We start from the raw sequence: 72,089 nt of genomic DNA, 5'->3' as shown, positions 1-72,089 counted from the left end.
ACTCGACTCGACTATAACTCTAGGGATCCCGGTGTGAATAAGACGTCACAGTCTGCCACCTACCCTCCCAATCGGGGTGACGGTACGTCTTATTCCTAGACTTCGGTCCTGTCTATATCGAATGTCTACAATCGGAGTCAATCTGCTCCTATGCGTCGATACCACCGAACATCTAGAAATTTGGCAATTCTGCCAATGACTCTCCTATCTTAATGATTGAATATAAATCTATAAACAAGGCATAAACATAACAAGATATAAACAACAATCTAGTATGTGATTTTGGGAAACTCAAATCAAATCTAATTCGAGTTGTATCTTCCCGAATTCACATGAATTATACCTTTCGTTGCACAGTCTTTGTCGTAGTCGAAGTCTCGATGTCGAATCTGTCAATATCAACTCTGAAATGATACATTCAAGATGCATTCTATCAATCTCCAGCTCAAATCAACACATATACGAATCAATAATCAATCTCGATACGATTCGACGGCATAACGGCGTAATCTTGCGATACCGATCAACTCAAACAACATTAATCAATGACAATAACTCACATATCCATTTGAATATAATCTCAACAAGTCATACTCCTCAAGAACATAATTTACCATGCTGATATTTGCATAATCTTTACTCAATACCTGTTGGAATTTCACAATAATCTCATATCCTATCCGTTTTTCAATCCGGTAGCACATAAATGTGTTCCATCATCTCAACAACATATACTATCAAGCATATATGAATTTTTTCAACACATGAATATAAAAACATGTGGAAAACATTAAAACATATACCCTTTCGAAGTCCTTGTCAAGAGGAGCAAGAATCTAAGCTCGGATTCAGTTTCGGTTAGTTGGATCTTGCAAAACCAACAATTTAAGCTAGGAAGAAACCTTGCACCTTTTCTGGAATTGCTCTCGGTTCTTATGCTGGAATAGTGAGGAAATGAAGACACATACATGTTAAATGCATGGCAAGGACACATGTTTTATTTTTCACTCAACACGTCGCACCGCAGGCGCGGTAGCTTTTCACCGCGGGTGCGCTCAGCTCACGGCATCCCATCCAGATTTCAAAAAGAGACGACCGCGGGTGCGGTCCCTTTTTCACCGCGGGTGCGTTCACCCTACTGTAAATCTTCCATATTTCATAAGCCACAACCGCGGGTGCGGTAGAATACTAGGCGCGGGTGCGATCTCTCTTTATCAATATATTCAAGTTTTGCAACGTCGTTTCTCCCCGTCTGTTCTTGCATTCCTTATTCATACTATATATCAATTCAAACGTATCAACAAGAATCTCAGGCATTACATTTCTCCCCCTCTTAGATATAAGTTCGTCCTCGAACTTGAAATCAATCAATCAAAGCATGTAAAAGCAGCATTATAATCAAAAGCTGAATAAATACTCACATCATGAAAATAGCTCGGGATATCTCTGTCTCATCTCTGATTCTGTCTCCCAAGTTGCTTCTTCAGTGCCGTGACGACTCCACTGGACTTTCACTAGCGGAATAGTCTTCGTTCTGAGCTGCTTTTCTTTGCGATCCAAAATCTACAATGGTTGCTCAAAATAACTCAGTGTATCGTCAAGCTCAGCCTCATCAAGCTGAATGACATGAGAAGCTTCAGGCATGTATCTACGCACCATCGATATATGAAAAACGTCATGTATCCCATATAAAGAAGGAGGAAGAGCAAGTCGATATGCTCGATCGCCAATCTTCTCAAGAATCTCGTACGGACCGATGTATCTAGGAGATAACTTCCCGCGTTTGCCAAATCTGAAAACGCCTCGAAAAGGAGAAATCTTCAAAAATACTCTGTCTCCCTGTTCGAATACTAACGGTCTACGTCTGATGTTCGCATACTTGGCTTGTCTATCCTGCGCCGTCTTCATTCTCTTCTGAATGATCTTCAGCTTCTCAGTCATTTCACGAATCATATCAGGTCCAAGTTCTGGTACCTCAGATACATCATCCCAATACAGAGGAGATCTGCACTTCTTGCCATACAAAGCTTTAAACGGTGCCATCTCGATGCTCGTCTGATAGCTGTTGTTGTACGAGAATTCACAAAGTGGTAGTGAATCTTGCCAACTAGTGCCAAAATCTAGCACTACAGCTCTCAACATATCCTCTAATGTTTGGATAGTCCGCTCTGACTGTCCGTCTGTATGGGAATGATAAGAAGTGCTTAGATGCAATGTCATACCTAAAGCCTGCTGCAGTCTGTGCCAGAAATGAGAAGTGAATTGTGGATCACGATCTGATACGATCGACTTCGGCACACCATGCAGTCTGACTACCTCTCTGGTATATATCTCGGCCATCTGATCATGTCGGTACGTCATTCTGTACGGAATAAAACAAGCTGATTTGGTCAATCTGTCAATAATGACCCAAATCGCATCATAGCCCCGGGATGATCGTGGTAACTTCGTAACGAAATCCATGGAAATGTGATCCCATTTCCATTCAGGAATAGGTAAACTCTTAAGTAGACCTCCAGGCTTCTTTCTCTCGGCCTTCACCTGTTGGCAATTCAAGCACTTAGACACAAACTCTGCAATGTCTGACTTCATCTGTTTCCACCAGAACTGTGTCTTCAAATCGTTGTACATCTTACTGCCACCAGGATTAATACTGAACCGACTACAGTGCGCTTCTGACAATATCTGTTGTTTCAAATCTGAAACATCTGGCACTACAAGACGGTTATTCACATACAGAATATGATCATGTACCTGATATTCTGATTGATGTCCTGATCTGACCATCTGAATCGACTCCTGAGTATTCTGATCAATTCTTTGTGCTTCTTTAATTCTCAAAATCAAATCTGGCTCAACTTGAATCATAGCAAGTCGTAGTGGTCTACTATATGTATCAAACGCTAATCCAGACAAACAGCAATCTTCAATCATATTCGAAACACCTATCGTCGATAAGGATAGGGAACATACCTTTCGACTCAAGGCATCTGCTGCTGCATTCGACTTTCCTGGATAGTATTTGATCTCGCAATCAAAGTCCTTTAACAAATCGAGCCATCTACGCTGTCTCATGTTTAACTCTGACTGGGAAAACAGATACTTCAGGCTTTTGTGATCAGAGTAGATTTCAAACTTCTCGCCATAGAGATAGTGTCGCCATATCTTCAGAGCAAATATGATGGCCGCCAATTCAAGATCATGAATTGGATAACGAATCTCGTGTGGCTTCAGCTGTCTCGTGGCATATGCAATCACATGTCCTCGTTGCATAAGAACACATCCTAGCCCCCTGTGAGATGCATCACAATATACTACGAAATCACCAGTACCTGAAGGTATCGTCGACACTGGAGCACTAGTCAGTCGTTTCTTCAACTCCAAGAAGCTAGACTCACAAGCTTCAGACCACAAATGGCGCATTCTTCTGTGTCAACTGGGTAATCGGTTTCGCGATACTGGAGAAATCTCTGATAAATTGTCGATAGTATCCTGCTAGACCCATGAAACTGCGTATCTCTGGTACAGAAGTCGGTCTAGGCCAACTGATCACAGCTTCAACTTTACTCGGATCCACAGAAATACCGTCTCCAGATATGATATGACCCAAAAAGACAATCTGTCTCAACCAAAACTCACACTTTGACAGTTTAACATACAATTTCTCTGTTCTCAATGTCTGCAACACAATTCTTAAATGCTCGGCATGATCAATCTCACTCTTGGAATATACCAAAATATCATCAATAAAAACAATAACAAACTCATCTAGATACTTCTGAAAGATACGGTTCATCAAACTCATAAACACCGCTGGAGCATTCGTTAAACCAAAGGGCATGACAATAAATTCGTAATGTCCATACCTGGTTCGGAACGGTGTCTTTGGTATATCAACATCTCGACTCTCAGCTGGTGATATCCAGATCTCAGATCGATCTTGGAATAGACAGAGGATCCCTGCAACTGATCAAATAATTCGTCGATACGAGGCAATGGATATTTGTTCTTCACTGTTGCCTTGTTCAGTTGTCGGTAATCAATACACAATCTCATCGAACCGTCTTTATTTCGAACAAATAATACCCGAGCACCCCAAGGAGATACACTCGGTCTGATGTAACCCTTGGCCAATAAATCTTCGAGCTGTTCTTTCAATTCAATAGGCGCCATTCTATAGGGAGATCGAGATATAGGGACTGTACCTGGTATAAGATCAATGCTGAAATCAACCTCTCGGGCTGGAGGTAACCCTGGAATCTAGTCTGGGAATACATCCGCAAACTCACGTACCACTGGCAGATATGCCAATGACGGACTCGGTTTCAGTAAATCTACTGAATGTATAAGAAACTCCTCTGCTCTTTTCTGCAACAATCTACTCATAGTCAAAGCAGATACTAAGGGAATCTGAGATCTGGAACCCTTACCGTAGAATTTCCACTCGTCAGTCAACTCTGGTCTGAACCTGACATTTTTCTGGAAACAGTCTACAGTTGCTCGGTACTTGGTTAACATATCAATCCCAACAATACAATAAAAATCAGCTAACCCAAGCACAATACAATCTAAATCAATCTCGTGACCCTCAAACTGTAGTATACAATGTCTAACTGAAGTCACAGATATAAGACCACTTCCCAACGGAGAAGAAATAGACACTACAGCAGATAATGACTCAACAGGCAATGAATGCAACAATACAAAATGCTCAGATATGAAAGTATGGGATGCACCCGTGTCTATCAATACATAGGCAGGATAACCGCAAAGAAAACAGTTACCTGCAATCACATCATCTGGTGCATCTTGGACCTGTTCTTCAGTCAGTGCAAATACTCGAGCCTGCTGTCTGGGAGGTTGGCTCACAATCCGGTTACCTCTGGCTCTGGGATGTGTCTGTGTAGGAGTGGGCTGAAAGGAATGAACAGATGAAGCTTGCCTCTCAGGCTGAGCTACTGAACCAGATGCTCCTACACTCTGAGCCTGCTGTACACCTCTCTGGGGACAAACTCTGGCAAAGTGTCCCTGCTGTTTGCAGATGTTGCAGCGACCCATAACACCCTGACACTGCTCGGTGGCATGTCGGCCTCCACATGAACTGCAATATACCAGTGTATACTCTGTACTCTGGCCAGGACCTCTCTGTCGAGACCCACTGGAGCTCAACGAACTGCTCCCTGATCTCTTGAACTGTTTTCCTTTCGCTTTCAACTGATCTTTCATCCCGCTGCTACTACCACCACTCTCGAATCTGGGAGAGGGTTGAAATGAGGGTTGTGGCGATCTCGGAGTCGAAGTGACATAGGAAGTGCTTCGTTGCCTAAGCAATCCAGCTTCTGCCCCCTTGGCACGGTTCAACGCATCCGTAAAGTTGTTGGGTCTACCGGTATTTACCAAGGTAAAGATTTCCGGAGTCAGGCCATTGATAAACTGATCCGCAACGGCCTCTTCATTCTCGGCAACATGAGGAGCAAATCTGAGTAATGACGAGAATTTGGCAACATACTCCTCGATGTTCAGCTGTGCCTATCTCAAATTGGTAAATTCTGCACCTTTGTCTTTTCGGTAGGACACGGGGAAAAATCGCTGATAAAACTCAGTCTTGAACACCTTCCAAGTAATCTGCGTGCCAGGATGCTCCAATGCTCTTTTCGTAGTCAACCACCAATTCTTTGCTGCTTCTTGCAGTTGATGTCCAACCAATTTCACTCGTCGCTCGTCGGGGTAGTCGAGAGATTCAAATAACATCTCTATATCATCGAGCCAACTTTCACACTCAACTGAATTTTCTTTGCCCTTCAGTGTCGGTGGTCGAAACGACTGAAACCTTTTCAGCAAGGTCTCCATCGGTGTAGCGGTCACATCCATCGGATCATTGGATGTACTGCCCTGTTCTGGTGCTCGACCTGCTGCTGGTTGCGGTACTCGTCGAGGCGGCATATCTGATTATCAAACAGATTAGTACACAATCTATATAATCTGTCTCAGCCCTCCTCTGATCATATACCTCTGATCCAGAATCGGTTCTGATTCAGTCTTTGCGAATACATGCTGTAAATCAACTCAGATAACGAAACAACATGTAATAGGGAAAGCAATAAATCATGCTAGCACCACAAAAGCAAGGAAGAAAATTCAATCTACCCCGCTCATTCTACTCTATCTCAGTCTAAAGGATCTATCGCTCTGATACCACCTGTTGTGGGGACCCGTGCTCTAACTCAATTCTCTTTGGGATTAATTGGATCTTTGTTCAAAAATATGGGTCATAAAAAATATTTTTTTTTAACAATATCATAAACAAATGTATATAAACATGCACAAGGTCTTTATCTATTTTATTTCAACAACATAAATCCATGTCTTGTTTCATTTCATATATACAAACTAGTGTTCAATACCAACTACAAACCACATGTAGTACATGTCTAGTAAGAAACCACTAGTAATCTTCTTCTATGCCCGTAATCTCCACGCTATCTCGATCTCTCATCTCTATCGCGACCCAGATCCTGTCCCACCTGTCGTTATGCACACATACAGACACAACAACAGCCAGAAACTCCGGTGAGAACAAATCCCAGTATAAGACATGTATACATGCATATACACAACATAATCATGAAGCATACTATCGTGAATAAAAGCAATAACCATATGTTCCACAATCTATGAAACAAAATCAAGATAACATTCAACTGAAATCAACTCATATCTTGACTCGACTCGACTATAACTCTAGGGATCCCGGTGTGAATAAGCCGTCACAGTCTGCCACCTACCCTCCCAATCGGGGTGATGGTACGTCTTATTCCTTGACTTCGGTCCTGTCTCTATCGAATGTCTACAATCGGAGTCAATCTGCTCCTATGCGTCGATACCACCGAACATCTAGAAATTTGGCAATTCTGCCAATGACTCTCCTATCTTAATGATTGAATATAAATCTATAAACAAGGATTAAACATAACAAGATATAAACAACAATCTAGTATGTGATTTTGGGAAACTCAAATCAAATCTAATTCGAGTTGTATCTTCCCGAATTCACATGAATTATACCTTTCGTTGCACAGTCTTTGTTGTAGTCGAAGTCTCGATGTCGAATCTGTCAATATCAACTCTGAAATGATACATTCAAGATGCATTCTATCAATCTCTAACTCAAATCAACACATATACGAATCAATAATCAATCTCGATATGACTCAACGGCATAACGGCGTAATCTTGCGATACCGATCAACTCAAACAACATTAATCAATGACAATAACTCACATATCCATTTGAATATAATCTCAACAAGTCATACTCCTCAAGAACATAATTTACCATGCTGATATTTGCATAATCTTTACTCAATACCTGCTGGAATTTCACAATAATCTCATATCCTGTCCGTTTTTCAATCCGGTAGCACATATATGTGTTCCATCATCTCAACAACATATACTATCAAGCATATATGAATTTCTTCAACACATGAATATCAAAACATGCTGGAAAACATTAAAACATATACCCTTTCGAAGCCCTTGTCAAGAGGAGCAAGAATCTAAGCTCGGATTCAATTTCGGTTGGTTGGATCTTGCAAAACCAACAATTTAAGATAGAAAGAAACCTTGCACCTTTTCTGGAATTGCTCTCGGTTCTTATGCTGGAATAGTGAGGAAATGAAGACACATACATGTTAAATGCATGGCAAGGACACATGTTTTATTTTTCACTCAACACGTCGCACCGCGGGTGCGGTAGCTTTTCACCGCGGGTGTGCTCAGCTCACGGCATCCCATCCAGATTTCAAAAAGAGACGACCGCGGGTGGGGTCCCTTTTTCACCGCAGGTGCGTTCACCCTACTGTAAATCTTCCATATTTCATGAGCCACAACCGCGGGTGCGGTAGAATACTAGGCGCGGGTGCGATCTCTCTTTATCAATATATTCAAGTTTTGCAACGTCGTTTCTCCCCGTCTGTTCTTGCATTCCTTATTCATACTATATATCAATTCAAATGTATCAACAAGAATCTCGGGCATTACAATATCTGTCTTGTCTATGACTCGATTATTACAGAAAGGAGCAGAGGGATTCCTTGTGTATTCAGTAGATGTACTGAAATCGAGCCCTTCATTGGCAGATCTGCCAGTGGTATGTGAGTTTGCTGATGTCTTTCCTGATGAGATTCTGGGTTTGCCTCCAATCCGAGTAATACACTTCAGTATTGAATTGATACCAGGTACTATTCCTATTTCTAAAACTCCCTACAGAATGGCATCGATTGAGTTGAAATAATTGAAAGATCAGTTAGAGGATTTACTGGCCAAGGGTTACATCAGACCGAGTGTTTCTGTCGAGGCCCGTATTTCTTACTTGAAAATTTGCGGAATTATTTAAAATTTTTCTTTAAGAGTAAATAACTTGCCTCATTCATAAAATAAACTGATAAAAAAAAAGTTTAATGTTAAAATAGCAGCGGAAGTAAATACTGTTTAAAAACCACAACTTAAAATATTTTCAACGTAAAAATTGAGTTTGAACAAAAATAGTAAATGATAATCATGAGGTCCTCGGGTTCCTACTTCTGCCAATCCAAGCTAGCTAACTGGTCCTCGCCCTCGGTCCCGATCTCATCAGTACCTACAACAATCAAGTCTAGTGAGTTTAAAGTTTTAGCATGCATATATCATGAATAACAAGTAAAATATATCATAAAATTTCATGCCATGTAAAGATATCATATCGTAAACCGTAACGTGAAAATTGTGCCATGAATAATTATAAATACGTGCATAACTGCTAATCGTACGTAAAATGTTTGCTTGATAGAGCCCTGTCATAAAATAGCATATCATAATTTTCTGTTAAGATAATGTTCTACGCAAGTGGCCCATAACGTAACGTAACATAACATGCGCGTCTGATCAGACTAAACCACAGTATACTGGGCAGTAGAGATCATCACAGCCCTTAGACTGGATATCCGTACCCATACATGAACATGAACCGGTCGTAAGTCAACGGGTGAAGTAATAATCCCATAAGCTGAAATCCCATAAGCGTGAGGTGGCCACAAGACATGTCACATATATCTCAAAAATAAACATTTTTATATTTTTATGCACGTAATATAATTATTATCCTGTTTTATTTTACCAATTGAGTTGGATCATTTCCAGGCTCGCTGCGATCTAATTCTAACATTAGGACATGCAAATAAACTTAACTTGTCCAACACTTCATAACCGGACCAAAAACGAGACTATTACGCCCAACAAACTTAATATTCAACCATGGCTTCGTACCAACCCGAACCAACATTAAGCGATCATTTAGCCATGATTAAAATACACCTAAAATATTGGAAAACAAATATCAAGGGCTTTAATACACAAAATTGTGCATGGAGGCCAAAATCATGAAACGCTCTTTCGAGAGTCACTTTGGCACATCGTACCGTAAATTCTCGTACGACCTCTAAACTTAATCAAATCACAAATGGCCAAAAACATGACCTTACTAACTCAATGAGTTACTGTCCAGTCCAAGGCCATAGGCTAAAAGCCAACCAAGAACTCAAACAAGCCTCTGAACCGAAGCCCAAAGCTGCTGTCAATAAAAATACGGCAGCTGCTACTGGGCTTCCGTGCTTTGTTTTCGAGACTATCGGCCATTGGGGCTTGAACTGCCAACTAGAGCCTCTTACCAACATCTTAAGGTATGGTTTGAACTATGGCTAAGGGCCCTAGGCCAACCACAATCCAAACCAACGCATACGACGATCCCAAGCTTAACCCGAGAACACACATGGCACGCGTGGGGGTGTTGCTTGTTTTGCTATCATGTATCATTCCAGTGGCCATGTGATCAACCATGGCATGATCTAGACATCATGAGGCATTGTGTGAACCATGGCTAAGCGTAAGAAAGCCAACAAAGATCCACACCAACCTCAAAACCGAAACTACACATGCAGGAAAAAGAAAAGGGTTCGAAGGGGGCACTTTTCTTGTTTATTTTAAAAACCAATGGGACCATGAACCAAGCCTTGAAATGTAAGGCCCGAGAATTAGATTATCGTAATCGGATATGAATTATGGATAAATTGATGTGATTATTGACAGAACAGATCAGACCGGGATAGGCGAAAAGAAGACCGAATTATGTGCGAGGACAGAACACCTCGCGCATATGCGCGACCGGACAGGGCGCATATGCGCGAGGCGTGTTGTGTTAAGGTGAAGCCATTTGCCCCTTACATGAAAGATATATATATATATATATATATATATATATATATATATATATATGAATTGTACTTCATTCTTCGGGAATCACAACAGGAAACACCGAGAGAAAGATTTAGAAACTCCATCAAGCTTCATGCTATAGTAGAAATAGAATTGTGATAAATCCGGTTATCCGATTTCCGATCCGAGTATAGATTCTTGCTCCTCTTGTCACTAGCTTCTAAAGGATGTAAGTTTTATTATGTTCGTGATTGATTTGGAAATAGAATGTTGGGGAAATCAGATTTTGAGCTATATGATGTGTTCTTGATATGTTGAGATAAGTAGAATCGAAACAGGATCGAAGAAATGTTATCGAATACAATTGTTATGAATTTTCCAGCTTATATGGTATGAGTTGTACATAATTTTGGGGTTATGATGTGCATATCATTGTTGTTATGAATTGGTGATATTGCTCTTATGATATGTAAGTGGCCGGTCTATCAAGACTACACCGTTATGTCGTAGAAATGCATCGAGATTCATTTCGGTATTCATACATTAGGTTGAAGATTGGGATTGATTTAATCCAACCAAACCCCAAACAAAGAAAGGTATAAATCAATGTCGAACCGGGAGATACGACTCGAGTCAGATTGAACTGGAGTTTCCCTAAAGCACATACTAGATTGTTTATGCTTTGAGATGTTTATATTTTGTCTATTGAATTATAGAAATGCACTTAAGATAGATGAGTCCTTGGCAGAGCAGCCAAGTTACTCGATGTTCGGTGGTATCGAATTGCTTAGGAGAAGATTGATTCCTATTGTAGATGTTCGATACAGAAAGGACCGAAGTCTAGGAATAAGATGTATCGCCACCCCGATTGGGAGAGTAGGTGGGAGATTTGTTACGTCTTATTCACACCGGGATTCCTAGATTTATATTTGAGTCGAGTCAAGAGTTTTATCTGTATTCACTAATGTGTCATAAAATCATGATTCATATTCTTGATACATGGTTTATGTTTTGTATATGATTTTATGCATTGCATGTATACATGTTTTATACTGGGAGTTATTCTCACCGGAGTTTCCAGCTGTTGTCGTGTTTGTATGTGTGCATGGCAACAGGTGGGACAGTATCAGTACCGAGAATAGCTTGAACGAGTGATGATTAGCGTGGTGATCCGGGCTTAGATATGAAACTGGTGGTGTATTCCTAGATGTGTATTGATGGAAATAAACAATAGTTAGATGGTTTGTAAATGGAATAAATTTACAAGTTGATCATGTGTTGTAGACCTGGCTTTTGATCTTGTATAATAAAGAACCTTAACTTGTTGTATGCTTGTATCTATTTAAGCTAGTGATGCTATGATGTATATATATAGGAAAATATTTTTTTTAGCATACATAACTGATCCAATTAGTCCCAGCGATTAACGAAAATGAATTAGCACCCGGGTCCCCACAACAGGTGGTATCAGAGCATTAGGTTCCTTAGCTTGAGATAGAAGAAGGTGAGTGGGGTAGATTGAGTCTTTTCCTTGCTTACTTATTGATACTAGCATGGGAATATTGTATTGTTCTTATACTTATTGTAGAACCCGTAAATCAGTAGACGTATAAGCCATGCATAATTCTAGATTTTTAAATTTAATTGACTTCATTGCATGATTATTTTAAATGCATTTATTTGAAGTTAATTATTCATTATTTCAGTTCAGTAGTTTGATTTTTAGCATTTCAGTTATTTCAGTGAGGCCGGACCGGAGTCGGAGTTTTGAGATAGAATTTAAGATTCGAGAAATATTTCCAGAAGTTAATTTAACTAGCAAGTAAGTTCATTTAAGTTAGAAAGGGAGGTTTGAGGATTTAATTTAATTATTTGAGGTGATTAAGAAATGAGCTCATTTAAGTTACTTAATTAAGGGGTTAGCTCACTAAATTAATTAAAGGATTAGTAAGACTTTTAAGGGTTATTAAATTACTAGATAATCAAATTTCCCCTACCATTTATCATGCATTTTTGGCCACACCCCTAGAAGAACAAACTAGGACTTGCCAACTCACCTTTGACCCATTGTTGGTTGATTAACATGCTAATTCTTTTAGCTATTTTTCCACCTTAATTAATTAATACTAGACCACTATCCTAACCCTTGTTTGGCATGATAAAATCGGCCACTATACTCTAGAATCACCCAAGAGATCATTTGATAGAAATTCAAAATTCAAAATTCAAAATTCAAAATTCAAATGCATGAAGACTTGGTCTTGATATGATCCTTATATCTTGCACCATCCTCCTCACCCCTCATAACCATTCCATCACACTCCCTCCCCACCAAAATAAGACCCATTTTCAGTAGAAAAAACGTGAATAACAGCTAGGGAGAAAGGGAGAAAAATCGAGAACTAGAAAGAACAAGAGAAGCGCTCCACCTCCTCCGTGCCGCGTCGTCGTCGTTTCGTTCGTTTTCTTTCGAAACGAAACCAGGCATGTCTAGATTCTTTCTAAACCTCAATCAAGTCATATTATCATTTATTTTTCAGTACATGATCATGTTTATTCAAGCAAAAATCGAGATCCATGTCCAAACATTTTGAAACAACACATGCAGAATTTCGGCTCTTCATGGCAGCTTCACGTTTTCTTTTAGTTTTGATGGTTTCAGGTTGTGGTTCGACCCCAGGCTCACAAGGCGGCTTATATACATGTAGTAGGATGCACTAGGACCATGTTGGTCCATTCAAACCAGCCCCATGCTTGCTGGAAATTCAGAATGACAGCAAGTTCCCATAGGCGCAGATTTGTGTTTCGAAATTTCAGTTTTGTGTCAAGGGTTGTGGATCTGATCTTGGCTGCCCCAAGGGCCTATAGCCATGGTTAGATCACTTCCCTAGCAAGTCTAAGACGTGACGAAGTCGCCCTTTTGGTGGCTTGGTCCACGGCGCATCGGTTTTTAAATAATCAACAAGAACAGCCCCTTCCCCATTTCGGCTTCTCCTTTTTACAGCTCGTATGGTTCGAATATTGTGGAATGGTGTGGATCTTGGTCGGCCTATGGCCCTTAGCCATGGTTCATACCATACCCCTAGATGTCTAGATCGTGCCATGGTCAATCAAATGGCCACTGGAATGACACTAGACAGCAAACGAAGCACAACACCACACACGCATGCAAGGTGTTCTCGGGTGAACTTTTCTGATGTTTGCTGGAATGTTGCGAATTGTGGCTGGCCTAGGGCCCTTAGCCATGGTTCAAATCATTCCTTGGGATGTTGGTGAGAGTCTCTGGTCGGTGGCTCACGCCCCTAATGGCCGATAGTCTCGAAACCAACGCAAGTCTTGTAGTTGCACAGCTGCTGGAAATTACAGCAAGTTGCTGTGTCGTTTAGAAGGCTCGTTTGAGTTCTTGGTTGGCTTTTAGCCCATGGCCTTGGACTGGACAGTGCCTCATTGAGTTGGGAAGGTCATGTTTTTGACCGTTTGTCATTCGGATCATTTTCGAGGTCGTACGAGAATTTACGGTGCAATGTGCCAAATTGACTCTCGAAAGAGCGTTTCGTGTTTTGGCCTCCGTTCCACCTAGATTTCGACCCTATCATTTTAGGAGCATTATTTTATAATTTTTCAGCGTATTTTAATCATGACTATACGTCGGTTCGGTGTCGGTTCAGGTTGGCTCGGAGTCATGATTAAATGCGAAGTCATTAGGCGTCATAGTCGCATCTTTTGAACGTAAATTGCATAGTTGGTCAAGTTTAAGCTATTGCATATTTTTCATGGCACAGTTAAGTTGCAGCGAGCCTGAGGACGATCCAATCCAATCCAGTTGGTAAAAATTACAAGAATTTTCATTACGCCAGTTAATTATTTTACGTGCATTAAATAGAAAATGATTATTTTTGAGATTTATGCAATATGGCTTGTGGTTCATTCACTATGTGGGAGTGTTATTTTATACGGTCGCCAGTGACCGATCAGTTCAGTATGGTACCACCCGGTCGCCAGTGACCGGCCAGCTCAGTTCAGTTTCAGCCTCCCCGGTAGCCAGTTACCGATCAGTTCAGCTTAGTGCAGTGGCCACAGGCGTAAAACATAATCTCAACAGAAAATTTTACCAGTTATTTCAGTACAGGCTCCAAGGAGCAAACATTTTTACTGTGATTATCAGTTCAGTTATGCACGTATTATATTTGCTCAGTACAGATTATTTTCAGCATGCCTCAGGACATGATATTTTATCCCATGCATATTTTAATTCCGATTTTTACTCGTTAGATGCGATTTATGCATGCTAAGTCTTTAGGCTCACTAGAATTGATTGTTGTAGGTACTGATGAGGCCAGGGCCGAGGGCGGGGACCAGTGAGCCAGCTTGGGTCGGCAGTAGTGGCACCCGAGGACCTCAGTGCAGCAGTTGTTATTTTATTCCGCAAACAATTTTTTATCAGTCGTTGGATAATTTTTAAATTGTTATTGTTGACAAAACTTTATTTTCTTCCGCTGCGATTATTTTAAACATTGAACTTGATTCATCAGTCGATTTTATGAATGAGGCCATTTAAGTTCCAAAAAAAAAAAAAAAATTTTTTTTTTAATTTTCCGCAAATTTTCAAGAAAGGAGTTTTAGGCCCTTTACAGTTGGTATCAGAGCCAGGTTGTTCTGCATAGGGTTTCACTACTACTGACCGCGAGAAGCTCACGAAGCCACATCTTCGGTCTGTAAGTTTTTCAGTTCAGCATTTTGTTCAGCATTTTAGTTAAAGCATGAATTAGTTTGTCAGCATGCTTCCAGATTTTCAGTATTTCAGGGTTCATTTAAAATAAATTATGGAATTATGCATGTTAGTTACGTATGGGTTATGTTGGAACAGTATGCCCCCTAGACGCATTTTAGAGCGCAACAGAGAGGTGGAGCCTCGCCGAGAGGACAGGGAGGAGCATAGACCGGAGGGAGACCTACCACCTCCTCCACCGCCACCACCGGACATGAGTGCCCAGATGTTAGCTGGGATGGCACAGTTCTTCGCACAGTTTGCGGGGGGCAATGCCGCAGCCGTAGCCGCAGCCGCAGCCAGGCCGACAGGGCCCGAGGCTGTTTATGAGCGATTAATGAAGATGCGCCCGAAGGAATTCTCTGGGACATCTGACCCCATGGTTGCCGAGGGATGGATCAAATCCCTCGAGGTCATCTTTGAGTTTATGGAGCTGGGGGACGCAGACCGAGTCCAATGTGCCACCTACCTGTTCACTGGAGACGCCCGCTTATGGTGGGAAGGAGCTTCGGTAGCCCTGACCTTGGCTACACTTTCATGGACCCGCTTTACGGAAGTTTTCTACTCCAAGTATTTTGCTGAGGAGGTTCGCATCAGGCTGACCACCGAGTTCATGAGCCTGAGACAGGGGGATATGACGGTTACGGAGTTTATCCGTAAGTTCGAGAGGGGCTGTCACTTTGTGCCCCTGATCGCGAATGATGCCAGAGCCAAGTTGATGCACTTCCTAGTGGGTTTACGGCCGATCTTGCGCCGAGATGTTAGGGTATCTGACCCTGCTACTTATGAGATTGCTGTCTCCAAAGCCCTAGCCGCAGAGCAGGATCTGCGGGATATCGAGAGGGATCGCCAGGGCAAGCGCCCAGTCCAGGCACCGCACCGCACCGCCCTCCTCCTCATCAGCATCAGCAGCAGAATAAGAGGCCTTTTCATGGACCGCCCAGGAACCGAGGCCAGCAGCAGCAGCAGCAGCAGCAGCGGGGACGCCCAGCCCCGAGGACTCAGGAGCACCCAGTTTGTCCCAGGTGCTCACGTCGCCATCCTGGAGCATGTATGGCTGGCTCAGGAAAGTGTTTTAAGTGTGGCAGTCCAGACCACATGTTGCTGCAGTGCCCTCAGAGGAATCTGCCTACCCAAGGCAGAGTTTTTGCTCTCCATGCCGCGGAAATCAACCCGGAGACTATGTTGTTGACAGGTACCTTTAAACTTTAAGTTATTATTTGAATTTCCGTGTTTTGAGAATCAGGATTTAGATGTGAACTTAGAACTGTTATAGGATTGCATGCTCTACTCAGATTTATTTTGGGGGGAATTAAGCTAGAGGAACCTTGACCTTTGCATGTCTATAAGTTTAGATCTTGTAGTGGGATTCAACTTAGAGCTCCGCTCTTTCAGGGAGAATTTTTATATCTGGTTCCGCTACCAAGGCCTTGATAGATTCAGGGGCCACTCACTCATTTATTTCGGAGGTCTTTGCAAACTTTCTCAAGATCCAGACCATTGGGCTAGATATTGCCTTTTCAGTAGTGTTGCCGTCAGGCGAGGAGATGGCAGCCACCAATGTTATCCGAGATATAGACCTTGAGCTGCACGGTAATCTTGTTTATGCGGATCTGATTGTGCTACCGATGCCGGAATTTGACATCATCCTAGGGATGGACTGGCTATTGAGGAATAGAGTGTTGATAGACTTCCAGCGGAGATCCGTTCTTGTCCGACCGCCTGGAATGGAGTAGTTCGTATTTGAGCCGGACAGGTACTTTCCTTTACCGCGCATTATTCCTTATGTTCAGGCTAGGAAACTCATGCATAGAGGGTGTCGGGCATTTCTAGCGACCTTTTTATCTGTCCCCGAGGAACCCAGCCAGTCAGCCTCAGATGTTCCGATTGTCAGAGATTTCTTAGACGTTTTTCCCGAAGACGTCTCTGGTATGCCACCCGAGAGAGAGGTGGAGTTTTCCATTGAGCTTATGCCAGTTACGGCTCCGATATCCAAAGCGCCATACCGACTAACACCGACAGAGATGGCAAAGCTTAAGAAGCAGATTTAGGAACTTCTCGACAAGGAGTTCATTCGCCCGAGCTTTTCTCCCTGGGGCGCGCCGGTCTTATTTGTGAAAAAGAAGGATGGCTCGATGAGGCTTTGCATTGACTACAGGGAGTTGAACAGGGTTACAGTGAAGAATAAATACCCACTTGCCGAGGATTGAGGATCTGTTTGACCAGTTGCAGGGAGCTTCGATTTTCTCCAAGATAGATCTGCGTTCCGGTTATCACCAGTTGAGGGTGAGAGATGCTGATGTCTCGAAGACAGCTTTCAGGACTCGTTATGGCCACTACGAGTTCCTAGTGATGCCGTTCGGTCTGACGAATGCGCCAGCGATCTTCATGGATCTAATGAATCGCGTATTTCAGTCGTACCTCGACCAGTTTGTGATAGTGTTCATAGATGACATTATCGTCTACTCCAAGAGTCGGGAGGAGCACAGCAGGCATCTGACCACAGTGTTGCAGAATTGCAGAAACACAAACTATTCGCAAAGTTCAGTAAGTGCGAATTCTGGTTAGAGAAGGTGGCGTTCTTGGGCCACATTGTTTCTAGCAGTGGCATTGAGGTAGACCCGGCGAAAGTTGCAGCAGTCAGAGATTGGGTTGTGCCTCAGAATGTATCGGAGATCCGCAGTTTTCTTGGGCTAGCAGGATATTACAGGAAGTTCATTCAGGGATTCTCATCCATTGCCGTTCCACTCACAGCACTGACAAAGAAAAATGTGAAGTTTGTGTGGAGTGAGGAGTGTCAGAAGAGCTTCGATACTTTGAAGCAAGCTCTTATCTCAGCACCCGTTTTGGCTGTACCGTCAGGATCCGGCGAGTTTGTCCTTTATACCGATGCTTCGAATCTTGGTTTAGGTGCAGTTTTGATGCAGCATGGGAGAGTGATAGCGTATGCTTCTCGACAGCTGAAAATTCATGAGAAGAATTACCCTACCCATGATCTGGAGTTAGCGGCCGTAGTTTTTGCTTTGAAGATTTGGAGGCACTATCTGTATGGAGAGAAGTGTCAGATCTTTACCGACCACAAGAGCCTCAAGTATTTCTTTACGCAGAAGGAGCTGAACATGCGTCAGAGGCGTTGGTTGGAGCTTGTGAAAGACTACGATTGTGACATTAGCTACCACCCGGGTAAAGCTAATGTAGTTGCGGATGCTTTGAGACGGAAAGTCGCAGTGATGGCTCACTTGACGATTCAGAAACCTCTTCAGATTGAGAGGCAGAAGTTCGATCTTGAGACTTATCCGCGAGGTAGAGTTCCTCGTTTATCTACCTTGACCATCCAATCCTCTCTTATTGACCGTATTCGCAGCGGTCAGGCAGCAGATGAACAGTTGGCACAGTGGAAGAAGAGAGATGAAGCCAAGGGCAGTGTTTTGTATACAGTCAGCGACGGTATTGTGAGATACCGAGATAGGATATGGGTTCCTAGCAGTGATTCTATCCGAGCAGACATCTTATCAGAGGCCCATACGTCCCCGTAGTCCATTCACCCTGGGAGTACGAAGATGTACAAAGATCTACAGCTATTGTATTGGTGGCCAGGGATGAAGAAGGACATCAGGCGTTTTGTATCCGAGTGCCTGACTTGCCAGTTAGTGAAGGCCGAGCATCAGAGACCAGCAGGTTTGCTCAAGCCTCTCCCTATTCCCGAGTGGAAGTGGGAGAATGTTACCATGGACTTTGTGACCGGATTGCCAAGGTCAGCCAGAGGATCGAATGCCATCTGGGTGATTGTAGATCGTCTTACCAGATCAGCGCACTTCTTGCCTATTAAGACGACTTTCACCATGGTTCAGTATGCAGAGCTGTATATCCGAGAGATAGTCCGACTCCATGGTATTCCAGTTTCTATCGTATCCGACAGAGATCCCAGATTCACTTCCTCGTTTTGGAAGAGTTTGCATTCGACTTTGGGTACGAAGTTGCTGTTTAGCACAGCTTTCCATCCGCAGACAGATGGACAGTCGGAGCGAGTTATTCAGATCTTAGAGGATCTTCTCCGTGCTTGCGTCAATTATTTCTCTGGGAGTTGGGAGTCGAACTTACCATTGGTAGAGTTCACCTATAACAACAGTTTCCAGTCGTCTATAGGTATGGCTCCGTATGAAGCGCTGTATGGCCGCAAGTGTAGATCTCCTGTTCGTTGGGATGAAGTAGGAGAGAGAGCAGAGTTGGGTCCAGAGATTGTTCAGCAGGCAGCAGATGTAGTAGTCAAGATCCGTGATAGGATGAGGACTGCCCAGAGCCGACAGAAGAGTTATGCCGATCAGCGGAGGAGAGACTTAGAGTTTGAAGTGGGCGATCATGTTTTCGTGAAAGTGGCACCTATGAAAGGTGTCATGAGATTTGGGAAGAAAGGGAAGCTCAGTCCGAGATTCATTGGACCATTTGAGATCCTCGACAGAGTTGGGACGCTAGCGTATCATGTGGCTCTTCCGCCGAATATGGCCGGAGTACACAATGTGTTCCACGTCTCCATGCTGAGGAAGTATATGGCAAATCCTTCGCATGTGCTGAATTTCGAGCCGTTGCAGCTTACTCCGAACTTATCTTATGAGGAGAGACCCATGCAGATCCTAGACAGACAGAGAAGAAACTTCGGAACAAGCTTGTTAAGCGAGTCAAAGTCAAATGGCTCAACCATTCTGAGGAGGAAGCTACGTGGGAGTCTGAGTCAGAGATGAGGGAGCGTTACCCCGAGTTATTCGGTGAGTTCTAATTTCGAGGACGAAATTTCTTTTAAGGGGGGAAGGATTGTAGAACCCGTAAATCAGTAGACGTATAAGCCATGCATAATTCTAGATTTTTAAATTTAATTGACTTCATTGCATGATTATTTTAAATGCATTTATTTGAAGTTAATTATTCATTATTTCAGTTCAGTAGTTTGATTTTTAGCATTTCAGTTATTTCAGTGAGGCCGGACCGGAGTCGGAGTTTTGAGATAGAATTTAAGATTCGAGAAATATTTCCAGAAGTTAATTTAACTAGCAAGTAAGTTCATTTAAGTTAGAAAGGGAGGTTTGAGGATTTAATTTAATTATTTGAGGTGATTAAGAAATGAGCTCATTTAAGTTACTTAATTAAGGGGTTAGCTCACTAAATTAATTAAAGGATTAGTAAGACTTTTAAGGGTTATTAAATTACTAGATAATCAATTTTCCCCTACCATTTATCATGCATTTTCGGCCACACCCCTAGAAGAACAAACTAGGACTTGCCAACTCACCTTTGACCCATTGTTGGTTGATTAGCATGCTAATTCTTTTAGCTATTTTTCCACCTTAATTAATTAATACTAGACCACTATCCTAACCCTTGTTTGGCATGATAAAATCGGCCACTATACTCTAGAATCACCCAAGAGATCATTTGATAGAAATTCAAAATTCAAAATTCAAATGCATGAAGACTTGGTCTTGATATGATCCTTATATCTTGCACCATCCTCCTCACCCCTCATAACCACTCCATCACACTCCCTCCCCACCGAAATAAGACCCATTTTAAGTAGAAAAAACGTGAATAACAGCTAGGGAGAAAGGGAGAAAAATCGAGAACTAGAAAGAACAAGAGAAGCGCTCCACCTCCTCCGTGCCGCGTCGTCGTCGTTTCGTGTTTTGGCCTCCGTTCCACCTAGATTTCGACCCTATCATTTTAGGAGCATTATTTTATAATTTTTCAGCGTATTTTAATCATGTACTATACGTCGGTTCGGTGTCGGTTCAGGTTGGCTCGGAGTCATGATTAAATGCGAAGTCATTAGGCGTCATAGTCGCATCTTTTGAACGTAAATTGCATAGTTGGTCAAGTTTAAGCTATTGCATATTTTTCATGGCACAGTTAAGTTGCAGCGAGCCTGGGGACGATCCAATCCAATCCAGTTGGTAAAAATTACAGGAATTTTCATTACGCCAGTTAATTATTTTACGTGCATTAAATAGAAAATGATTATTTTTGAGATTTATGCAATATGGCTTGTGGTTCATTCACTATGTGGGAGTGTTATTTTATACGGTCGCCAGTGACCGATCAGTTCAGTATGGTACCACCCGGTTGCCAGTGACCGGCCAGCTCAGTTCAGTTTCAGCCTCCCCGGTAGCTAGTTACCGATCAGTTCAGCTTAGTGCAGTGGCCACAGGCGTAAAACATAATCTCAACAGAAAATTTTACCAGTTATTTCAGTACAGGCTCCAAGGAGCAAACATTTTTACTGTGATTATCAGTTCAGTTATGCACGTATTATATTTGCTCAGTACAGATTATTTTCAGCATGCTTCAGGACATGATATTTTATCCCATGCATATTTTAATTCCGATTTTTACTCGTTAGATGCGATTTATGCATGCTGAGTCTTTAGGCTCACTAGAATTGATTGTTGTAGGTACTGATGAGGCCAGGGCCGAGGGCGGGGACCAGTGAGCCAGCTTGGGTCGGCAGTAGTGGCACCCGAGGACCTCAGTGCAGCAGTTGTTATTTTATTCCGCAAACAATTTTTTATCAGTCGTTGGATAATTTTTAAATTGTTATTGTTGACAAAACTTTATTTTCTTCCGCTGCGATTATTTTAAACATTGAACTTGATTCATCAGTCGATTTTATGAATGAGGCCATTTAAGTTCCAAAAAAAAAAAAAAAAATTTTTTTTTTTTAATTTTCCGCAAATTTTCAAGAAAGGAGTTTTAGGCCCTTTACACTTATGTTCTATGCTAGCATGAAAGCATGTTTCATTGCTTTAAAAGTACCTGTTGCATGATTTATTTAGTTGATTGCAATGTGTACTTGTAAAGAATGAATCAGAACCGATTCTGAATCAGAGGTGAGATGATGAGAGGAGGACTGAGACAGACTGCATATAGTTGAGAACTAACCCTTTTGATAATCAGATATGCCTCCGCGAAGAGCAGCAGTCAGGGTGCCAGAACAGGACAGTACATCAGAGGATCCTATGGATGTGACAGCTACACCAATGGAAACATTGCTGAAACGATTTTAGTCATTCAGACCACCGACACTGAAAGGCACCGAGAATTCTGTTGATTGTAAAAGCTGGTTAGATGATATCGAGATGTTGTTTGATTCCCTCGACTACTCAGATGGACAAAGCGTGAAACTTATTGGGCATCAATTACAAGAAGTTGCAAAGAATTGATGGATTACAACTAGGAGAGCATTGGAACAACAAGGTTCAGAAATTACTTGGAAAGTCTTCAAAACTGAGTTCTATCAGCGTTTCTTCCCAGTGTCATATCGGAAGGACACGGGGGCAGAATTTGCAAACTTGAGGCAAGGGCAATTGAACATCGAAGAGTATGTTGCCAAATTCTCCACATTGCTACGTTTTGCTCCACCCGTGGCAGAGAATGATGAGCTGTTGCCGATCAGTTTATCAACGGCTTAAATCCGGACATTTTTACATTGGTGAATACGGGACGACCCAATAATTTTATTGATGCTTTGAACAGGGCGAAAGGTGCTGAAGCTGGCTTGATGAAGCAGCGAGGAGCATCGTATATTGTTCAGACTCCGAGACCTCCACAGCCTACTACACAGTTTTCACCCTTTCCTCCTAGATTTGAGAGTGGTGGTAGCAGTAGTGGTAAGAAAGATTGGTTGAAAGCCAGAGGGAAGCAATTCAAGAAATCTGGCAGCAGTTCCTCCAGTTTCAGTGGCCCGAGACCGAGTGGTCCTAGCCAGATTTACACAGGTGTGTATTGCACTACTTGTGGTGGAAGGCATCCCACAGAACATTGCCAAGGAGTGGCTGGTAGATGAACTGTCTGCAAACAACCAGGACATTTTGCTAAAGTCTACCCACAGAGAGGTGCATAGCGATCTCAGAGTGTGGGATCATCCGGTTCAGTAGCTCAGACGGAGAAACAGGCATCTTCTGTACACTCTTTTCAGCCTGCACCTGCACAGTCCCAATCAAGGCCAGGAGGAAGCCAAACGGTGAGCCAACCTCCAAGACAGCAGGCCCGTGTGTTTGCACTGACCGAAGAACAGGCTCAGGATGCACCGGATGATGTTATTGCAGGTAACTGTTTCCTTTGTGGTTACCCTGCTCATGTATTAATAGACACTGGTGCATCCCATACATTTATAGTTGAACGATTTTCATTGATACATGCATTGCCTGTCGAGTCATTATGTACTGTAGTATCTGTTTCTTCTCCTTTGGGGAGTGGTTTGATACTGCACGTCGCACCGCGGGTGCGCTCACTTTTGCACCTCGGGTGCGCTCCATGTATTGATATACATCAACTTTTCTGAAAGCTTCGACCGCGGGTGCGCTCAGTCCTGTAACGCGGGTGCGCTGACCTCACTGGTACAACACCGCGGGTGCGGTCTGTCTAGCACCGCGGGTGCGATGTCACTTCCGTAATTAATTTCCAACTCTCTGTCCATCAACCGCGGGTGCGGTCTTGTTCGTAGCGCGGGTGCGGTCTAGACTTTATGCAACACTTCGTAATCTCATTTAGTGCTTCTCATTACATGTCATGCATACTCATATCTTCCGAATATCACATCAATGAAGACTAATAAATCTCGAGCCTTACACTATTGAATTATAGAAATGCATTTGAGATAGATGAGTCCTTGGCAGAGCAGCCAAGTTACTAGATGTTCGGTGGTATCGAATTGCATAGGAGAAGATCGATTCCTATTGTAGACGTTCGATACAGAGAGGACCGAAGTCTATGAATAAGACGTATCGCCACCTCGATTGGGAGAGTAGGTGGGAGACTTGTTACTTCTTATTCACACCGGGATCCCTAGACTTAGATATGAGTCGAGTCAAGAGTTTTATCTGTATTCACTAATGTGTCATAAAATCATAATTCATGCGGGGACCCGGGCTCTAACTCAATTCTTTTTGGGATTAATTGGATATTTGCTATAAAATGTGGGTCAAAATTTTGCTTTTAACATTAAATCAAATGTATATAAATCAAGCACAATAACTTTCTCTCTTTTATTTTAACAAACATAAATACATGTCTTGTTTCATTTCAAAGGTATACAAACTAGTGTTCAATACTAACTACACAACACACATAGTACATGTCTAGTAAGAAAGCACTAGTAGTCTTCTTCTATGCCCGTAATCTCCACGCTATCTCGATCTCTCATCTCTGTTGCGACCCAGATCCTGTCCCAGCTGTCGTTATGCACACATACAGACACAACAACAGTCGAAAACTCCGGTGAGAACTAATCCCAGTATAAAACATGTATACATGCATATACACAATATAAATCATGAACATACCATCATGGATGTAATCAACAACAATACATCTTATAGACTATAAAACATAATCAGAATAAGTCAAGCAATGTAATTCAACTCATATCTTTGACTCAATTCATATCTAATTCTAGGGATCCCGGTGTGAATAAGATGTAACAGGTCTCCCACCTAATCTCCCAATCGGGGTGGCGTTACATCTTATTCCTAAACTTCGGTCCTGTCTGTATCGAATTCTACAATCGGAGTGAATCTTCCCCTATGCTTCGATATCACCGAACATTTAGAAAATTGGCATATCTACCAATGACTATCCTATCTCAGTACATATATATAAATCAATATAAAGTACAAACATAACGAGTATGTGATTTTGGGAAACTCGAATCGAATCTCATTTGAGTTGTATCTTCCCGAATTCACATGAATTATACCTTTAGTTGTCGTACAATCTTTGTCGTAGTCAAAGTCTCGATCTCGAAATTACCAATACAAATCTGAAATGGCAAAATCAATGTGCATTCTATTAATCTTTAACTCAATGCAACCCATATATGAATCAATAATCAATCTCGATACAATTCGACGGCATAACAGCGTAATCTTGCGATACCGATAACTCAAACAACAATCAACTAATACAAGGACCATAACATCAACTCATAATCATCACAATCTATATATCAAGATCTTAAAATCTGCATAATCTCACACATATATGCTGGAAATCTAAACAATCTCATATCATATCCGTTCTTCGATTCGTTTGCAATTCCACGAACATCATAATCATGGGAACACCAAATAGAAATCAAATCTGATTCCTCCCCACATATATATTTCAAACCATGCTGAAAATGAACCATACTTACATCCTTTCGAAGCTGGTGATGAGAGGAACACAAATCTTAACTCGGATTGAAAATCGGATGAATAGATCTTGCACAAACTAGCTTCTAAGATGAAAGAATTTTGCACCTTTCCTGAAATGCTCTCGGTCCTTGCTACTGAGTTGGTGAGGAAATGAAGGAGACAACACATCAAATATGCATGGCAAGGGCAAGTGTCTTATTTTTCACTCAACACGTCGCACCGCGGGTGCGGTAGTTTTTCACCGCGGGTGCGCTTAGCTCTCGGCAGCCCCATCAAAAAATCAGTAACAGCGACCGCGGGTGCGGTGACCCTACTGTAGCAGCACCGCGGGTGCGGTCTGTCTGGCACCGCGGTTGCGGTGTCCCTACTGTAAAAACAGCCAACTCTCTGTCCATTAACCGCGGGTGCGGTATATTTCATAGCGTGGGTGCGGTGGCTTTTTCTCTCAAAACACAACTTTCTGCCCTTGCACCGCGGGTGCGGTAGTTACTGCTGTGCGGGTGCGGTCCTCTGTCCATGCAACATTTCATAATTTCGTTTTATCAACCTACAATTCTCAGGCATTACATTTCTCCTCCTCTTAGATAAGAGTTCGTCCTCGAACTCGCAGCAATCAATCAAAGTATGTACAAGAAGAAATATGATCAAAACTGAATAAATACTCACATTATGAAAATAGCTCGGGATATCTCTGTCTCATCTCTGATTCTGTTTCCCAAGTCGCTTTTTCAGTGCCATGACGACTCCACTGGACTTTCACTAGCGGAATAGTCTTCGTTCTGAGCTGTTTTTCTTTTCGATCACAAATCTGTAATGGTTGCTCAAAATAACTCAGTGTATCGTCAAGCTCGGCCTCATTAGGCTGAATGACATGAGAAGCATCAGGCATGTATCTACGCAGCATCGATACATGAAAAACGTCATGTATCCCATATAAAGAAGGAGGAAGAGCAAGTCGATATGCTCGATCGCCAATCTTCTCAAGAATCTCGTACGGACCGTGTATCTAGGAGATAACTTCCCGCGTTTGCCAAATCTGACAACGCCTCTGAACGGAGAAATCTTCAAGAATACTCTGTCTCCATGTTCAAATACTAACGGTCTATGTCTGATGTTCGCATACTTGGCTTGTCTATCCTGCGCCGTCTTCATTCTCTTCTGAATGATCTTCACCTTCTCAGTCATTTCACGAATCATATCAGGCCCACGTTCTGGTACCTCAGATACATCATCCCAATACAGAGGAGATCTGCACTTCTTGCCATATAACTCCTCAAACGGTGCCATCTCGATGCTCGTCTGATAGCTGTTGTTGTACCAGAATTCACAAAGTGGTAGTGAATCTTGCCAACTAGTGCCAAAATCTAGCACTACAGCTCTCAACATATCCTTTAATGTTTGTATAGTCCGCTCTGACTGTCCGCCTGTCTGGGGATGATAAGCAGTGCTCAGATGCAATGTCGTACCTAAAGCCTGCTGCATACTGTGCCAGAAATGAGAAGTGAATCGTGGATCACGATCTAATACGACCGACTTCGGCAAACCATGCAGTCTAACTACCTCTCTGATATATATCTCGGCCATCTGATCATGTCGGTACGTCATTCTGTACGGAATAAAACAAGCTGATTTGGTCAATCTGTCAATAATGACCCAAATCGCATCACAGCCCCGGGATGATCGTGGTAACTTCGTAACGAAATCCATGGAAATGTGATCCCATTTCCATTCAGGAATAGATAAACTCTGAAGTAAACCTCCGGGCTTCTTCCTCTCGGCCTTCACTTGTTGGCAATTCAAGCACTGAGACACAAACTCTGCAATATCTTACTTCATCTGTTTCCACCAAAATTGTGTCTTCAGATCGTTGTACATCTTCCTGCCACCAGGAGGAATACTGAACCGACTACAGTGCGCTTCTGATAATATCTGTTGTTTCAAATCTGAAACATCTGGCACTACAAGTCGATTATTCACACACAGAATATGATCATGTACCTGATATTCTGATTGATGTCCTGATCTAATCATCTGAATTGACTTCTGAATATTCTGATCAATTCTTTGTGCTGCTTTAATTCTCAAAATCAAATCTGGCTCAACTTGAATCGTAGCAAGTCGTAGTGGTCTACTATCTGTATCAAACGCTAATCCAGACAAACAGCAATCTTCAATCATATTCGAAACACCTATCGTCGATAAGGATAGGGAACATACCTTTCGACTCAAGGCATCCGCTGCTGCATTCGAATTTCCTGGATAGTATTTGATCTCGCAATCAAAGTCCTTTAACAAATCGAGCCATCTACGCTGTCTCATGTTTAACTCTGACTGACAAAACAGATACTTCAGGCTTTTGTGATCAGAGTAGATTTCTAATTTCTCGCCATAAAGATAGTGACGCCAGATCTTCAATGCAAAGACAATGGCCGCCAATTCAAGATCATGGATTGGGTAGCGAGTCTCGAGTGGCTTCAACTGTCTTGAGGCATATGCGATCACATGTCCTCGCTGCATAAGAATACATCCTAGCCCTCTGTGAGATGAATCACAATATACAACGAAATCACCAGTACCTGAAGGTATCGTCAATACTGGAGCACTGGTCAGTCGTCTCTTCAACTCTAAAAAGCTAGACTCACAGGCTTCAGACCTCACGAATGGCGCATTCTTCTGTGTCAACTGGGTAATCGATTTCGCTATACTGGAGAAATCTTTAATAAATCGTCGGTAATACCCTGCTAAACCTATGAAACTGCGTATCTCTGGCACAGAAGTCGGTCTCGGCCAACTGATCACAGCTTCAACTTTACTCGGATCCACAGATATACCGTTTCCGGATATAATATAACCCAAGAAGACAACATGTCTCAGTCAAAACTCACACTTTGACAGCTTAGCATATAATTTCTCATTTCTCAATGTCTGCAACACAGTTCTTAAATGTCTGGCATGCTTAGTTTCATTCTTGGAATATACCAAAATATCATCAATAAAAACAATAACAAACTCATCCAGATACTTCTGAAAAACCAGATTCATCAAGCCCATAAATACCGCTGGCGCATTTGTTAAACCGAAAGGCAAGACAATGAATTCATAATGTCCGTACCTGGTTCGGAACGCTGTCTTCGGTATATCAACATCTCGGACTCTCAGCTGGTGATATCCAGATCTTAGATCGATCTTGGAATAGACAGAGGATCCCTGCAATTGATCAAATAAGTCGTCGATACCAGGCAATGGATATTTGTTCTTCACTGTTGCCTTGTTCAGTTGTCGGTAATCAATACACAATCTCATCGAACCGTCATTCTTTCGAACAAATAATACCGGAGCACCCAAAGGAGATACACTCGGTCTGATGTAACCCTTGGCCAATAAATCTTCGAGCTGTTCTTTCTATTCTTTCAATTCAATGGGCGCCATTATATAGAGAGCTCGAGATACAGGGACTGTACCTGGTATAAGATCAATGCTGAAATCAACCTCTCGGGTTGGAGGTAACCCTGGAATCTCGTCTGGGAATACATCCGTAAACTCACGTACCACTGGCAGATCTGCCAATGACGGACTCGATTTAAGTAAATCTACTGAATATATAAGGAACCCCTCTGCTCCTTTCTGCAACAATCTACTCATAGTCAAAGCAGATACTAAGGGAATCCGAGATCTGGAACCCTTACCGTAGAATTTCCACTCGTAAGTCATCTCTGGTCTGAACCAGAAAATCTTCTGGAAACAGTCTACAGTGGCTCGGTACTTGGTTAACATATCAATCCCAACAATACAATCAAAATCAGCTAACCCAAGCACAATACAATCTAAATCAATCTCGTGACCCTCAAACTGAAGTATACAATGTCTAACTGAAGTCACAGATATAAGACCACTTCCCAACGGAGAAGAAATAGACACTACAGCAGATAATGACTCGACAGGCAATGAATGCAACAATACAAAACGCTCAGATATGAAAGTATGAGATGCACCCGTGTCTATCAATACATAGGCAGGATAACCGCAAAGAAAATAGTTACCTGCAATCACATCATCTGGTGCATCTTGGGCCTGTTCTTCAGTCAGTGCAAATACTCGAGCCTGCTGTCTGGGAGGTTGGCTCACAATCTGGTTACCTCTGGCTCTGGGCTGTGTCTGTGTAGGAGTGGGCTGAAAGGAATGAACAGATGAAGTTTGCATCTCAGGCTGAGCTACTGAACCAGATGCTCCTACACTCTGAGCCTGTTGTACACCTCTCTGGGGACAAACTCTGGCAAAGTGTCCCTGCTGTTTGCAGATGTTGCAGCGACCCATAACACCCTGACACTGCTCGGTGGCATGTCGGCCTCCACATGAACTGCAATATACCCCTGTATACTCTGTACTCTGGCCAGGACCTCTCTGTCCAGACCCACTGGAGCTCAACGAACTGCTCCCTGATCTCTTGAACTGTTTTCCTTTCGCTTTCAACTGATCTTTCATCCCGCTGCTACTACCACCACTCTCGAATCTGGGAGAGGGTTGAAATGAGGGTTGTGGCGATCTCGGAGTCGAAGTGACATAGGAAGTTCTTCGTTGTCTAAGCATTCCAGCTTCTGCCCCCTTGGCACGGTTCAATGCTTCAGCAAAATTATTGGGCCTACCGGTATTCAACAAGGTAAAGATTTCGGGATTCAGACCATTGATAAACTGATCCGAACGGCTTCGTCATTGTCTGCGACATGAGGAGCAAATCGGAGCAATGCAGAGAACTTAGAAACATACTCCTCAATATTCAGCTGTCCCTGTCTCAAATTGGCAAATTCAGCACCTTTGTCTTTTCGGTAGGACACGGGGAAAAATCGCTGATAAAACTCAGTCTTGAATACGTTCCAAGTAATCTGCGTGCCACGGTGCTCCAATACTCTTTTCGTAGTCAACCACCAATTCATTGCCACTTCTTGCAGTTGATGTCCAACCAATTTCACTCGTCGCTCGTCGGGGTAGTCAAGAGATTCAAATAACATCTCTATATCATCGAGCCAACTTTCACACTCAACTGAATTTTCTGTGCCCTTCAGTGTCGGTGGTTGAAATGACTGAAACCTTTTCCGCAAAGTTTCCATCGGTGTAGTAGTCACATCCATCGGATCATTGGATGTACTACCCTGTTCTGGTACCCGGCCTGCTGCTGGTTGCGGTACTCATCGAGGCGGCATATCTGAATATCAAACAGATTAATACACAATCTATACAATCTGTCTCAGCCCTCCTCTGATCATATACCTCTGATCCAGAATCGGTTCTGATTCAGTCTTTGCGAATACATGCTGTAAATCAACTCAGATAACGAGATAACATGTAATAGGGAAAGCAATAAATCATGCTAGCACAAGAAAAGCAAGGAAGACGACTCGATCTACCCCGCTCATTCACTTCTATTTCAGTCTACAGAACCTACTGCTCTGATACCACCTGTTGTGGGGACCCGGGCTCTAACTCAATTCTTTTTGGGATTAATTGGATATTTGCTATAAAATGTGGGTCAAAATTTTGCTTTTAACATTAAATCAAATGTATATAAATCAAGCACAATAACTTTCTCTCTTTTATTTTAACAAACATAAATACATGTCTTGTTTCATTTCAAATGTATACAAACTAGTGTTCAATACTAACTACACACCACACATAGTACATGTCTAGTAAGAAACCACTAGTAGTCTTCTTCTATGCCCGTAATCTCCATGCTATCTTGATCTCTCATCTCTGTTGCGACCCAGATCCTGTCCCACCTGTCGTTATGCACACATACAGACACAACAACAGCCGGAAACTCCGGTGAGAACAAATCCCAGTATAAAACATGTATACATGCATATACACAATATAAATCATGAACATACTATCATGGATGTAATCAACAACAATACATCTTATAGACTATAAAACATAATCAGAATAAGTCAAGCAATGTAATTCAACTCATATCTTTGACTCAATTCATATCTAATTCTAGGGATCCCGGTGTGAATAAGATGTAACAGGTCTCCCACCTACTCTCCCAATCGGGGTGGCGTTACATCTTATTCCTAAACTTCGGTCCTGTCTGTATCGAATTCTACAATCGGAGTGAATCTTCCCCTATGCTTCGATATCACCGAACGTTTAGAAAATTGGCGTATCTACCAATGACTCTCCTATCTCAGTACATATATATAAATCAATATAAAGTACAAACATAACGACTATGTGATTTTGGAAAACTCAAATCGAATCTCATTTGAGTTATATCTTCCCGAATTCACATGAATTATACCTTTCGTTGTCGTACAATCTTTGTCGTAGTCAAAGTCTCGATCTCGAAATTACCAATACAAATCTGAAATGGCAAAATCAATGTGCATTCTATTAATCTTCCACTCAATGCAACCCATATATGAATCAATAATCAATCTCGATACGATTCGACGGCATAACAGCGTAATCTTGCGATACCGATAACTCAAACAACAATCAACTAATACAAGGACCATAACATCAACTCATAATCATCACAATCTATATATCAAGATCTCAAAATTTACATAATCTCATACACATATATGCTGGAAATCTAAACAAACTCATATCATATCCGTTCTTCGATTCATTTGCAATTCCACGATCATCATAATCATGGGAACACCAAATAGAAATCAAATCTGATTCCTCCCCACATATATATTTCGAACCATGCTGAAAATGAAACATACTTACATCATTTCGAAGCTGGTGATGAGAGGAAAAAAAATCTTAACTCGGATTGAAAATCGGATGAATAGATCTTGCACAAACTAGCTTCTAAGATGAAAGAATTTTGCACCTTTCCTGATATGCTCTCGGTCCTTGCTGCTGAGTTGGTGAGGAAATGAAGGAGACAACACATCATATATGCATGGCAAGGGCAAGTGTCTTATTTTTCACTCAACACGTCGCACCCCGGGTGCGGTAGCTTTTCACCGCAGGTGCGCTTAGCTCTCGGAAGCCCCATCAAAAAATCAGTAACAGTGATCGCGGGTGCGCTCATTCTTGGACCGCGGGTGCGGTGACCCTACTGTAGCAGCACCGCGGGTGCGCTCTGTCTGGCACCGCGGTTGCGGTGTCCCTACTGTAAAAATAGCCAACTCTCTGTCCATTAACCGTGGGTGCGGTATATTTCATAGCGCGAGTGCGGTGGCTTTTTCCCTCAAAACACAACTTTCTGCCCTTGCACCGCTAGTGCGGTAGGTATTGCTGTGCGGGTGCGGTCCTCTGTCCATGCAACATTTCATAATTTTGTTTTATCAACCTACAATTCTCGGGCATTACAATTCATGATCTTGATACATGGTTTATGTTTTGTATATGATCTTATGCATTGCATGTATACATGTTTTATACTGGGATTTATTCTCACCAGAGTTTCCGGCTGTTGTCGTGTTTGTATGTGTGCATGGCAACAGGTGGGACAGGATCAGTACCGAGAAGAGCTTGAACGAGTGATGATTAGGGTGGTGATCCGGGCTTAGATATAGAACTGGTGGTTTATTTCTAGATGTGTAATGATGGGAAACAAACACTAGTTAGACGGTTTGTAAATGGAATAAAATTGCAAGTGGATCATATGTTGTAGACTTTACATTTGATCTTGTATAATAAAGAACTTCAACTTGTTGTATGCTTGTATTTATTTAGGCTAGTAATGCTATGATGTATATATATATAAGAAATTTTTTTTTTAGCATACACAACTGATCCAATTAGTCCCAATGATTAAAGAAAATGATTTAGCACCCAGGTCCCCACAAACCTAGTCATCCCAGCTAGCATCTGGGCGTTCATGTCCGATGGAGGGGGTGGAGGTACATCTCTCTCCTGCCTAAGGTCCTCACCGTCCTCATGACGATGCTCATCCTCTCTCATGCACTCATGAATGCGTCTAGAAGGCATACTGTTTCATACATACAACCCATACGTAACCAACATGCATAATCCCATTATTTCTTTAAATTTAAATAAATACTGCATAATCATAATCTGATCATAAAATATTTCATGAAATCATGCTGTCAAAATATTTCATGCCTTAAACGAAATGCGTAAACGTAAAACTTACAGACCAAAAACGTGACTTCGTGAGCTTCTCGAGATCAGTAGTAGTACAACCCTTTATAAGAACCTAGGCTCTGATACCAACTGTCGAGGCCCGCATTTCGTACTTGAAAATTTGCGGAATTATTTAAAATTTTTCTTTAAGAGTAAATAACTTGCCTCACTCATAAAATAAACTGATAAAAAAAAAGTTTAATGTTAAAATAGCAGCGGAAGTAAATACTGTTTCAAAACCACAACTTAAAATATTTTCAACGTAAAAACTGAGTTTGAACAAAAATAGTAAATGATAAACATGAGGTCCTCGGGTTCCTACTACTGCCGACCCAAGCTAGCTCACTGGTCCCCGCCCTCGGTCCCGACCTCATCAGTACCTACAACAATCAAGTCTAGTGAGTCTAAAGACTCAGCATGCATATATCATGAATAACAAGTAAAATATATCATAAAATTTCATGCCATGTAAAGATATCATATAGTAAAGCGTAACGTTAAAATCGTGCCATGAATAATTATAAATATGTGCATAACTGCTAGTCGTACGTAAAAGGTTTGCTGGATAGAGCCCTGTCATAAAATAGCATATCATAATTTTCTGTTGAGATAATGTTCTACGCAAGTGACCCATAACGTAACGTAACATAACATGCACGTCTGATCAGACTAAACCACAGTATACTGGGCGGTAGAGATCATCACAACCCTTGGACTGGATATCCGTACCCATACATTAACATGAACCGGTCGTAAGTCACCGGGTGAAGTAATAATCCCATAAGCTGAAATCTCATAAGCGTGAGGTGGCCACAAGACATGTCACATATATCTCAAAAATAAACATTTTTCTATTTTTATGCACGTAATATAATTATTATCCTGTTTTATTTTACCAATTAAGTTGGATAGTTCTCAGGCTCGCTGCGACCTAATTCTAACATGAGGACATGCAAATAAACTTAACTTGTTCAACACTTCATAACCGGACCAAAAACGAGACTATTACGCCTAACAAACTTAATATTCAACCATGGCTTCGTACCAACCCAAACCAACATTAAACGATCATTTAGCAATGATTAAAATACACCTAAAATACTGGAAAACAAATACCAAGGGCTGTAATACACGAAAATTGTGCATGGAGGCCAAAATCATGAAAATCTCTTTCGAGAGTCACTTTGGCACATCGCACCGTAAATTCTCGTAGGACCTCTAAACTTAACCAAATCACAAACGGCCAAAAACATGACCTTCTTAACTCAATGAGGTACTGTCCAATCCAAGGTTAGAGCCTAAAAGCCAAACAAGAACTCAAACAAGCCTCTGAACCGAAGCCCAAAGCTGCTGTCAACAAAAATACAGCAGCAGCTGCTGGGCTTCCGTGCTACGTTTTCGAGACTATCGGCCATTGGGGCTTGAACCGTCAACCAGAACCTCTTACCAACATCCTAAGGTATGGTTTGAACTATGGCTAAGGGCCCTAGGCCAACCACAATCCAAACCAACGCCTACGACGTTCCCAAGCTTCACCCGAGAACACACATGGCACGCGTGGGGGTGTTGCTTTTTTTGCTGTCATGGATCATTCCAGTGGCCATGTGATCAACCATGGCATGATCTATACATCATGTGGCATTGTGTGAACCATGGCTAAGGGCAAGAAAGCCAACCAAGATCCACACCAACCTCAAAACCGAAACTACACATGCAGGAAAAAGAAAAGGGTTCGAAGGGGGCACTTGTCTTGTTTATTTTAAAAACCGATGGGACCATGAACCAAGCCATGAAAGGTCATCTTGGTCATGTCCTAGACATGCTAAGGAAGTGTTCAAACCATGGTTATAGGCCCTAGGCCAACCAAGATCTGAACCCCCGCCTTAGACAAACAAGAAGAGAAATCGAGACTCAATAATTGCAACTATGAGAGTTGCTGTCAAATCTCTTCCGTCAGCGTGTAGGGGCTGGAACCTATGGACTATCATGACTGTAACATGCCCTAGTATATGTCTAAATGCAGCCTTGCACGCCTGGAACTTAGCCAAACCCTGAAACCAAAAGAACAAGCCAACCCGTGAAGGCATAGGTGGAAGCCGAAAATTCTGTGCATGTTTTGATGAAATGTTGCTGACCAAAAATCGGTTTTGCTTCATGAATCATGTACATATTATGTTTTAAAGTATTTATATAACTTGATTGAAGAGAAAATAATAACATATACATGCCTTGAATTTGTTTTGAAAGAAAACAAATGATTACGACGAACACGGCGCGGCGGAGACGGAGTTCTCTTTTCTTTCTACTTTTTCTCTCTTATTTTTCCTTGAAGAACTCACGATTTTCTCTGAAGTTTTACTCTGAAATTTTCGAGAATAAGGGGAGGAGAATGGCTAGGGAAATGAAGGGAAAGTTTGCAAGATAAAAGGGAGAAAATAACTCTTGCTATCCTTTGAGTTTGTGAGTTAAGGAATGATATTGATATCAAGGGATTTGAGGGATGATTGAGGGATGAGAGGGCCGATTTCTGGCAAACAAAATATGGTAGGAATATTGCTTAAATCTTTAATTATTGGAGATTAAAATGAAGGGAATTATCTTCCAAGAAAAGAATAAAGAAATGAATCAAAATGGTGAGTTGTCAAATAAGATTAAATCCTTAAGGTAGGGTGGCCGAAACCTTGTAATTAAATGGAGGTAGAATATTGCTTAAATCTTGAATTTTATCTCCTTAAAGTTTTAAAAACTAATTATATATTTTAGTGAAATAGTAAATTTAATTTAGGATGGTAATTTTCTTGCATGCATGGCTATTTCTTTAAATTAAATTACTAACATGTTAAGTTACAATTTCTTAAATAAAATAAGCGTAGATTAATCTATCTCAATTGGTCACACATTTTAATTTAGGCTTTTAATTAAATTATTGGACATAAAGGAACTTATTTACTACTTACCTTTAATTAATTAAATAAATCACTAAACATTCTTTTACATTAAAAATAAATTATTCTTTATCTTGAATAAATTCTAGGAATATTTTCTTATCATTAAATTTTATCTTAATACTCCAACTCCAGTCCGGCCTCGTTTTTAATCCAAAAAGATGCAACTAAACTACTGCATAAAATGACTCAACAAATTTAAAGAAAAGAATTTAAATCCTCATGCATAAGAATCATTTCAATTTAAATAATAGTAATTATGCATGGCTTATACGTAGTCTGATTTAACGGGTTCTACAATTTCTCCTTGGGGTGCTCCAGTATTGTTTGTCAGAAAGAAAGACGGTTCAATGAGACTCTACATTGACTACCGGCAACTGAACAAGGCTACAATAAAGAATAAATATCCTTTGCCTCGTATTGATGATTTATTTGATCAGTTGCAGGGTTCTTCTGTTTATTCCATGATCGATCTGGGATCTGGATATCATCAGTTGAGAATCAGAGATTCTGATATATCAAAAACAGCTTTCAGAACCAGGTATGGCCACTATGAGTTTATAGTCATGCCGTTTGGTTTAACGAATTCTCCAGCTATGTTTATGGGTTTGATGAACCGTATATTTCAGAAGTATCTCAATGATTTTGTGATATTCTGATTTACTCAAAGAATATGATTGATCATGCTGAGAATCTTAGAACTGTATTGAGAATTTTGAGAACTGAGAAATTGTATGTTAAGTTGTCCAAATGTGAGTTTTGGCTGAAGCAAGTGATATTTTTGGGACACATTATATCTGGAGATGGTATTTCTGTTGATCCTAGCAAAGTTGAGGCTGTGATCAGTTGGCCTAGACCGACATTAGTGCATGAGATACGCAGTTTTATGGGTTTAGCAGGCTATTATCGTCGATTTATTAAAGATTTTTCCAGTATTGCTAAGCCGATTACTCAGTTGACTCAGAAGAATGCCCCGTTTGTTTGGTCAGAGGAGTGTGAATCCAGCTTCCTGGAATTGAAGAAGAGATTGACCAGTGCTCCGGTCTTGACTATCTCGTCAGGTACTAGTATTTTGTTTTTTATTGTGATGCTTCTCACAAGGATTAGGTTGTGTTTTGATGCAGCGAGGACATGTTATTGCCTATGCCTCGAGACAACTGAAACCACATGAGACTCGCTACCCGATACATGATCTTGAATTGGCTGCCATCATATTTGCACTGAAAATTTGGCGACACTATCTATATGGTGAGAAGTTTGAGATTTATTCTGATCAAAAGAGTTTGAAATATCTATTTTCACAATCAGAATTGAATATGAGACAACGAATATGGCTTGATTTACTGAAAGATTTTGATTGTGAAATCAAATATTATCCGAGAAAATCGAATGCAGCAGCTGATGCACTGAGTTGAAAGGTATGTTCTTTATCCCTATCGACGATTGGTATTTCGAATTTGATTGAAGATTGCTGTCTTTCTGGATTGGTATTTGAGACAGATTATCAACATTTGAGACTTTATGCTATTCAAGTTGAACCAGAGTTGATTTTTCGAATTAAAGAAGCACAGAAAATTGATCAGAAAGTTCAGAACTCGATTTTGATGGTCAGATCAGGGCATCAATCAGAATATTAGGTTCGTGATGATATACTGTATGTGAATAATCATCTTGTTGTGCCAGATGTTTCAGATTTGAGACACCAGATTTTGGCAGAGGCACACTGTAGTCGTTTCAGTGTTCATCATGGTGGCACAAAGATGTACAATGATCTGAAGAAACAGTTTTTGTGGAAACAGATGAAATCAGACATTGCAGAGTTTGTGTCCAGATGTTTGAATTGCCAACAGGTGAAAGCAGAAAGAAAGAAATCAGGAGGTCTGTTACATAGCTTATCTATTCCAGAATGGAAATGGGATCACATTTCTATGGATTTTGTGACGAAGCTACCACGATCCTCCAGAGGTTGCGATGCGATTTGGGTTGTTATTGAAAGATTTACCAAATCAGAATGTTTTATTCCTTACAAAATGACATACAGACATGACCAGATGGCAGAGATTTATGTCAGAGAAGTGGTCAGATTGCATGGTGTGCCGAAGTCTATTGTATCAGATCGTTATCCTCGATTTACTTCACACTTTTGGCACATTTTGCAACAAGCTCTAGGTACGAAATTGCATTTGAGTACTGCATATCATCCTCATACCGACGAATAGTCAGAGCGGACTTCCCAGACATTGGAGGATATGCTGTGAGCTGTAGTGCTAGTTTTTGGCACTAGATGACAAGATTCTTTGCCACTGTGAATTTTTGTACAACAACAGTGTAGAACCCGTAAATCAGTCTACGTTTAAGCCATGCATAATTCTAGATTTTTAAATTTAATTGACTTCATTGCATGATTATTTTAAATGCATTTATTTGAAGTTAATTATTCATTATTTCAGTTCAGTAGTTTGATTTTTAGCATTTCAGTTATTTCAGTGAGGCCGGACTGGAGTCGGAGTTTTGAGATAGAATTTAAGATTCGAGAAATATTTCCAGAAGTTAATTTAGCTAGCAACTAAGTTCATTTAAGTTAGAAAGGGAGGTTTGAGGATTTAATTTAATTATTTGAGGTGAATAAGAAATGAACTCATTTAAGTTACTTAATTAAGGGTTATATTCAATAAATTATTTGAGGGATTAGTGAGGCTTTTAAGAGTTATTAATTATCAACTACATAGCTATATTTCTCCTTCATTTTATTTGTAGATTTTCGGCCACACCCCTAGAAGAACAAACTAGGACTTGCCAACTCACCTTTGACCCATTCTTGGTTGATTAGCATGCTAATTCTTTTAGCTATTTTTCCACCTTAATTAATTAATACTAGACCACTATCCTAACCCTTGATTGGCATGATAAAATCGGCCACTATACTCTAGAATCACCCAAGAGATCATTTGATAGCAATTCAAATTCAAAATTCAAATGCATGAAGACTTGGTCTTGATATGATCCTTATATCTTGCACCAACCTCCTCACCCCTCATAACCACTCCATCACACTCCCTCCCCACCGAAATCAGACCCCTTTTCAGTAGAAAAAACGTGAGTAATATCTAGGGAGAAAGGGAGAAAAAAATCGAGAACTAGAAAGAACAAGAGAAGCGCTCCATCTCCTCCGTGCCGCGTCGTCGTCGTTTCGTTCGTTTTCTTTCGAAACGAAACCAGGCATGTCTAGATTCTTTCTAAACCTCAATCAAGTCATATTATCATTTATTTTTCAGTACATGATCATGTTTATTCAAGCAAAAATCGAGATCCATGTCAAAACTTTTGAAAACAACACATGCAGAATTTTTGATATTTCTTGGCAAGCTTCACGTTTTTCTTGATTTGTAAGTTTCAGGTGATTGGTTCGACTCCAGGCTCCCAAGGCGACTCCTAGACACGTAATAGGATGCATTAGGACCATGTTGGCCCATTCATTCAGCCCCCATGCTTGCTGGAAAACCGAAATGACAGCAAGTTTCCCATAGGCGCAGATTGGTGTTCGAAATTTCAGTTTTTGTGTCAAGGGGTTGGATCTGATCTTGGCTGCCCTAAGGGCTCTTAGCCATGGTTGGATCACTTTCCTAGCATGTCTAAGACGTGACTAAGTCACCCTTTTGGTGGCTTGGTCCATGGTGCATCGGTTTTAATCAAATCAACAAGAACAGCCCCTTTCCCCCATTCGGCTTCTTCATTGTTTCAGCATATGGTTTCGGTTTTTGTTGCTTGGTATGGATCTTGTTTGGCCTATGGCCCATAGCCACGGTTCATACCATGCTCTTAGATGTTTAGATCGTGCCATGGTCAATCAAATGGCCACTGGAACGACGCAAGACAACGATCTAAGCAAAACACTACACACGCATGCACGTTGGTTCTCGGTTGGAGTTTCGGACGAGTTTTGGTGTGATGAGGGTTGTGGCTGGCCTAGGGCCCTTAGCCATGGTTCCAATCACTCCTTGGGATGTTGGTAAGAGTCTCTGGTTGGTGGTTCACGCCCCAATGGCCGGTAGTCTCGAAAACAACACAGGTTACACGATTGTACAGTTGCTGGAAAATTACAGCAAGTTGTTGTGTCGGTTCGGTGGCTCGTTCGAGTTCTTGGTTGTCTTTTAGCCCATGGCCTTGGACTGGACAGTGCCTCATTTAGTTAGGAAGGTCATGTTTTTGACCGTTCGTCATTTGGATCATTTTTGAGGTTGTACGAGAATTTACGGTGCGATGTGCCAAATTGACTCTCGAAAGAGCGTTTCGTGTTTTGGCCTCCATTCCACCTAGATTTCGACCCTATAATTTTAGGAGCATTATTTTATGATTTTTCAGCGTATTTTAATCATGACTATACGTCGGTTCGGTGTCGGTTCGGGTTGGCTCGGAGTCATGATTAAATGCGAAGTCATTAGGCATCATAGTCGCATCTTTTGAACGTAAATTGCGTAGTTGGTCATGTTTAAGCTATTGCATATTTTTCATAGCACAGTTAGGTTGCAGCGAGCCTGAGGACGATCCAATCCAATCCAATTGGTAAAATTACAGGAATTTTCATTATGCCAGTTAATTATTTTACGTGCATTAAATAGAAAATGATTATTTTTGAGATTTATGCGATATGGCTTGTGGTTCATTCACTATGTGGGAGTGTTATTTTATACGGTCGCCAGTGACCGATCAGTTCAGTATGGTACCACCCGGTCGCCAGTGACCGGCCAGCTCAGTTCAGTTTCAGCCTCCCCGGTAGCCAGTGACCGATCAGTTCAGCTTAGTGCAGTGGCCACAGGCGTAAAACATAATCTCAACAGAAAATTTTACCAGTTATTTCAGTACAGGCTCCAAGGAGCAAACATTTTTACTGTGATTATCAGTTCAGTTATGCACGTATTATAATTACTCAGTACAGATTATTTTCAGCATGCCTCAGGACATGATATTTTATCCCATGCATATTTTAATTCCGATTTTTACTCGTTAGATGCGATATATGCATGCTGAGTCTTTAGGCTCACTAGACTTGATTGTTGTAGGTACTGATGAGGCCAGGGCCGAGGGCGGGGACCAGTGAGCCAGCTTGGGTCGGCAGTAGTGGCACCCGAGGACCTCAGAGCAGCAGTTGTTATTTTATTCCGCAAACATTTTATCAGTCGTTGGATATTTTTAAATTGTGATTTCTGGCAAACTTTATTTTCTTCCGCTGCGATATTTTAAACATTGAACTTGATTCATCAGTCGATTTTATGAATGAGGCCATTTAAGTTCTTTTAAAAAGAAAAATTTTTAATTTTCCGCCAATTTTCAAGCAAGAAGTTCTAGGGCCTTTGCAATTGGTATCAGAGCGGTGGTTCTGTATAGGTTTTCACTACTACTGACCGCGAGAAGCTCACGAAGCCACGTCTTCGGTCTGTAAGTTTTTCAGTTCAGCATTTTGTTCAGCATTTCAGTTAAAGCATGAATTATTTTGTCAGCATGCTTCCAGATTTTCAGTACTTCAGTGTTCATTTAAAATAAACTATGGAATTATGCATGTTAGTTACGTATGGGTTATGTTGGAACAGTATGCCCCCTAGACGCATTTTAGAGCGCAACAGAGAGGAGGAGCCTCGCCGAGAGGACAGGGAGGAGCGTAGACCGGAGGGAGACCTACCACCTCCTCCACCACCCCCACCGGACATGAGTGCCCAGATGTTAGCTGGGATGGCACAGTTCTTCGCACAGTTTTCGGGGAACAATGCCGCAGCCGTAGCCGCAGCCTCAGCCAGGCCGAAAGGGCCCGAGGCTGTTTATGAGCGATTCATGAAGATGCGCCCGAAGGAATTCTCTGGGACATCTGACCCCATGGTTGCCGAGGGATGGATCAAATCCCTCGAGGTCATCTTTGAGTTTATGGAGCTGGGGGACGCAGACTGAGTCCGATGTGCCACCTACCTGTTCACTGGAGACGCCCGCTTATGGTGGGAAGGAGCTTCGGTAGCCTTGACTTTGGCAACACTTTCATGGACCCGCTTTACGGAAGTTTTCTACTCCAAGTATTTTGCTGAGGAGGTTCGCACCAGGCTGACCACCGAGTTCATGAGCCTGAGACAGGGGGATATGACGGTTACGGAGTTTATCCGTAAGTTCGAGAGGGGCTGTCACTTTGTGCCCCTGATCGCGAATGATGCCAGAGCCAAGTTGATGCACTTCCTAGTGGGTTTACGGCCGATCTTGCGCCGGGATGTTAGGGTATCTGACCCTGATACTTATGATATTGCTGTCTCCAAAGCCCTAGCCGCAGAGCAGGATCTGCGGGATATCGAGAGGGATCGCCAGGGCAAGCGCCTAGTCCAGGCACCGCACCGCCCTCCTCCTCATCAGCATCAGCAGCAGAATAAGAGGCCTTTTCATGGACCGCCCAGGAACCGATGCCAGCAGCGGGGACGCCCAGCCCCGAGGACTCAGGAGCACCCAGTCTGTCCCAGGTGCTCACGTCGCCATCCTGGAGCATGTATGGCTGGCTCAGGAAAGTGTTTTAAGTGTGGCAGTCCAGACCACATGTTGCTGCAATGTCCTCAGAGGAATCTGCCTACTCAAGGCAGAGTTTTTGCTCTCCATGCGGCGGAAACAAACCCAGAAACTATGTTGTTGACAGGTACCTTTAAGCATTGAGTTTATTCGAATTTCAGCGTTTTGGGAATCGGGATTTAGATTTTTGAACTTAGAACTGTTATAGGATTGCATGCTCTACTCAGTATTAGTTTGGGGATTTAAGTTAGAAGAACTTTGACTTTAGCATGTCTATAAGTTTAGTTCTTGTAACTACTGGATTCAACTTAGAGCTCCGCTCTTTCAGGGAGAATTTTTATATCTGGTTCCGCTACCAAGGCCTTGATAGATTCAGGGGCCACTCACTCGTTTATTTCGGAGGTCTTTGCAAACTTTCTCAAGATCCAGACCATTGGGCTAGATACATCCTTTTCAGTAGTGTTGCCGTCAGGCAAGGAGATGGCAGCCACCAATGTTATCCGAGATATAGACCTTGAGCTGCACGGTAATCTTGTTTATGCGGATCTGATCGTGCTACCGATGCCGGAATTTGACATCATCCTAGGGATGGACTGGCTATTGAGGAACAGAGTGTTGATAGACTTCCAGCGGAGATCTGTTCTTGTCCGACCGCCTGGAATGGAGCAGTTCTTATTTGAGCCGGACATGTACTTTCCTTTACCGCGCATTATTCCATATGTTCAGGTTAGGAAGCTCATGCATAGAGGGTGTCGGGCATTTCTAGCGACCTTTTTATCTGTCCCCGAGGAACCCAGCCAGTCAGCCTCAGATGTTCCGATTGTCAAAGATTTCTTAGACGTTTTTCCCGAAGACGTCTCTGGTATGCCACCTGAGAGAGAGGTAGAGTTCTCCATTGAGCTTATGCCAGGTACGGCTCCGATATCCAAAGCGCCGTACCGACTAGCACCGACAGAGATGGCAGAGCTTAAGAAGCAGATTCAGGAACTTCTCGACAAGGAGTTCATTCGCCCGAGCTTTTCTCCATGGGGTGCGCCGGTCTTATTTGTGAAGAAGAAGGATGGCTCGATGAGGCTTTGCATTGACTATCGGGAGTTGAACAGGGTTACAGTGAAGAATAAATACCCATTGCCGAGGATTGAGGATCTGTTTGACCAGTTGCAGGGAGCTTCGTTTTTCTCCAAGATAGATCTGAGTTCCGGTTATCACCAGTTGAGGGTGAGAGATGCTGATGTTTCGAAGACAGCTTTCAGGACTCGTTATGGTCACTACGAGTTCCTAGTGATGCCGTTCGGTCTGACGAATGCGCCAGCGATCTTCATGGATCTAATGAATCGCGTATTTCAGTCGTACCTCGACCAGTTTGTGATAGTGTTCATAGATGACATTCTCGTCTACTCCAAGAGTCGGGAGGAGCACAGCAGACATCTGACCACAGTGTTGCAGACATTGTAGAAGCACAAACTATTCGCAAAGTTCAGTAAGTGCGAATTCTGGTTTGAGAAGGTGGCGTTCTTGGGCCACATTGTTTCTAGCAGTGGCATTGAGGTAGACCCGGCGAAAGTTGCAGCAGTCAGAGATTGGGTTGTGCCTCAGAATGCATCCGAGATCCGCAGTTTTCTTGGGTTGGCAGGATATTACAGGAAGTTCATTCAGGGATTCTCATCCATTGCCGTTCCACTTACAGCACTGACCAAGAAAAATGTGAAGTTTGTGTGGAGCGAGGAATGTCAGAAGAGCTTCGATACTTTGAAGCAAGCTCTTATCTCAGCACCCGTTTTGGCTGTACCGTCAGGATCTGGTGAGTTTGTTCTGTATACCGATGCTTCGAAGCTTGGTTTAGGTGCAGTTTTGATGCAGCATGGGAGAGTGATAGCGTATGCTTCTCGACAGCTGAAAATCAATGAGAAGAATTACCCTACCCATGATCTGGAGTTAGCGGCCGTAGTTTTTGCTTTGAAGATTTGGAGGCACTATCTGTATGGAGAGAAGTGTCAGATCTTTACTGACCATAAGAGCCTCAAGTATTTCTTTACGCAGAAGGAGCTGAACATGCGTCAGAGGTGTTGGTTGGAGCTTGTGAAAGACTACGATTGTGACATTAGCTACCACCCGGGTAAAGCTAATGTAGTTGCGGACGCTTTGAGCAGGAAAGTCGCAGTGATGGCTCATTTGACGATTCAGAAACCTCTTCAGATCGAGATGCAGAGGTTTGTTCTTGAGACTTACCCTCGAGGTAGAGTTCCTCGTCCATCTACCTTGACCATTCAGTCTTCCCTTTTGGACCGTATTTGCAGTGGTCAGGCAGCAGATGAGCAGTTAGCACAGTGGAAGAAGAGAGATGAAGCCAAGGGCAGTGTTTTGTATTCAGTCAGCGACGGTATTGTGAGATACCGAGATAGGATATGGGTTCCTAGCAGTGATTCTATCCGAGCAGACATCTTATCAGAGGCCCATACGTCCCCGTACTCCATTCACCCTGGGAGTACGAAATGTACAAAGATCTGCAGCTATTGTATTGGTGGCCAGGGATGAAGAAGGACATCAGACGGTTTGTGTCCGAGTGTCTGACCTGTCAGTTAGTGAAGGCCGAGCATCAGAGACCAGCAGGTTTGCTCAAGCCTCTTCTTATTCCCGAGTGGAAGTGGGAGAACATTACCATGGATTTGTGACCGGTTTGCCGAAGTCAGCCAGGGGATCGAATGCTATTTGGGTGATTGTAGATCGTCTTACCAAATCAGCGCACTTCTTGCCTATTAAGACGACTTTCACCATGATTCAGTATGCACAGCTGTATATCCGAGAGATAGTACGACTCCATGGTATTCCAGTTACGATCGTATCCGACAGAGATCCCAGATTCACTTCCTCATTTTGGAAGAGCTTGCATTCGACTTTGGGTACGAAGTTGCTGTTTAGCACAGCTTTCCATCCGCAGACAGATGGGCAGTCAGAGCGAGTTATTCAGATTTTGGAGGATCTTCTTCGCGCTTGAGGATTTAATTTAATTATTTGAGGTGATTAAGAAATGAACTCATTTAAGTTACTTAATTAAGGGTTATATTCAATAAATTATTTGAGGGATTAGTGAGGCTTTTAAGAGTTATTAATTATCAACTAGATAGCAATATTTCCCCTTCATTTTATTTGTAGATTTTCGGCCACACCCCTAGAAGAACAAACTAGGACTTGCCAACTCACCTTTGACCCATTCTTGGTTGATTAGCATGCTAATTATTTTAGCTATTTTTTCACCTTAATTAATTAATACTAGACCACTATCCTAACCCTTGATTGGCATGATAAAATCGGCCACTATACTCTAGAATCACCCAAGAGATCATTTGATAGCAATTCAAATTCAAAATTCAAATGCATGAAGACTTGGTCTTGATATGATCCTTATATCTTGCACCATCCTCCTCACCCCTCATAACCACTCTATCACACTCCCTCCCCACCGAAATCAGACCCCTTTTCAGTAGAAAAAACGTGAGTAATAGCTAGGGAGAAAGGGAGAAAAAAATCGAGAACTAGAAAGAACAAGAGAAGCGCTCCATCTCCTCCGTGCCGCGTCGTCGTCGTTTCGTTCGTTTTCTTTCGAAACGAAACCAGGCATGTCTAGATTCTTTCTAAACCTCAATCAAGTCATATTATCATTTATTTTTCAGTACATGATCATGTTTATTCAAGCAAAAATCGAGATCCATGTCAAAACGTTTGAAAACAACACATGCAGAATTTTTGATATTTCTTGGCAAGCTTCACGTTTTTCTTGGTTTGTCAGTTTCAGGTGATTGGTTCGACTCCAGGCTCCCAAGGCGACTCCTAGACACGTAATAGGATGCATTAGGACCATGTTGGCCCATTCATTCAGCCCCCATGCTTGCTGGAAAACCGAAATGACAGCAAGTTTCCCATAGGCGCAGATTGGTGTTCGAAATTTCAGTTTTTGTGTCAAGGGGTTAGGATCTGATCTTGGCTGCCCTAAGGGCTCTTAGCTATGGTTGGATCACTTCCCTAGCATGTCTAAGACGTGACTAAGTCACCCTTTTGGTGGCTTGGTCCATGGTGCATCGGTTTTAATCAAATCAACAAGAACAGCCCCTTCCCCCATTCGGCTTCTTCATTGGTTCAGCATATGGTTTCGGTTTTTGTTGCTTGGTATGGATCTTGGTTGGCCTATGGCCCATAGCCACGATTCATACCATGCTCTTAGATGTATAGATCGTGCCATGGTCAATCAAATGGCCACTGGAACGACGCAAGACAACGATCTAAGCAAAACACTACACACGCATGCACGTTGGTTCTCGGTTGGAGTTTCGGACGAGTTTTGGTGTGATGAGGGTTGTGGCTGGCCTAGGGACCCTTAGCCATGGTTCCAATCACTCCTTGGGATGTTGGTAAGAGTCTCTGGTCGGTGGTTCACGCCCCAATGGCCGGTAGTCTTTAAAACAACACAAGTTACACGATTGTACATTTGCTGGAAAATTACAGCAAGTTGTTGTGTCGGTTCGGTGGCTCGTTCGAGTTCTTGGTTGGCTTTTAGCCCATGGCCTTGGACTGGACAGTGCCTCATTGAGTTAGGAAGGTCATGTTTTTGACCGTTCGTCATTTGGATCATTTTTGAGGTCGTACGAGAATTTACGGTACGATGTGCCAAATTGACTCTCGAAAGAGCGTTTCGTGTTTTGGCCTCCATTCCACCTAGATTTCGACCCTATAATTTTAGGAGCATTATTTTATGATTTTTCAGTGTATTTTAATCATGACTATACATCGGTTCGGTGTCGGTTCAGGTTGGCTCGGAGTCATGATTAAATGCGAAGTCATTAGGCATCATAGTCGCATCTTTTGAACGTAAATTGCGTAGTTGGTCATGTTTAAGCTATTGCATATTTTTCATAGCACAGTTAGGTTGCAGCGAGCCTAGGGACGATCCAATCCAATCCAATTGGTAAAATTACAGGAATTGTCATTATGCCAGTTAATTATTTTACGTGCATTAAATAGAAAATGATTATTTTTGAGATTTATGCGATATGGCTTGTGGTTCATTCATTATGTGGGAGTGTTATTTTATACGGTCGCCAGTGACTGATCAGTTCAGTATGGTACCACCCGGTCGCCAGTGACCGGCCAGCTCAGTTCAGTTTCAGCCTCCCCGGTAGCCAGTGACCGATCAGTTCAGCTTAGTGCACGTGGCCACAGGCGTAAAACATAATCTCAACAGAAAATTTTACCAGTTATTTCAGTACAGGCTCCAAGGAGCAAACATTTTTACTGTGATTATCAGTTCAGTTATGCACGTATTATAATTGCTCAGTACAGATTATTTTCAGCATGCCTCAGGACAGGATATGTTAACTCATGCATATTTTAATTCAGATTTTTACTCGTTACCTGCGATATATGCATGCCGAGTCTTTAGGCTCACTAGACTTGATTGTTGTAGGTACTGATGAGGCCAGGGCCGAGGGCGGGGACCAGTGAGCCAGCTTGGGTCGGCAGTAGTGGCACCCGAGGACCTCAGAGCAGCAGTTGTTATTTTATTCCGCAAACATTTTATCAGTCGTTGGATATTTTTAAATTGTGATTTTTGGCAAACTTTATTTTCTTCCGCTGCGATATTTTAAACATTGAACTTGATTCATCAGTCGATTTTATGAATGAGGCCATTTAAGTTCTTTTAAAAAGAAAAATTTTTAATTTTTCGCAAATTTTCAAGCAAGAAGTTCTAGGGCCTTTGCAAACAGCTATCAGACGAGTATAGAGATGGCTCCGTTTGAAGCGTTATATGGCAAGAAGTGCAGATCCCCTCTCTATTGGGATGAAATATCTGAGGTACCTGAACTTGGGCCTGATATGATTCGAGATATGACTGAGAAAGTAAAGCTGATTCAGCAGAGAATGTAGACGGCTCAAGACAGACAGGCCAAATATGCAGATATTTGACGTCAACCTTTAGAGTTTGAGCAAGGAGACAGAGTATTTCTTAAGATTTCTCCTTTTAGAGGCATTGTCAGATTTGGCAAGAAAGGAAAATTATCTCCACGTTATATTGGTCCGTATGAGATTCTTGAGAAGATAGGTACTCGTGCCTATCGACTTGCTATTCCGCCTTCTCTATCTGGTATACATGATGTCTTTCATGTGTCTATGCTGCGGAAGTATCTTCCTGATACTTCTCATGTTCTTCAGCAAGACGAGGCAGAACTTGATGAAACTCTGAGTTATTTTGAGAAATCGATTCAGATTCTAGATCGTAAAGAAAAGCAGCTTAGAACGAAGACTATTCCGCTTGTGATAGTTCAGTGGAGTCGTCATGGCATTGAAGAAGCTACCTGGGAAATTGAATCAGATATGAGACAGAAATTACCAGAGTTATTTCATTGACGTGAGTTTCTTATTTAGCTTCTGTTATATCTGCTTATCTTATATGTGATTTGATTGCCTATGATTTCGGGGACGAAATCGTGTCTCCGAGGGGGATAATCGTAATGCCCGAGATTTTATTCTGTTAATCTATGATTATTGATTATGAATTGATGTAATTATAGAAGGACCACTCCAAGACCAGATTTGAAAAGGCATGAGTATTGTATTGTTGGAATCCAGTAGGTATCGCGCACATGCACGGCAGAGATGCGCGCATATATGCGAGTACCAAGTGCCGATGCAGAAGACCTCGCGCATATGCGCGAGACTAGGCGCCCATATGCGCGAGCATGTGAAATGAAGAAATGCCGAGAAAGAAAGTCTCGCGCATATGGGCCGATGATGGTCGCGCATATGCGCGTGACGTGCAGTATAAAGAATAAGCCACTTGTTCTTGCCATGCAATAAAATGATAAGTTTCACTTCATTTCCCCTTCAGACCTTCAGAAATAAGAACGAGAGCTCCAGGGAAGATTTGAGTTTCTTGATGTACTAGAATTTGATTTACGCAAGATCCGACCGTCAGAATTTCAATCCGAGTTTGGTACCTTGCTCCTCTCGACAAGAGCTTCAAGAATATATGAGTTTATTTTCTTTTCAGCATGGTTTGAAAATATGGTATTGAAGGAATCATGATATGATTGTTATTATGTGTTCCTGAGATTATGGTAATCGTGTAATAGAAACCGGATCGAAGAACGGATACCATATGAAATTGTTATCATTTTCCGAATTTGTTTGATTGAAAATATACAGTTTTGGTATTGGAATTGTGTTTATCGATTGATTATGAGTTGTGATTTGTATCTGTTGATATTGTATTGCTGGGTATATCGAGATTGTGCCGTTATGCCGTCGAAACAGAATTAGATTGAGTTCTGATCATATCCAGTATTGATTTGAGTTGTATAGTGATATTGTATATTTCGAATGTCATTGCCAGATTGAGTGTTGACAGCTTCGAATTCAAGACTTCGAATTCGTCAAATCGACAAAAGAAATGTATAAATCAATGTTAAACCGAGAAGATACGACTAGAGTCAGAGATAGCTTAGTCTATTGATTTATAGCAAAGCATGTTATTTGAGTCATTGGCAGATATGCCATGTCTTTGGCAGAGGTTACAAGTCACTGGACATTTGGTTTATATCGATGTTGCTTAGGAGTAGATCGACTCCTATTGTAGAGATTCGATATGGAAGGCCAAAGTCTGGGAATAAGAACGTACAACCATATAGCTGGGAGAGTAGGTGGGAGACTGTTGCGTTCTTATTCGACCGGGATCCCTAGATAAGAGTCGAGTCAGAGAATGAGAGTTTAAGAGTTTGATTTACAGTTTTATATCGATTCATGTTTTTCAGATTATGATACATGCTATTGATAATTGTTCTATGCTTTTATATATGTTTATATGAAATGCATGTATACGTTGTTTATACTGGGAATATATTTCTCACCGGAGTTATCCGGCTGTTGTTGTGTTTGTATGTGTTCATGACAACAGGTGGGACAGTATCTGGGTTGAGAAGAGGATAGAAGATCGAGATTAGAGTGGAGATTCGGACCTAGATGTAGAGTTGGTTGTCAACACTTGAGATGTAGTTGTTGAACCTTAGTTTATTATGATTGTATGTTGTACTAGACTTGTACTATGGATCATGTTGTAGACATTTAACTTGATCTTGTGATGTGAATGAGATGAGACCTATTTTGTTATAGAAAATTGTACACTTGTTTATAAGGTGTTCAACATTTAAAAAAAATTTTATGACCCAATTTAATTAATTGATCCATTTACTCCTAATGATGATTGAAAAGAATGAATTAGCGTCCGGGTTCCCACATAAAATATTTCGTTTAGGAAAGTTTTCGAAAATATTAATCGAGCTCCCAAAAAGTCTTTATTTTCGTCTAAAATCGATTATCGGTTTAAAATACGACTCGGCGTATAAAAACATCTAAAAAACTACTATTTTCAAAAATATTATTTAAAGTATATCATATATTAAATAATTAAAAATAATCGTTTAATAAAAATATTTTCCTTTTATGGTCTCTAGACTCCGTTCCTCGATTGCGTCTCGAATAGCCCTATAAAAACACAGTTTTATTCATACTAGCAGAATATCATATTTTAAATATGTAAACATGCCTACCACATTTAATAAATTAATTAGAACAATTCCATTAGTCATTTTACATTTTTTTTTTTAGATTTGCATGCAGTTGGATTATGTTATCGCATTTTGAACCTTACAAGTCCTCCCTCCTTAAACGAAATTTCCTCCTCAAAATAAGATTTTTCGAATAACTCTGGGTAGCGACTCCTCATATACTTCTAAGTTTCCCAAGTTGCGTCCTCCTCTGAATGATATAGCCACTTGAGTTTGACCATTCCAATAACCTTTTTCCGGAGGCTTCTTTTTTTCCTATCTAAAATTTTTATAGGCCTTTCCTCGTATGACATATTTAGAGTCAACTGCAGAGGTTCATAATTCAGTACATGTGAAGGGTTCGACAGGTAATTTCGCAGCATCGAGATGTGGAACACATTATGCACTCCAGCTAATGTCGGTGGCAATGCCACTCTATAAGCTAATGTTCCAATCTTCTCGAGAATCTCAAACGATCCTATGAACCTCGAACTAAGTTTGCCTCTCTTTCCAAATCTCATAACACCCTTCACAGGTGCTACTTTCATAAATATGTGGTCACCCACTGCAAACTCTAGCTCCCTTCGTCGCTTATTAGCGTAACTTTTTTCCGTCTTTGAGCAGTCTTCATCCTATCTCGGAATTTGACTTCTAGCTTTGATGTCAGCTTGATCAAGTCCGGACAAAATTCTCTTTTTTCACCAACCTTGTCCCAATGTATTGGTGATCTACATTTCCTCCCATAAAGTGCCTCGTAAGGAGCCATACCTATAGATGACTAGTAGTTATGGTTATAGGTGAACTCCACTAGAGGTAGCTTCGGTTCCCAACTTCCTTGAAAATCGATCACGCAAGTTCGGAGTAGATCCTCCAAAATTTGAATGACCTTTTATGATTGACCATCGGTTTGAGGGTGAAACGCGGTACTGAACAACAACTTTTGTAATGCCTGAGATTATGTCCTGTTAATCCGAGATTATTGATTTATGAATTGATGAGATTATAGAAGGACCACTCCGAGACAAGATTTGGGAAAGCATGAGTATTGTGTGTGTGGAGTCCAGTAGACCTCGCACACATTAGCGGAGATGAGCCGCACATCTGCGCAAGAAGCACATACCGAGACAGTAAGTCTCGCGCATATACGCGAGCTGGTGACTTTCATAATTGCCGAGACAGAGAGTTTCGCACATATGCACGAGACGAGGCACGCATATGCGTCTCGCGCATATGCGCGAGCAGGCGGATTGGCCAAGCGCTGAGACAGAAAGTCTCGCGCATATGCGCGAGCACCGGGCGCAAATATGCGCGAGCAGTGATCTATGGGAACGTGACACTTGTCTTGCCATGCATTTGAACATGTAAAACTCTCCATCTTCAGTCCATTCAGAGGTGTATAGCAGGAATTGAAACCCTCCATGAAGAATCCTCAAGGTTTTCTCTAAATCCTTTGGAATTTTAATTTTGTGCAAGATCCGGCCGTCTGATTTTCAATCCGAGTTTAGTTCCGTGCTTCTCTCGTCAAGAGCTTCAAAGGGATGTAAGTTTTTTTACTTTCCTGTATGGTTCGAAAATTTGGTATTGGAGAAAACCTAATATGATTGATATTATGTGTTCTTGAGTTTATGGTAAGCCTGTAATCGAAACCAGATCGAAGAACTGACAGTTTATGCAATTTTTATTAATTTTCAGCCTATGTTGAATGAGATTGACAGATTTGGTAATTGTGGGCTGTAATTGTATTGATTATGAGTTGTGAATTGTATCTGTTGACGTTTGAATTGTCGGATATATCGAGATTGCGCTGTTATGCCATCGAAACAGAATTAGATTGAGATTGAACAAAGCAAGTCTTGTTTTGAGTTGTATATTGATGTTATGCCTCTCGAATATGTCATTCCAGATTTGGTATTGAAGGCTTCGAAGACCGAACAACGCCAGATTGAGATTTTATTCAACCAGGAACTACGAAAAAGAAAGGTATAAATCAATCCTAAACCGGGAGAGATAACTCGAGTAAGAGATAGCTTGAGTTTCCCAAAACCGCATACTATATTATTATTGCTTTGATGTGTTCGCAATTCTTGAGATTGATATGTTTAGTCTATTGAGTTATAGCAAAGCATGTATAATGAGTCTTTGGCAGAGGTGCCAAGTCACTGGACGTTTGGTTTATATCGATGTGCTTAGGAGAAGATCGACTCCTATTGTAGAAATTCGATATAGTGGGCCAAAGTCTGGGAATAAGAATGTACCAGCGCCTAGCTGGGAAGAGTAGGTGGGAGACTTGTTTCTCATAAGCAAGTGTACAAAATAAGAAAGAGCATAACTTTTTGTAGTATTTTGTACACTTGCTTATGAGATGCTCAACTTTTAAAAAAAATAATTTCGACCTAGTTTATTTAAATGATCCATTTAATCCCAAGAATTATTGAAGAAAATGAGTTAACGTCCGGGTCCCCACAGCAGGTGGTATCAAAGCTGTAAGTTCCTTAGACTGAGATCGAAACGAGTGAGCGGGGTACATTGAATTTTATTTCATGATTTTGTGATGCTAGCATGTTTTGCTGCTTTAGAAAATACATGTTTACCTAATTATCTGATTTGATTGGAAACGTGTATTATTGGAAAATGAATCAGAAAACAAATTCTTGATCAGAGGTATGATGATCAGAGGAGGACTGAGAGATATCTGTTAGATTTGATTACTAACCATTTTGATAATCAGATATGCTCTCCTCGAAGAATCCCAGAACAGGGTAGTACTTCAAATAATCCGATGGATGTTACAGCGACACCCATGGAAACACTGTTGAAAAGATTTCAGGCATTCAAACCGTCGATCTTGAAAGGCACTAAGAATCTATCGATTGCGAGAGTTGGCTTGATGATATTGAGATGTTGTTTGATTCACTTGACTACACAGATGAGCGTAGAGTCAGATTGATTGAGCACCAGTTACACGAGGTTTCAAAAAGCTGGTGGCTCATAACCAAACGAGCTTTGGATCATCGAGGTACGGTTATTACTTGGAAGATCTTAAAAGCTGAATTTTATCAACGATTTTTCCCAATTTTGTACAGAAAGGACAAGGGTGCAGAGTTTGCCAACCTGAAACAGGGTAATCTGAACATTGAAGAATACGTAGTCAAATTCTCTACCTTGTTACGTTTTGCTCCTCATGTTTCTGAGAATGATGAAGTCGTGGCTGATCATTTCATCAATGGACTGAATCCTGAGATTTTTACATTGGTAAATATAGGGCGACCAAATAATTTTGCTGATGCCTTGAACAGAGCAAAGGGAGCTGAAGCGGGCCTGATCAAACAGCGAGGAACTTCGTATGTTGCCCAGACACAGAAACAGCAACAACCTTCAGCCCAGTTCCACCAACCACCTCCCAGATTTGATAGTAGTGGTAGCAACAGTGGAAAGAAAGATAATATGAAAGCCCGAGGGAGACAGTTTAAGAAGTCTGGAAGTAGTTCATCTAGCTCCAGTGGCTCACGACAGACCGGTTCTGGCCAGAGTTATACAGGGGTCTATTGCAGAACATGTGGAGGAAGACATCCAACAAAGCAATGCCAAGGAGTATTTGGTAGTTGCAATATCTGTCGACAGCAGGGACACTTTGCCAGAGTCTGTCCACAGCGAAGTTCTCAACGATCCCAGGGAGCAGAATCATCTGGATCAGTGGCTCAGGCTGATAGACGATCATCTGTTGTTCACTCTTTCTAGCCACCCACTACTAAGTCACAACCGAGGCCAAGAGGAAGCCAGACTGTTAGCCAGCCTCCAAGACAGCAGGCCAGAATGTTTGCATTGACTGAGGAACAGGCCCAGGAAGCACCTGATGATGTGGTTGCAGGTAACTAACCGTTCTCTTTGTGGTTATCCTGCTTATGTGTTGATTGATACGGGTGAACCCCATACTTTTATCTCTGAGCGATTTGCATTGATACATGCTTTGCCTGTTGAGTCATTATCTGCTGTAGTATTTGTCTCTTCACCTTTGGGGAGAGGTCTTATATCAGTGAAGTCTGTTAGACATTGTATGCTGCAGTATGATGGTAATGAGATAGAGTTAGATTGTATTGTACTCAGTTTGTCTGATTTTGACTGCATTATTGGTATCGATATGCTGACCAAGTACAGAGCTACCGTAGATTGTTTCCAGAAAATTGTAAGATTCAGACCTGAGATGGCTGATGAATGGAAGTTTTACGGTAACGGTTCCAGAGCTCGAATTCCTTTGATATCTGTTTTGTCTATGACTCGATTATTACAGAATGGAGCAAAGGGATTCCTTGTGTATTCAGTAGATGTACTGATGTCGAGCCCTTCATTGGCAGATTTTCCGGTGGTATGTGAGTTTGCTGACGTCTTTCCAGATGAAATTCCGGGTTTGCCTCCGGTCCGAGAAATAGAATTTAGCATTGAATTGATACCAGGTACTGTACCTATTTCTAAAACTCCTTACAAAATGGCACCAATTGAATTGAAAGATCAGCTAGAAGATTTACTAGCCAAAGGTTACATCAGACCGAGTGTTTCTCCTTGGGACGCTCCAGTATTGTTTGTCAGAAAGAAAGACGGTTCAATGAGACTCTGCATTGACTATCGGCAATTGAACAAGGCTACGATAAAGAATAAATATCCTTTCCCTCATATTGACGATCTATGTGATCAGTTGCAGGGTTCTTCTCTTTATTCCAAGATCGATCTGAGATCTGGATATCATCAGCTGAGAGTCAGAGATTCTGATATACCGAAGACAGCGTTCAGAACCATGTTTGGCCACCATGAATTTATAGTCATGCCATTTGGTTGAACAAATGCTCCAACTGTGTTTATGGGTTTGATGAACAATATATTTCAGAAATATCTTGATGACTTTATGATTATCTTTATTGATGATATTCTAATTTATTCAAAGAATTTGATTGATCATGCTGAGCATTTGATAATTGTATTGAATATTCTAAGGGCTGAGAAATTGTATGCCAAGTTATCGAAATGTGAGTTCTGGCTGAAAAAAGTTGTATTTCCGGGACACATTATATGTAAGGCCCAAGAAATTTACCCTGTTAATTTGAAAGGATTTGACGATGATTATTATAATCTATTGTTGATAATTAATATGATTATAGACGGAACGAATTGGACTGGGAAATCCGAAAGAAAATCAAAAGAGATGAAAGGAGAAGTCCTTGCGCACATGCGCGACGTGTTGGGCTCACATGCGCGAGGAAGACAGAATCTTGCGCGCATATGCGCGGTTGGAGGGCGCGCATATGCGCGAGGTGTCCATTAGGCTAGGAGAGTACTCGGCGCATATGCGCGACGTAGATGGCGCACATGCGTGTGATGGGCAGATTGTTCGGCGCATATGCGCGGAAGTGATTGGCGCATATGCGCGAGAAGACAAAATGCTGATTCGAACAACCGGCGCATATGCGCGACTTTGTGCGTGCATATGCGCGCAACGTGCAGAACATGCACGATGCCACTTGCCTTGCTGCATGCCTGGTATGTGTATATATATATAAGCATGCGAATTATCTTCAGAAAGTCGGAAGGAAATCAAGAGTGGGGGAGAAATTTTAGTTCGTGATCTTAGAAATTAATTTAGGAAGAAACCGCCCGTTAGATTTTCAATCCGACTTCAACACCGAGTTCCTATCAACGCAAGCTACAACTAGACGTAAGTTTTGTTACGTTTAGACATGATTTGAAATTATGATATTGTCAGAATTGAATATGAATCAGATATAGTGTTTCTGCTACAGTAGACATTGTATAATTGAAGTCAGATTAAAGAATAGACTGTTTATACAATTGTTATGATTTTCGAAAGATATTGATTGGGATTTGATATCAGAGTTGTGTTGTTACTGATCTTAAGTGTACAGATATTGAGATTATGAATTGTACTGATACTGATTATGAATTCTGATATTATATCTGTGATGTTGAGATTGACGGGGATATCGAAACTGTATTATTATGCCGTTGAAACATCAGTTGATTTAGAGTGATCAGATTCAGTAATGATTTCGATGATATCGTTCATATGAATTAGATTGTACTTTGTTCAGATATGGATCAGATTATATACTGATTTGAGTATTGGTCGGAACAGGTTTTGAATCGAATTATACACTGATATTGTATTTATGCGATTGTCATTGCCAGACTGGGTATGGACAGATTTGAATACAAGACTTCGTCTTCGTCAAACCGGGAAGACAAAGGTATAATTCATGTTTTGTTTTGGGAAGACACAACTCAAATGAGATTCAATCTGAGTTTCCCAACAAAATCCCATACTAAATTGTTGTTTAGATTTTGTTATGATTATGCTTTGTTTATAGATTTATATTCAAGCATTTAAGATAGAAGAGTCATTGGCAGATTTGCCAAATTTCTAGATGCTCGGTGGTATCGACGCATAGGAGCAGATTTCCTCCGATTGTAGACATTCGATACAGACAGGACCGAAGTCTAGGAATAAGACGTACCGTCACCCCGATTGGGAGGGATAGGTGACAGACAGTGACGTCTTATTCACACCGGGATCCCTAGAGTTAGAGTCGAGTCGAGTCAAGATATGAATTGAATTGAGTTGCATGCTTATTTTATTTTGGGTTCAGAGATTATGGAACTCATTGTTACTGCATGCTTATTTTGATTTGGTTTCATAGACTATGAAACCTATTGTTATTGATTTTATGCATGATAATATGCTTTATGATTTATATTGTGTATATGCATGTCTACCATGTTTTATACTGGGATTTATTCTCACCGGAGTATCCGGCTGTTGTCTTGTTTTGTATGTGTGCATGACAACAGGTGGAACAGGATCGGGGTCAAGAAAATGATGAGAGAAGACGAGTTTAGAGTGGTGATTCCGGACTTATTGTAGACTTGATTTAATACTTGAAATTTAGTAGTTGAACCTTAGACTAGTTTGAATAATTGTTGTACATTATTGTACTTATATACTGAGATGTATATTAGTTACATTCCATTACGCTCCGCACTTGTGTTTTAAAAGAAAAATTTTTAGACCCTGTTTAGTTCATTTGATAATTAAATCCCAAAGTTGATTAAGAAGATGATTAGCGTCCGGGTCCTCACATTATATCTGGAAATGCTATTTCTGTTGATCCTAGCAAAGTTGAGACTATGATCAGTTGGCCTAGACCGACATTAGTACCAGAGATACGCATTTTTATGGGTTTAGCTGGCTTCTATCGTCGATTCATCAGAGATTTCTCCAACATTGCTAAGCCGATTACTCAGCTGACCCAGAAGAATACCCCGTTTGTTTGGTCAGAGGCGTGTGAATCTAGTTTTCTGGAGTTGAAGAAGAGATTAACCAGTGCTCCGGTATTGACTATTCCGTCAGGTACTGGTGATTTTGTTGTTTATTGTGATGCTTCTCACAGAGGACTAGGTTGTGTTTTGATGCAGCGAGGACATGTTGTTGCTTATGCCTCGAGACAACTGAAACCACATGAGACTCGCTACCCGATTCATGATCTTGAATTGGCTGCCATCATATTTGCATTGAAGATTTGGCGACACTATCTATATGGTGAGAAATTTGAAATTTATTCTGATCATAACAGTTTGAAATATCTATTTTCACAGTCAGAACTGAATATGAGGCAACGTAGATGGCTTGATTTATTGAAAGATTTTGATTGTGAAATCAAATATTATCCTAGAAAGTCAAATGCAGCAGCTGATGCACTGAGTCGAAAAGTATGTTCTTTATCCTTATCGACGATTGATGTTTCGAATTTGATTGAAGATTGATGTCTTTCTGGATTAGTATTTGAGACAGATTGTCAATTCTGAGACTTTATGCCATTCAATTTGAACCATAGCTGATTTTAAGAATCAAAGAAATACAGAAAGCTGATTGCGATGGTCAGATCGGGGCATCGATCAGAATATCAGGTTTGTGATAATGTGTTATATGTTAATAATCGCCTTGTCGTGCCAGATGTTTCAGACTTGAAACAACAGATTTTGACAGAAGCACACTTTAGTCGTTTTAGTATTCATCCTGGTGGCAGAAAAATGTACAATGATATGAAGAAATGGTTTTGGTGGAAACAGATGAAATCAGATATTGCAGAGTTTGTATCCAGATGTTTGAATTTCCAACATGTGAAAGCAGAAAGGAATAAATCAGTAGGTCTGTTGCATAGCTTATCTATTCAATGAAAATGGGATCACATTTCCATAGATTTTGTTACGAAGCTACCACGATCCTCCCGAGGTTGTGATGCGATTTGGATCATTATTGACAGATTGTCCAAATCAGCGTGTTTCATACCATACCGAATGACGAACGGACACGATCAGATGGCAGAAATTTATGTCAGAGAAGTGGTTAGATTGCATGGAGTTCCAAAGTCCATCGTATCAGATCATGACCCTCGATTTATTTCGCACTTTTGGCACAGTTTGCAACAAGCTCTAGGTACGAAATTACACCTGAGTACTGCATATCATGCTCAGACAGACGGACAATCAGAAAGGACAATCCAAACATTGGAGGATATGCTTAGAGCTGTAGTGCTAGACTTTGGCACTAGTTGGCAGGATTCTTTACCACTTTGTGAATTCTCATACAACAACAGTTATCGGACGAGTATAGAGATGGCTCCGTTTGAAGCTTTGTACGAAAAGAAGTGCAGATCCCCTCTCTACTGGGATGATATCTCCGAAGTACCTGAAATTGGGCCTAACATGATTCGAGATATGACTGAAAAAGTAAAGCTAATTTAACAGAGAATGAAGACAGCTCAGGATAGACAGGCCAAATATGCAGATATTCGACGTCAACCGTTAGAATTTGAACAAGCAGACATAGTATTTCTGAAGATATCTCCTTTCAGAGGAGTTGTCAGATTTTGCAAGCGATGGAAGTTATCTCCAAGTTATATCGGTCCTTATGAGATTCTGGAGAAGATAGGTAATCGTGCCTATCGACTCTCTATTCCTCCTTCACTATCCGGGATACATGACGTTTTTTCATGTGTCTATGCTGCGGAAATATCTTCCTGATGCTTCTCATGTTCTTCAGCCTGACTGAGTCCGAACTTGATGAAACTTTGAGTTATTTTGAAAAACCGATCCAGATTCTAGATCGTAAAGAAAAGCAGCTCCGAACGAAGACTATTCCGTTTGTAAAAGTTCAGTGGAGTCGTCATGGCATTGAAGAAGCTACCTGGGAAACTGAATCAGACATGAGACAGAAATTTCCAGAGTTATTTCATTGATGTGAGTTTCTTATTTAGCTTCTATTATATCTACTTGTTTTATGTTATCTGATTGCTTGGAATTTGGGGACGAAATCATGTTTCAGATGGGGAGAATTGTAATGCCCGAGATTATATCCAGTTAATCCAAGATTATTGATTTATGAATTGATGTGATTATAGAAAGACCACTCCGAGACAAGATTTTGGAAAGCATGAGTATTGTGTGTGTGGAGTTCAGTAGACCTCGCGCACATGCGCGGAGATGATGCGCGCATATGCGCGAGAAAGCACATGCCGAGACAGTAAGTCTCGTGCATATGCGCACGGAGATGAGGCGTGCATATGCGCGAGAAGCACATGCCGAGACAGTGAGTCTCGCGCATATACGCGAGCTGGTGACTTTCATAATTGCCGAGACAGAGAGTTTCACACATATGCGCGAGACGAGGCACGCATATGCGTCTCGCGCATATGCGCGAGCAGGCGGATTGGCCAAGCGCTGAGACAGAAAGTCTCGCGCATATGCGCGAGGACCGGGCGCGCATATGCGCGAGCAGTGATCTATGGGAACGTGACACTTGTCTTGCCATGCATTTGAACATGTATAACTCTCCATCTTTAGTCCATTCAGAGGTGAATAGCAGGAATCGAGACCCTCCATGAATAATCCTCAAGGTTTTCTCTCAATCCTTTGGAATTTTGATTTTGTGCAAGATCCGGCCGTCCGATTTTCAATCCGAGTTTAGTTCCGTACTTCTCTCGTCAAGAGCTTCAAAGGGATGTAAGTTTTATTACTTTCCTGTATGGTTCGAAAATTTGGTATTGGAGAAATCCTAATTTGATTGATATTATGTGTTCTTGAGTTTATGGTAAGCCTGTAATCGAAACCAGATCGAAGAACGGACAGTTTATGCAATTGTTATCAATTTTCAGCCTATGTTGAATGAGATTTTACAGATTTGGTAATTGTGGACTGTAATTGTATTGATTATGAGTTGTGAATTGTATTTGTTGACGTTTAAATTGCCGGATATATAGAGATTGCGCTGTTATGCCATCGAAACAGAATTAGATTGAGATTGAACAAAGCAAGTCTTGTTTTGAGTTGTATATTGATGTTATGCCACTCGAATATGTCATTCCAGATTTGGTATTGAAGGCTTCGAAGACCGAACAACGCCAGATTGAGATTTGATTCAACCAGGAACTACGAAAAGAAAGGTATAAACCAATGTTAAACCGGGAGAGATAACTCGAGTAAGAGATAGCTTGAGTTTCCCAAAACCACATACTATATTGTTATTGCTTTGATGTGTTTGCAATTCTTGATATTGATATGTTTAGTCTATTGAGTTATACCAAAGCATGTATTATGAGTCTTTGGCAGAGGTGCCAAGTCACTGGACGTTTGGTTTATATCGATGTGCTTAGGAGAAGATCGACTCCTATTGTAGAGATTCGATATAGTGGGCCAAAGTCTGGGAATAAGAATATACCACCGCCTAACAGGAAAGAGTAGGTGGGAGACTTGTTACGTTCTTATTCACACCGGGATCCCTAGATAATAGTCGAGTTAAGATTAAGAGTTTAAGAGTTTGATTTACCGTTTTGTATTGATTTATGTTTTCGTAGATTACGATACATATGGTGTTACAAATGTTATATGCTTTTGTATATGCTTATACGAAATGCATGTATACGTTGTTTATACTGGGAAATATGTTTCTCACTGGAGTTATCCGGCTGTTTTGTGTTTGTATGTGTGCATGACAACGGGTGGGACAGGATCAGGGTCGAGAAGAGCATGAAAGATCAATATTAGAATGGTGATCCGGGCTTAGAAGCAGAGTTGTTGTTCAACACATGACATGTAGTTGATAAACACTAGTTTGTTATGATTTTATTTTGAACAGCTGTGTATCTTGATCAGGTTGTAGATGGCACTTGGTCTTGTAACTAAATAAGAAAGAGCATAACTTGTTGTAGTATTTTGTACACTTGCTTATGAGATGCTCAACTTTAAAAAAAAAAAAATTTCGACCTAGTTAATTTAAATGATCCATTTAATCCCAAGAATGATTGAAGAAAATGAGTTAGCGTCCGGGTCCCCACAACTTTATTCCCATCGCTGAATGCAAACTCTTCCAGAAGGATGATATGAACCTCAGATCTCTGTCAAAAACAATAGACACTGGAATTCAATGCAGTCGGACTATCTCTTGGATATACAGTTCTGAATAATTCGTCATGGTGAACGTCGTCTTAATATGTAAAAAGTGCGCTGATTTCGTAAGACGATCAGCTATCACCCAAATGACATTGAATCCCTTGATAGTCCTTGGCAATCCCCCAACAAAATTCATTGTAATATTTTCTCATTTCCACTCAGGAATAAAAAGTGGCTTAAGCTTCCCGGCTGGCCTTTGTACTTCCAAGATAAATTGAGTGTGGAGTATTATGAGCTTCTTTCATAATAACCTCTCTCAGTGACTCGCCACTAGTAACCCATAGTCGATCTCGGTATCGAATTATGCCATCCTCCTCGGAATACAGCTTTCGATCTTAGACTCGTCTCTCAGTTTACATTTTTGCAACTGCTCATCAGAAGACTGACCTTCACAGATTCTATCCCTCAGAGTCGACTGAACTGTCAAAGTAGAAAGATTAGGAGCCTCACTCCTAACATACATTGCAACTCGAATCACTGAAAATATGCTTGCAATGGTCTTTGAACTGTCAATAGAGTAATAAATTATGTCTTTCTACTCAAAGCGTCCGCAATTGCATTAGCTTTTTTCCGGATGGTAGCTAATATCGCAGTCGTAGTCTATCACTAATTCTAACCATATTCGTTGCCTCATATTCAACTCTGCTTGGGTTAAGAAGTACTTCAAGCCTTTATGATCAGTGAAAATCTTGAACTTCTCCCATTATAGACTCCAAATTTTGGTGCAAATACTACTGCTGCAAGCTCGAGGTCATGAGTCGGGTAATTATTCTTATGAATCTTCAAATGTCTAGACGCATATGACATCTGTAAGGCCCGAGAATTTGATAATCATAATCTGATATGATTTGTGGATAATTGAGATGTGATTATAGACTGAAAGGATCAGACCGGGGAAGCCGAAAAGAAGTTGGAATTATGTGCGAGGAAAAGACCTCGCGCATATGCGCGACCCCGCCAGGCGCATATGCGCGAGGCAGGCAGAGGACCTCGCGCATATGCGCGACCTGGATCTACGCACGTGCGCGAGGGTACCCTAGAGTTGTGAAGAATTGTGAAGGACCTCGCGCATATGCGCTGAATGAGGGCGCACATATGTGCGAGCTACCTAGAAGACACGCGCCGAGACATATTGTCTCGCGCATATGCGCCGAGTGATGTCGCGCATATGCGCGAGACGTGCTGCTCAAAGAGATGAGCCACTTGCCCTTGTACCATGCAATATATATATATACAAAGCATGCAATCTTCAGATGGAATGAAAAGGAAACCGAGGAACTCCCTGGAAGAAATTCCTGTTTTACTACTAGAATTTGATTTACGAGAAATCCATCCGTCTGATTTTGAATCTGAGTACAGTACTGAGTTCCTAGCGGCGAGAGCTTCAACTGGACGTAAGTTTTATTGAATTTTGACATGTCTTGAAATTATGATATTGGGGGAGTTATGATTTGACTGATATATTGTGTTCTAGATATACTGATCAGTATATAATTGAAGTCAGATCGAAGAACTGATTATGTATGTATTTGTTATGATTTTCTGAAGCTATATGATTGAGATTGTATCGTTATTGATGTTGAGTTGTGGGAATTGATGTCTGTTGAATTGTATTGCTATCGATTATGAGTTGCGGTATTATATCTGTGATGTTGAGATTGATGGGGTTATCGAGACTGTAGTATTATGCCATCGAAACATCAGCAAAGTGATATTGATCAGATTCAGTATTGATTGAGATTGTACTGTGATATCGTTGACATTGATCAGATTGTATGTTTGATTTGAGTATTGATCAGAACAGGTTTTTAATTGAGTTATACATTGATACAGTGTATTCGATATTGTTATTGCCAGATTGATTTGACAGGCAGTGAGTTCGAGACTTCGATAGAATCAGATCGACAGAACGAAACGAAAGGTATAAATTGATGTTGATGCGAGATTGCACAACTCGAGTTATATTTTACTTGAGTTTCCCAAAATCACATAATTTACTTTATTGCATTGATATTTGCAATTGAATGAGATTGATATCTTTGGTCTATTGATTTATGTATTGAGTCATAGGCGGATGCGCCTAGTCGTAGACGATTGATCTCGTGACAGAGGTGCCCGATAGTGATAGAATCGTCATTGGACCATTGCACATTGTCACAGAGGTTTCACAGATATGCCAGGGCGGATGTGCCTAGTTTGTGGCTGATTCGCCAAGACGCCGGACGTTTGGTTATATCGAAGTGGATAGAATTGGAGTTTCTTCGATTACTGATATTCGATATGGAAAGAGCCAAAGTCCGCGAATAAGAACGTACCACCACACCGATCAAGAGTGTAGGTGGGTGCATGTTCTTATTCAGATCGGGATCCCTAGATTAGAATGAGTCGAGTCAGAGTCTAAGAGTCACGGAGTGTGATTCTGAGTTTGTATTGATTCATGTTTCTTATGTTGATACATGTTATGAATATCTGTTTCATACTGTTATACCTGTTTATATGAAATGCATGTATACATGATTTATACTGGGAATGTAATTCTCACCGGAGTTATCTGGCTGTTGTCTTGTTTGTATGTGTGCATGACAACAGGTAAGACAGGATCAGGATTAGGAAGAAGATGAGAAATTATAGTTAGCGTGGAGATCCGGGCCCAGAAGCAGAATATGATTCAGCACTGGATGTATAGTCGTTGAACCTAGTTGAGATAGAGACATGTAGTACATGATTTGTACTTTTATATTGTCATATATATTAGACAGAATACATTACGTTTCCGCATTTATAATTTAAAAAGAAAATTTTTAGTCCCACTTTTCTTAATTGTTATATTTGACATTAATAATGATTAAGACATGAATTAGCGTCCGGGTCCCCACAGCATGTGGTTTCAGATCAATAGGTCTTTAGACTGAGATAGGAGCTAGTGAGCGGGGTAGAATGAGTCTTCTTTCCTTGCTTTTGAATGCTAGCATGATTTACTGCTTTAATACATGTTTACTGTTTTTGAAGATACATGTTACCTGAATATCTGAGTTGATTTGGTAATGTGTATTATTTGAGAATGAATCAGAACCGATTCTTGATCAGAGGTAAGCTGATTAGAAAAGGACTGAGACGGATTTGTCTCATGTGATTGCCAACTTTTTTGATCATCAGATATACCTCCTCGAAGAATCCAAGAACAGGGATAGTATCTTGATTGATCAGATGGATGTGTCAGAAACTCCGATGGAAATACAGTTGAAGAGGTTTCAGTCATTGACACCGCCAATTTTGAGGGGTACCGAGACGACTGTGGATTGTGAGAACTGGATAGATGATATAGAGATACTGTTTGATTCACTTGAGTACCCAGATGAACGTAGAGTTAAACTGATTGGACATCAGTTACAAGAGGTCGTAAAGAGCTGGTGGATTGCAACCAAAGAAGCCTTAGAACAGCGTGGTACAATGAATACGTGGGAAATCTTCAAAGTGGAATTTATCGAAGGTTTTTCCCAGTTTCGTACCAAGAAGATAAGAGGGCAGAATTTGAAAATTTGAAACAGGGTCAACTAAACATTGAAGAATATGTTGCTAAATTTTCTACCTTGCTACGTTTTACTCCTCACGTGGCTGAGAATGATGAAGCTATGACTGATCAGTTTGTTAAGGAACTGAATCCAAAGATATTGAAATCGGTAAACAAAAGCCGACCCTATAATTTTGCTGATGCTCTGAGTAGAGTCAAGGGAGCCGAAGCCAGTCTGATGAGACAGAAAGGAGCTTCGTTTGTGCCTCCAGCATCGAGACCACAAGCAACCACCTCTCAGATTTGAGACTGGTAGTAGCAGTGGTGGAAAGAAAGACTATTTGAAAGCCCGAAAGAAACAGTTCAAGAAGATAGGAAACGGTTTGTCTAGTTCCAGTGGTTCTAGTCAAAGTTACATCGGGGTCTATTGTAGCACTTGCGGAGGGAGACATCCCACTGAGCAATGCCAAGGAGTAATTGGTAGTTGGCGTATCTGCAAACGATCAGGACATTTTGCGAGAGTATGTCCAGAGAGAGGTTCCCAAAGATTCCAGGGAGCAGAATCATCTGGATCAGTGACTCAGACTTATAGACCATCATCTGTTGTTCGCTCCTTCCAACCACCCCCTACTCAGATAGAACAAGGGCCAGAAGAATGGCAGAGTAGTGGCGGCAGTGACCGAGGAACAGACCCAGGATGCACTTGATGATATAGTGGCAGGTAACTGTTCTTTTGTGATTATTCCGTGTATGTATTGAGAGATTCTCGTACATCCTATGTATGATTTCTGAATGAACTGCATTGATATATGCTTTATCTGTTGAGTCCGTGTCTGCTGTAGTATTTTATCTCGTTACCGTTTGGGGAGAGTTTTGATATCAGTGAACTCTGTGAAACATCGTATACTACAGTGAGATGAGAATGAGACTGAGTTAGCTTGTATTGTACTTGTGTTGTCTGAGTATGACTGCATTATTGGTATTGATATACTGATCAAGTACAGAGTTACCATAGACTGATTCCAGAAGATGGTAAGATTCGGACCTGAAATGGCAGAAGATGGAATACTGTACGATAAGGATTCTAGATTTAGAATTCTTTTGATATTCGTATTATCGATGACTCGATCATTACAGAAAGGAGCAGATGGACTCCTTATGTATTCAGTTGACTTACTGAAGTTGAGTCCATCATTGGCTGATTTGCCAGTGACATGAGAGTTACTGATGTTTTCCCCAAATGAGATTCCGGGTTTAAGTCTAGCCAGGAAGAATGATTTCCGCCTTGACTTGATACCAGGTGCTGTTTTATTTCAAAACACAGTACTTAATGATAACGATTGAATTAAAGGATTTGAAAAATCGGATAGAAGATTACTAGCCGAGAGTTACATCTGATTGAGTGTTTCTCTTTGGAATGTATCAGCTATGTTGTGAGTTGATAAACTCTTTGTTCCGAATATTTTAATGATTCTCTGATTAGTTGAACTATGATATTCTGGTATATTTGAAGAATATGAGTGATTTTGTTGAATATTTGAGTATTGTATTGAATATTCTGAGAATTGGAAAGTGGTACACAGAAACTATTGAGATGTGAATCTTGATTAAGACAGATTATATTCAGGGCTTGTTATATCTGAAAATGATATATTTGTTGATCTAGCACAGTGAATCCGTGATTATTTGGCTGAGATTGATATCAGTGACAGAAATTTGTAGTTGCATGAGTTTAGCAGGCTATTATATCTGACTGCTGTTTTAAATCTGATTGAGAATTGTTATTTTCTGGAAGCAGTATTTGATACAGATTGTATACAGTTGAGACTCGATACCGTCCAAGCCGAACCAGAGCTGATTTTGAGAGCTAAAACAGTTCAAAAAATTGATCAGAATGGGCAGAACTTGATTATCGATAGACAGAGCAAGGTACCGATCAGAATATCAGGTATGTGATACTGCAATGTATATGAATAACCGATGGGTTGTGCCAGATATTTCGGATTTGGAAGGACAAGATATTTTCAGAAGTGTACAATAATCGATTCAACATTCCTACTGATGACTGAAATATATATGATAATTTGAAAAGAGAGTGTTGATAGAATCAGATGAGATCAGATGTGGCAGAGTTTGTACTAAAATGTCTGAATTTCCGACAGATGAAGACAGAAAGAATGAAACCAGGAGATTGGTTATATAGCTTATCGATTCCTGAATGGAAATGAGATCACATTTCCAAGGATATCGTGAGAAGCTACCGCAATACTCCCGAGACTAAGTATCGATTTGAGTTGAGAGTAACAGACTGATCAAGTCTGCAAGTTTGTCATCGTAGATGAAAACGTACATATATGACTAGATTACTGAGATATCTATCAGAAAAGTGATCAGATTACACAGAGTGCCGAGAGTTGATTATATAAGACAATGATTTCGGTTAACTTTGCACGTTTGGCAGAGTGTGTAGCAGGTTCTTCCACATATTATCCACAGACTGATGAATAGTCAGAGCGGACTATCCAGATATTGGAAGTTATATCTTGAGCTATAGTGCTTGATTTAGCACTAGTGGGCAAGAATTTTTGCCACTTTGAGAGTTTCGTACTACAGCAGCTATCAGATGAGTATCGAGATAGCTCCATTCGAGGCATTGTACGATGAGAAGGGCAGATTCCATTTTGTACTTGAGATAATATCTCTGAGGTTCCTAAGATTGGACTTGATATGATCAGAGATATGACTGAAGAAATGAAGCTGATTCAGAAAAGAATGACGACAGCTCTAAATAGACAGACTAAATATGCCAACGTTAGACGACGACCGATGGTATTTGATATAGGAGATTGAATATTGAATTGATTTAGCCTAAACAGATTTGATGGCAGATGACAATGTTGATTTGTTATGAGCTGTTGATTGGTATACACAGATATTGTATAGCCAGTATTCTGATATCGATTCTATCAGAATTACTTCGAGTGGTACTATGATATTATACTTCTTAAATGATTATTCCAGATTGGAATCAGAATCAGTAGAAGAAAGAAAATTCAGAATGAAGACTATTCTGCTATTGAAAGTTCAATGGAATTATTAGAATATTGAAGACGCTACTGGGAAGACAGAATCCAAGATGAGACAGAGATTCCAGAATTGTTCCATTAAGATAAGTTTTCTTTTAGCTTCTATATATACCTCCTTTAGTATCTGATTGGATATCTGACTTGATTGCCTGTGATTTCGGGGACGAAATCATATCTTAGGGGGGGGGGGGGAGAAATGTAAGGCCCGAGAATTTGATTATCTTAATCTGATATGATTTGTGGATGATTGAGATGTGATTATAGACGGAAAGGATCAGACCGGGGAAGCCGGAAAGAAGTTGGAATTATGTGCGAGGAAAAGACCTCGCGCATATGCGCGACCCCGCCGGGCGCATATGCGCGAGGCAGGCAGAGGACCTCACGCATATGCGCGATCTAGATCCGTGCACGTGCGCGAGGGTACCCAAGAGTTGTGAAGAATGGTGAAGGACCTCGCGCATATGGGCCGAATGAGGGCGCGCATTTGCGCGAGCTACCGTGAAGACACGCGCCGAGACATATTGTCTTGCGCATATGCGCCGAGTGATGTCGCGCATATGCGCGAGACGTGCTGCTCAAAGAGATGAGCCACTTGCCCTTGTACCATGCAATATATATATATATATATATACAAAGCATGCAATCCTTCAGATGGATTGAAAAGGAAACCAAGGAACTCCCTAGAAGAAATTCAAGTTTTGCTACTAGAATTTGATTTACGAGAAATCCATCCGTCTGATTTTGAATCTGAGTACAGTACTGAGTTCCTAGCGGCGAGAGCTTCAACTGGACGTAAGTTTTATTGAATTTTGGTATGTCTTGAAATTATGATATTGGGGGAGTTAAGATTTGACTGATATATTGTGTTCTGGATAGACTGATCAGTATATAATTGAAGTTAGATCGAAGAACTAATTATGTATGTAATTGTTATGATTTTGTGAAGCGATATGATTGAGATTGTATCGTTATTGATGTTGAGTTGTGGGAATTGATGTCTGTTGAATTGTATTTCTATCGATTATGAGTTGCGGTATTATATCTGTGATGTTGAGATTGATGGGGTTATCGAGACTGTAGTATTATGCCATCGAAACATCAGCAAAGTGATATTGATCAGATTCAGTATTGATTGAGATTGTACTGTGATATCGTTGACATTGATCAGATTGTATGTTTGATTTGAGTATTGATCAGAACAGGTTTTGAATTGAGTTATACATTTATACAGTGTAATCGATATTGTTATTGCCAGATTGATTTGACAGGCACTGAGTTCGAGACTTCGATAGAATCAGATCGACAGAACGAAACGAAAGGTATAAATTGATGTTGATGTGGAATTGCACAACTCGAGTTAGATTTTACTTGAGTTTCCCAAAATCACATACTTTACTTTATTGCATTGATATTTGCAATTGAATGAGATTGATATCTTTGGTCTATTGATTTATGTATTGAGTCATAGGCAGATGCGCCTAGTCGTAGACAATTGATCTCGTGACAGAGGTGCCCGATAGTGATGGAATCGTCATTGGGCCATTGCACATTGTCACAGAGATTTGACAGATATGCCAGGGTGGATGTGCCTAGTCTGTGGCTGATTCGCCAAGACACCGGACGTTTGGTTATATCGAAGTGGATAGAATTGGAATTTCTTCTATTACTGATGTTCGATATGGAAAGAGCCAAAGTCCGCGAATAAGAACGTACCACCACCCCGATTGGGAGTGTAGGTGGGTGTATGTTCTTATTCAGATCGGGATCCCTAGATTAGGATGAGTCGAGTCAGAGTCTAAGAGTCATGGAGTGTTATTCTGAGTTTGTATTGATTCATGTTTCTTATGTTGATACATGTTATGAATATCTGCTTCATACTGTTATACCTGTTTATATGAAATGCATGTATACATGATTTATACTGGGAATGTAATTCTCACCAGAGTTATCCGGCTGTTGTCTTGTCTGTATGTGTGCATGACAACAGGTGGGACAGGATCATGATCAGGAAGAGGATGAGAGATTATAGTTAACGTGGAGATCCGGGCCCAGAAGGAGAATAGGATTCAGCACTGGATGTATAGTCGTTGAACCTAGTTGAGATAGAGACATGTAGTACATGATTTGTACTTTTATATTGTCATATATATTAGACAGGATACATTACGTTTCCACATTTATAATTTAAAAAGAAAATTTTTAGTCCCACTTTTTTTAATTGTTATATTTGACATTAATAATGATTAAGACATGAATTAGCGTCCGGGTCCCCTCAACATCACTCGATCATTCTACATTAATACTACACCTAAACCAAGCTTCGAAGCATTCATATAAAGAACATAGGCATCGATAAAACTGACACTGAAGTCAAAGCTTGCTTCAACTTGTCGAAATTCTCTTGGTAGTCGGATCCCTGAATAAACTTTGCTTTCTTCTTTGTCGAGGCGGTCAAGGATACCGCAATATAAGACAATCCTTGAATGAACTTCCGATAGTAGCCAGTTAGACCCAAGAAACTACGAATCTCGGTTACGCTCTTAGGTACTGGCCATTCTCTGACTGCATCGACCTTGCTTGGATTGACCTCGACTCCATCTCT

The sequence above is a fragment of the Primulina tabacum genome, chromosome 4 (assembly GCF_025594145.1).
Source record: "Primulina tabacum isolate GXHZ01 chromosome 4, ASM2559414v2, whole genome shotgun sequence".
Taxonomy (NCBI): Eukaryota; Viridiplantae; Streptophyta; class Magnoliopsida; order Lamiales; family Gesneriaceae; genus Primulina; species Primulina tabacum.
This window is presented reverse-complemented; position numbering follows the sequence as displayed.